Source organism: Saccostrea echinata, unplaced genomic scaffold, assembly GCF_033153115.1.
Source record: "Saccostrea echinata isolate AGI-Se365-2 ecotype Australia unplaced genomic scaffold, CSIRO_AGI_Sech_v1 ptg000033l, whole genome shotgun sequence".
NCBI classification, from domain to species: domain Eukaryota; kingdom Metazoa; phylum Mollusca; class Bivalvia; order Ostreida; family Ostreidae; genus Saccostrea; species Saccostrea echinata.
The window spans coordinates 30783172-30855260 of record NW_026889782.1 but is presented as its reverse complement, the minus strand read 5'-3'; the positions used below and the strand labels follow the sequence as shown (position 1 = coordinate 30855260).

The 72089-nt window shown below is 34.7% G+C and overlaps 3 protein-coding genes and 1 long non-coding RNA gene across 8 annotated transcripts in view; 2 read left to right on the top strand and 2 right to left on the bottom strand.

The window, feature by feature from the left end:
- Positions 1-1624, top strand: part of LOC133198406 (ankyrin repeat domain-containing protein 17-like) — a 2562-nt gene extending 938 nt beyond the window's left edge. The window contains exon 1 of the mRNA XM_061334500.1: positions 1-1624. This exon is cut by the window's left edge and continues 938 nt beyond it. Within this exon, the coding sequence (XP_061190484.1) occupies positions 1-1624 (1624 nt within the window).
- A 9502-nt stretch (positions 1625-11126) lies between these two features.
- Positions 11127-19659, top strand: LOC133198405 (uncharacterized). The gene is made up of 8 exons (XM_061334499.1): positions 11127-11742; positions 12815-12859; positions 14057-15718; positions 15810-16147; positions 16478-16631; positions 16705-17436; positions 18471-19019; positions 19163-19659. Exons 1-8 carry the CDS (start codon positions 11127-11129, stop codon positions 19657-19659), a joined length of 4593 nt encoding a protein of 1530 aa, XP_061190483.1.
- A 3116-nt stretch (positions 19660-22775) lies between these two features.
- On the bottom strand, positions 22776-26125 carry LOC133199122 (uncharacterized). Its single transcript, XR_009722749.1, has 2 exons — positions 26022-26125; positions 22776-25874 (listed from the first exon to the last, which is right to left on the bottom strand). It is a non-coding gene; the product is annotated as an uncharacterized LOC133199122 (long non-coding RNA).
- Positions 26126-26129: 4 nt separating this feature from the next.
- Positions 26130-59479, bottom strand: LOC133199111 (neogenin-like). Of its 5 annotated transcripts, XM_061334985.1 has the most exons (27): positions 59207-59479; positions 56779-56941; positions 52235-52365; positions 51680-51967; positions 50376-50541; positions 49601-49743; positions 48943-49215; positions 48506-48698; positions 48093-48238; positions 47764-47949; positions 46443-46594; positions 45989-46247; positions 45422-45619; positions 44968-45063; positions 44127-44307; positions 43776-43921; positions 43205-43312; positions 42338-42535; positions 40539-40640; positions 37110-37281; positions 36481-36689; positions 36173-36316; positions 35668-35829; positions 34818-34844; positions 30930-31019; positions 26984-27120; positions 26130-26575 (listed from the first exon to the last, which is right to left on the bottom strand). In XM_061334985.1, the coding sequence occupies exons 1-27, from the start codon at positions 59286-59288 to the stop codon at positions 26477-26479; spliced, it is 4251 nt and encodes a 1416-aa protein (XP_061190969.1). In that variant the 5' UTR covers positions 59289-59479; the 3' UTR covers positions 26130-26476. The 5 variants fall into 5 exon arrangements, with proteins under 5 accessions (XP_061190969.1, XP_061190971.1, XP_061190968.1 ...); XM_061334987.1 differs by lacking the exon at positions 30930-31019; XM_061334984.1 differs by lacking the exons at positions 30930-31019; positions 34818-34844 and adding an exon at positions 30064-30264.
- Between the last annotated feature and the right edge of the window lie 12610 nt (positions 59480-72089).

Genomic DNA, 72089 nt, shown 5'->3' with positions numbered 1-72089 from the left:
TCCAAATAATGAGGGGGATACGGCACTTTTGATCTCCATTGGGATACAAAATAATAAAAGTATAATAGAGGGTCTAACTGAGGCAGGTGCTGATGTTCATCAACCCAATAATGAATGGTATACACCACTTGCAGCTGCATGTCGGGCCGGAAATTTGAGCCTTGTAAAACAACTTCTTGAAATGGGGGCTGAAATTAATCCTCAGGGGTATAAGTTTGAACATCGTGTCCGATTGATAAAATTAATTTCATCTTTTTATTGCACATATCAAAATTCAGAAATATTTTTGAAAGGACCGTATGGAAATCATAAAACACCACTGACAGCTGCATGTGATGTTGGCCATTTGGATGTGGTGAAAGAGCTGCTTGAGAAAGGGGCTGATGTCAATCCGAAATTTGTTTTCAAGACACCATTAACTGCTGCCTGTGGATATGGACGAATAGATATTGTGAAAGAACTGATTAAGTATGAAATTAATATCAATTTTAATCCTTGGCAAACATGTTCTTTGATACCGAATAAATACAAAACACCCCTGACAGTTGCTTGTGAGAATGGAAATTTAAGAATTGTCACAGAGCTGTTGGATGCGAAATCCGACATTAATCCAACGAATGTATGTATCACACCTTTGATAGCAGCATGTGCCGGAGGACATGAAAAGGTTGTGAGAGAATTGCTCAATAAGGGGGCTGATGTGAATCTACAAGGTATATATAGTACTCCACTGGAAGCTGCTTCCTTTTGTGGGCATGCTGTTATTGTCAAAAAACTTCTAAATGTGGGAGCTGAAGTGAATCAAATTACAGTAGGCGAAACACCTCTAGCATCTGCTTGTAGACAAAGGAATGTAGATGTCATTAAGGAACTGCTAGAAGCAGGGGCTAATGTCAATTTACACAAACGGGAAGGGTATACACCATTGTATGTTTCAGTATGTAGCAATGATATATCCCTTCCTATATTGAAAACGCTTATTGCCTATGGTGCTGATTGTACACTTTATAGAAAGACAGGTTTATCTCCTCTGTATATTGCACTGATTCAAAACAAAAGAAATGTTTTAAAATTGTTTCAGCAGTCAGAAAATAATCAACAGCGAAAAAAGGCAAATTTGCATTTGTTTAACATCCTTGTAGACATTCGTCATGCAGACGTAATTACTGATGAGAGGGACGATGTAGTGATTACAAAGAAAAAAGTCTGGAATATGTCAGAAGATTGGCTCTCACAATTTCGAGCTAAATGTGGTGTATTAAGGCATATGTTGTGCATGGGTCTGGATTCAAATCAAAATATTCGAATTCGCAACGCACAGAATGAAGTTAACGTGAAACCTTTACTCTTTAGAATCATAGATAATGAAATATTTGCATCTACATGCCAAGAGGATATAATAAAAATTTTACTGGAGGCTGAGGTGGATGTTAATGTGAGAGTGAAATACAGAGAAAATAAATCTGTCATAGGCAGAATTAGAGTGTCCGCTTTAGAAAGAACAAGACAATTGATTTGTAAGCAAAACTCTCAGCAGATAACAGCGGTTAAGAGATACGCAGTATCAAATTACCAAAAGATAATAAAAGAGATTAAAAACCGTGTCAGAAGGTATTCTATCTGATATAAATTTGTCATCTTCAGAATTATCAACACTGGTAACATTATTCATAATTAGAATTACCGGTAAGATTTCAGAATATGATTGAGTTATATTACACTTGCAATTGGTGGTTAGGAACAATAAGTTTTTTCATAACTTACGAAGTCAATATCAACGAAATATTATCTTATTCAAAGACTTGAAGTCATTTTTGTCATTAGATAACGCATCTTCATTTATTCAATATGTCATACTGTACCTTATGAAAACTATCCTCAACAGCACTTACTGAAGCATTTCCTCTATGAGCCAGTACAAATATAATAATTGTTCTGTAGTTCTGACTTCTCTGTGAGAATGTACTTTGTTTTAGAATTATTTGTTAGAACAATAAAGCGATTTCTGTGAATTTTCTGTTCCTATAATAAAATGTGAATGATAACATGGAAAATTTAAGTAATCAAGGAAAATATTCTCAGATTTAAACATTTCAATGATTTACGTAGTTCTGAGGTAATGCATGATAATTATTGTTTTTATGACAAGAGAAAATAATATATGCGCTGTGGTAGGAAATAGTTACATCTAGCTCATGGCAGGTGTGACCACTCGACAGTGGATGTTTACTTCTCCATGGTATCTGATCATACCTCTGATGTTTTTGGAGGTCAGTATTTGTCTGCTCCTGATTTGCGTTATTTAATGAACTTTTGACCTTAATTACGGTTCGTTATCTCCGTATTCCATTACTGAAACTGGAAACATATGATGAATATGTATAATGAGACCCTGGAAGTTTCCCTAGCAATCCCACCAGTAATGACACTTAATGTCATTGTAACGGAAATGAAGATAATGTATGGCTGGATCAGGAATCGATTCCGGGACCCTTGCATCACTTGTCAGGTACTTATCGACTGAACTACCCAGATCCATATCCACGACCCAAATTATTACATTCCTCGTTCCCCCCTAAAATTGTCCCCCCCCCCCCCCCCCGAAGACACAATTCAGGCTCTTCCCTGAAAGGACTGTCACCTGCCGATCACTTCCAGGGCATGGTCACTGCACCAAGTTATGTAAAAGAAAAGGAAAATGTAGCTACACCGGGGATCCCTGCATCATTATTCAGGTGCTCTACCTTCTGAACTATCCATACCGATATCCACCGTCCAAACCACTACATCGTTATGCTCATCGTCACTTTACAAGAAACATGCAATTCTATTTTCGATGCTTAAAAGAAAAGGAATTTTAAAGATGACACATTTAAAAAATAATCAGAATAGCCTTGCACTATTCCCCCCGTCCTCCAAACGGGGATTGAAGTTTCATTTGGTAATAATCTTATGTTTACCGTGATCATGGATTCAATTTGCCTGCTAAACATATTTAAGAATAAAATTCAAAATTTTAATTGGCTCGTTTCCTATCATATATATCCAAGCAAACAGTCTGATTGTATGACAAATAATGGGGCCTGAATCCTTTTAAATTGGATTAAAAATTTTGAAGATTATTAAAAGGTTACGGGAAGGTTGATCAGATTTTTGAAATACGCAGCACAGTTAAGGCTGCAGTAAGGAGGCGGGGCCTAATTTATACGGGAAATGCTTACTATGACATCACACAAAAATATAAGTTCTTCAAATTACCACAAAATGAAATGATTTGCTATTTTAAACTGTTGAAAAGCTTTAAACTACATCAACACTAACTAGTGCATGCATTAGTGTCGTTGGTTAAATCCCACACAGCAATATATAAACAATTCATCGATCGCAATGCACTTGTCAATGTGACGTCATATCGTAAAATTTGACGCAGTTTGTATGCAGTGAGAGGCGCATCAAGTTATATTCATACAATGAAAAATGTATTTTGTAATTAAATAAAATATAAATTGTAGATATATAAAAGGCCATTAACTTGGATGCGATGTCTATTTTATGATTTTATTCATATACTTCCCGTACATTCCCTAGACAAGCGATACTGTCGTATATTTGTATGCAGATTCATTGAAGGGTAATAGAAGGGCCGTGATAAATCGATATATTGCAAGGGCATACCCTCAATGAATTATGACAAGCTTTTACACATAAACTCAAGAAGTATGAAGATAGTTGAAAAGTGCTGCGAACCTGTTGAAATCTTGTAAATTAATTAATTATATCTATATTTAATGTACTTGACCAGCAAAATATTCAACATACGGTCTAATAAATGTAATTTTAGTACATAGATAGTAGTATCTATGTAGGTTCGCAGCACATTTCACAAACTGCAAAGAGTGTCGAAAATAATTATATGTTAAACTTAGATTTTTAACTTGGTTATGCCCTTGCAATATTAGAATTTATAGATGACCTCAATACTTCAGGTATATTTGCTAAAATCACGTGACTGCCACATCACGTGACAAGTCTAAATAAGAAATCTAATCGTCCTCAACATGTAGTTTTCAACCACATTGCATTTGTTCGATAATAGTAAAGTCCTAAAAAGAAACACCCATCCTTGTAAAGAATGTATTTTCTATCTCAAAAATTCGTGCTGCGTATGGATGAATCTTTGAATTTTTCAGGTCAATCAACAGGCCCGCGGGGCCTTTGACCATGAAATTTATTATTTGACTCCCGTTTATCCATATATACTGCCTGAAATTGGCTTGCAATTTCAGAGTAGGAGCTGAAAAGGGTCAGACGTTCACTTGTCAATGTAAGACCACCTGTGTTACTCTAGTGTCCTAGTATTTGGATACCTACATAGCAGTTACAGGCAGGCGGAGTGAGGCATGAATTCAACCAGGAAGCAAAAATATTGAAGATGAAAATGTGAGAAATTTACGACGACAACGACGACAGACAAAATTTGACCAGAAAACCACACTTGAGCCTTTGGCACAGGTGAGCTCATAAAGAGGAGGGGCCAAAAATAATTGACAAACAGGGAAAAAAAACAACTGCTAAAACCCTGGAAATTGTAGGATATTCCTCTAATTTTTAGAAATTCTTTAATGCATAAACATGGCACTTGCCAAACTTCGACTCTGCACGAAAAGATGTATGAATGTGTGTGTGTTTGAGGGTGTGTGTGTGTGGGTGGGGTGGGGGGTGGGGGTGGGTGGGGAGAGGGATGGGGGTCGGCGTTTAAATGATACAGAAAATCTACAGCACAAGAATATTCTTTAAACAGTGGCAGCCTCCCCCCCCCCTCCTCACACAAATACAACATGTTTAATTCTTAATTCAAATGCGCCAACATTTCAACTTTCGTATTCCGTCCAATTTCATACAGTCAAATTTTTCAAAATTATAATTCCCACCTTCTACCGCCAAGTTGAGTTGAAAAGTCTTTTAGGCACCTCTATTTACTTTTAATAATTTGTTTCTGTTTAGGCCTAGGCCTAATTTCAAATGTTTTCCCCTCATTTGAGCTAGCAAAGCTCGACGGTACCATCATTGTGCAAACACAACAAATCTGACGTCATTTCTTAAAAGAGCCGCTACTTTAAATTAAAAAAGAATAATACAGACATGTACAAATGATAAAATAAAATCAGCAGTACAGATCTATAAAATTATAAAGTTCAGTAAGACTTTACTCCTGCTTTGTAATGTACACATTTAAAATTTGTGAACAAAGGACCTGGCTATAAAGATACATGTACATAAATACAGGTAACTATGAATCGACATAGAATTCTATGTCAAAATTTTGATGATGTTACTAAATATAGCACCACTAACAGTCACAATACACAGGAGATTCATGTTACACAATGATAGATTTGATTTGATTCTCCTTAATCTTTTTTGTACTTACAAACAGCTTTAAGCATGATAAAGATCCATGTTTCACGAAAAAAAAATGTTCTGCAAAAATACAAAAATTTTGGTCTACTTTATGCAAACAAAATGAGAGATATATACACATTGCAACTATATATGGCTAAGGTTTGACACATGGAAAAGTGGTTTTAAGAATTCAAAAACACATTTTTCTTGATAATATCAGGATAGTTTTAATGAAGGTGGGTTTTTGGCTAAAAATGAAAGTGTTTCTCCATAAATAAAATTTTACATTATCACAATGTACATATATGAAACAATGACGACCTCCTCTTATAATGCAGACACCAAAAACATAAAATGACCCGTACACCCCTCACACATGGACTCATCCATACTCAAGTGAGGCTACACGAGAATGAGGCTGAGTCTGTTGGTTCAGTGACATGACTGCCACATTCTTTGTTGTGCAAGTCAAATTATTAGTTTAACATGTTTAACGTGGCATCTGTAAGCAAAGGAGAACATTTATATATTCTTCTACAAATTTACTACTGTGTTTGTTGATTAATTAATGAGTGTGTTAATTAACAGAGATTTCACATTCCTTTCTCAGTTTTTTTCCTTTATGCAGTAACACTCCATATTTCACAGAGTTGGATTTTCCATTACAATCACATGCTGCTCAAATTCCATGTCAACAAAAGAATTCCATAATTTCAAAATTAACTTTTTCTCATTAAACAAAAATGCTTGATTAAGTTCCTTTTCAATACAATTTGATTGCTGAATTAAGTGACTTTTTCCACTCCCTTTTGATGTCATTGAATTGCTCCAAGTGAAGCATCAAAACTTGTTCAAAGAAGATGTACGAAGAAACTTTTTACATCACTTTCTCCAAACTAGAGCATAACGTTGTATAATGGTGACACTCATCCATGAAATCTTCCCCCAGGATTGTGTGGATTTTGCTCTGAATCTTTTGTTCCCTGGGACTGAAGTATTTCCTGGTTTATAACACTAGACTACAATTAACCAAATAACAATGCTACACTTCAAAGTTCTGCTGAGTGATGGCATTTAAGTCTTTCATTAAACAATCCAAGTTTGTCATTTCAGCAGAAAATTCTTTTGTATTCTCTGATTTCTGTGGGAAACAAAATCAAAGACAGGCTATTAATCATTATACCTTAAATTTGATATCTATAATACACACGTCGATCCATTTCAAAGAACATTTAGGAACAAAGTTTCCTTGAAAACAAGGCTCTCTTATAATATTAATTAAAATAATTGTCTAACTTTCCTTTACAACAAGATAATCCACTTCAATTATGCTCAATGATTTATTTTTCTACCATTTAAAATTAGAGAATACACAAGGTAGTAACTTTCACTTCATGATTAGGTCATTTCTTAACAAAAGACAATCAAACACATTATGAAATATGGAGATAACGAACAATAATCATGCTCAAATGATCATTTAAACAATACAAATCAGGAGAAAAAGAAACACGAACATCTAAAACATCAGTGGTGGAATCAGGCGCGATGGAGAAGTAAGCGGCCCCTGCTTCTATCACGTCATTTCTCTTCCGTACTTTCTTATAAATACTAATACACCTTCCAAATGCTTAAATCTTATGAAGAACATGTGCGCTTTTATATAACAATAAACCTCTTAAGATTTGTAATCAAGATTCTACATTTTTAATGTTTTCCTCTGAAAGATATTCCCATTGATGAACCCGACAAATGAATTTTTAACCAGACCCTTTCAAACCTTATGCATTTTAGAAATTTAAATCTACTATCAATACTAACGATCAAAATATTTTGACTCTGCTCTTGTTATAAATTGTAGTATGAAAAAAACGTGTTAAAGATCATGTAAAATAATGATTATATTCTTCACTGGACAAAACCTTATATGACTTGTCATAGATAAAATTGATGTTTTGTTGTATGTGTGTATATAGGAACGCTTACACAGCAACTGGAAAAATCAAACACTCAAAAGAAAGTGTTATATCCATGGGTACAAGAATAGATCAGTAAAAAAAGGAATCAATAAAATTCTGTCAAAAAACAGGTGTAAGCCATTCAGAAGTATATGTATTACTCTTTCATTTGAAAAGTCAATCATGCACAACTTTTTTCTAGACATTTTTTTTTTGACATTTAAAAATGGCGAAAATTCAAAAACGTGATATGTTATTTCATAATTACAAATAAATGATATCTGACGCCTGCAACAGTCTTCACTAAACGAATATTTATAAGGTCAAAATGATTTTGGAAACGAAGAATGCCAAATTGTACCGATCGAATAAAACAGAATTAAGATTCTCTTAATCTTATAGGCAAGTATTTTTATTGATTATGGTTTTATTGTGTACCTTCAATATAAGTAATATTGCTTTATGAAACCTGTCTTATGACTCTGAGTTCATAATGTGTTTCTGGTATTTATAAAAATTTCCATCAAGGTTGTGGATTTGCAATGCTTTGTTTTTTTATGAAAGAAATATATTTTATACCACTGACTGTACACAAGAGGTATACATTAACATTTGATATATAGAACATGTATTAACCAAAAAATTATTTTATCTTTAAAAATAAATGATTTCTTTTTTGTTATTTATCCAAATTTCCATCAAGATTGTGTATTTGCAATGCTTTGTTTTTTTATGAAAGAAATATATTTTATACCACTGACTGTACACAAGAAGTATTTATTAACATTTGATATATAGAACATGTATTAACCAAAAAATTATCTTATCTTTTTAATATAAATGATTTTTTTCTGACAAAAATATTCAGCAAACACACATTTAAATTTCTTTTATATATTCTGCAATATAAGGTTTATAATTCTGATCAATATTCTTAAAACTCAATGTGGTTTAGAACACTATTGATTAGTTTTAGACATTCAGTCAAACGTTTAGGTGCATATATATTTACCGTTCATTGATTTTGAAACCGTACGCAGATCTCAATTGCTCTTACAGTGGCATTCTTTTTTTTTTTTTAAATTACTGGAATATTTTGTATATCTTTTGTAATAAAATTTTATGGGTTTGAATATCAAGGAGATAACTGAAATTTGTTTTTGTCAAAAAAGAATTTCTAGATCTCAGCCCAATCCCAAATATTTTACCCCTGTCTACCACTCTTTGGACTAGAAAACCCAGATTGAGATGAAATTTCAGCTTTAATAAGTTAGCTGTTTTGTAAAAATAAAACACAGTTTGCTAAACTATCTAAGAGTTCTGAAATCCGTAAGCTTTCCGGAGTACTGTGTCATTTATGGCATATTGCCCACCCCTGTCTTTTAACCTTGTTACTAGCCTTCTGATAGGCATCGTAGAAAGCTTTCATTTTTTGGAAATATTCCTTCATCAGCTTCTGAATCAACTTCTGAATGAATAATGGCAACATGTAGATAGTTTTCATACGACATATTTTCTCTCCGAGTAATTTTTCTTGGCCGCCATGTTGGTGGACAACCTCTTTGTCCTACCGAATTTAAGAGGGTGTAACAGAAATATTTTGGGGGAACATTTTTATGGAATAAAAATTATGAAATGAAGGATGGTTTAACAAATGTATATTTTTCAGAAAAACAATGCTTCCTACTCTACAGTGGCCAGTATAACAAGAGGCCCATGGGCCACATCGCTCACCTGAGTATTGTGGCTAGGATAAAAGCAAAAATCAGTTTAGTATTGAAAAGCTTTTTCCTATATACTCCTGTGTTAAACTTTGATCATCCATTGTGGCACCACCCTACCCTCAGGGGTCATGATGTGTTAAAACTGGAATCTTCACCTCCTGCAGATGCTTCTATAGAAATATGACCAATCATGGCTTTGGTGTTCTTTGGAAGAAGAATTTTTAAAGATTTTTCCTATATACTCCTGTGTTTAATTTTATCGTCCATTGTGGCCCCATCCTACCCCCGTGGGTTATGATTTGAACAAACTTGAATCTACACAACCTGGGGATGCTTCCATATAAATATGACCAATAAGAGCTTTGCAGTTCTTGAGAAGAAGATTTTTAAAGATTTTCCCAAATATTCCCGTGTTAAACTTTGATTGTCCACTGTGGCCCCACCCTACCCCCAGGGGTCATGATTTGAACAAACTTAAATCTACACGACCTGACAATGATTCCTCATGAGATTCATCTTTCCTGGCCCATTGGTTCTTGAGAAGAAGATTTTTCAATGATGCCATTAATTTTTCGCTATTTCGTAGTTATCTCCTCTTGGAAGAGGGCGTGGCCCTTCATTTGAAAATAAAATTGAATCCCCTTTACCCAAGGATACTCTGTGCCAAGTTTGGTTGAAATTAGCCCAGTAGTTCTGGAGAAGAAAATGGAAATGTGAAAAGTTTACAACGACAACGACGACAACGACAACAACTACAACGACGACAACGACAGACAATTGACAAATTTTAATCAGAAAAGTTCACTTGAGCCTTCGGCTCAGGAGAGCTAAAGCGTTGAAGTTGGTTGAATAATGAAGGAATATGAGCATGTTGACCTCCAATATGGCTGCCAATGGAAAAAAACTCTTGATATGTTGGGCCTAGTTTCAGTAGGCCCAAATTATCAAGAGTTATATTCAGATGTTCAGATGTCAGAAAAACAATGCTTCCTAAATGTTACGTATATTATGAAACAGCCTGTAGGTAAATTTCTTTTACATCCTCAATATTTAACCCGTGCAAAAAAAGACAATTTGTTCGGTTACGACAAACACTGAACTGCCAAATGCGCAAAAGTAAGATTATATATGCGATATTTACAGTTACTAAATTGAGTAAAAATATATAATAATACAAATCTTGAAGTATTGAAATCTGTACGCCCAATGTGATTATTTTTTCTTGTTCGAAACATGATCTCACCTCTGATGTTCTTAAAGTTTTGTATTTGCTCTGCTCCTGATTTGTATTGTTTTGGTTTGCCCTGCTCCTAATTTGTATTGTTTTGGTTTGCCCTGCTCCTGATTTGTATTGTTTTGGTTTGCCCTGCTCCTGATTTGTATTGTTTTGATTGAGTTCGAGCCTGATTACTATTCATTATCTTTATATTTCAACAATTGGTCTAACAACTGACAAGAAAAATTCAGTCAGAATTCGACTTAACAATAGATTGTACTTGCTGGTAAGATCAATGTATTGAACATAGGACTTGCAAAATGATGACTTTAAGCAACATTATTGATATCCTTATTCATCAACTTGTTCATCAACAGCTTGCCTTGTTTCATAAATTTAGGCAGAGAATTTTTATTTACATTTATATTTAATTTACACCACTTTTCAAATATACTGTTGTTTAGTATTCCTGTAGTTTTTTTTCACTGCTGTTAATATTTCAGTGAGGTGTAAAGAATGAGGTTTAGTAATCCAGTATATGCATGGTAAAAAATTCATTTTGATTGTTGGTAATATAAAAAATGGTAAAACTGACATATGATTTTGAAGAATGTACTGCCTAGAAAAGCAATTAAAAGCGTCCGTGATTTCCTTCAATTATAAGCTCAAAAATTTTCTTTGACTCTTTATTGGTACATTTTTTTGCTCTAACCAGGTGCAGATGGAGAACATTGGAAATTGAAAGGATGTCTTTATTAAAATAATTTATAAGTTTTACGAAATATATTCTCTTTTTGTATCCAGGTGCAATTGGAAAGGTTTACAATGTCTCTGTCAAAATACACCTCCACAACAGAAACGACAAACCTGGCACGAGTGGCCAGACTTATCCTTGGTCCATGTACAGATGTGCTGCGGGACATTCTAAGAAAGGAATTATCTCCCTTCAATTTATCAAGAGCGGTTAAGATCTGGGTTGATCACAAAAGGGACAAAAATGCAAAAAATCCCCTTTCAAAACAACAGACATATCTCATTTTCCCGCCCCCTACAAAACAATATGGTGGAGATTACTCAGACTTTGACGTGACGATTCTATATCTCCTTTTACGGAACGTGTGCAACATTACAGAACATACGGCGGGATGGGGAAAACAACCCAACTCCGGAGACAGAAGTGTGTCTGCTAACATTGAAAGGATTCGTCTGATCAGAAACAAATACTATGGACATACATCGGATTTTTTCCTGGCGGAGTCGGATTTTAGACAAGAATGGCGAAATATCCATGACATAATCGTAGAGTTAGAGAGTTACTTAGGGTCATCCACCACTTACCAGGACGCAGTTAACGAAATCAAAACCTGCTACATGGACCCAGAGTTAAAAAGATGTTACATCGACATACTTAGATTGCAAAAAGCTATTGAAATCAATTCAGGTAAATATTATTATCATGAACCTGAAAAATAGAAAGTAGTCTTTTTAATTCTTTGATCAGCTCCGATTTAAAATATTCCCAACACTATCAGCATATCATTGCTTCCATGTGGAAAGGCCGTGCCTAGTTATCTACTCCAGTATTCTTCTGGGTGTCTACGAAAAGTTGTACTCAATGATGGGCTATTAGTATGATGGTTAATCTTTTCTAGAATTCTAAATTTCATTGAAAAAATAGAATAATAAAGTAAATTAAAGTGCTAGTAGAGAAATTTCTAGTCCTCGATGTTGATTTGAAATTCATGCCTTAGTATTCTTTTATTGAGGTAATCCTTATTTTCAGCAATATAAATAAGCCCACAAAGGTTACATTTTATTCCGTAGACAGCACTAGAAGATCTGCAGTTCAAATTTTCCCAATTTTGGTCCAGTAAGATTCCTATAAAAATAATAGTTTGTAATCAAAACACACTTTACAACTTTTGGCGCAACATTTGGAAATAGAAGACATGGGATCGGAAAGAACTCATCAAATATATCTCTAATAGAAACTTTATTTTCCTTTAATTTTTCGTACGAACTGCATATCAATAACTAAATTCCCTGGAACCTCATCTCGTATATAATTTGAATATATCAATGACATGTTTCTGTTATATCTGCGAAAAATGCATTGACTCTACTATGCACGCAAAACAAGAAGTAAATAATTACTTTAGCTATTACCTTGACAATGAAAAGTAGAGGAAAATATCAAAAATGTTATACGAGTGACAAACGCAAAATGCTTTATCAATACAAAGTTACAAAGTTAAATTCTATGAAAAGGTTCCTTGTATCTCAACATCTACGACATGTGTGGACTGGAAGAAAAGAACTCTATTTATGAGAGGAGAATCACTACATATATTTAGCCTAAAATTATTAACCGGAACGGAAATCAATAAAAAATTTGTAAAGACTAAAACCAATATCGGTCCTATAGGTCTGTCTGCCATTCAAAACGAGGTGATCTTTTGTCTTGTTTGAAAGATGACTATCGTTATTGCCACTTTTTTCTATTTTTATTCCAGATGACGTTAAGACACTTCAGTGTGTAATCCCTCAAAATGTCAAAGGTATGTACATACGTAAAAAAAATGACTAAAATTTACAATTTAAGGTGCTATTGTTCTTGTTTTGGTATTTAATTTCTTCATCAGCCACGAAAATATACAAACGAAGGTGCTATATCTTGTTTTGGTATTTAATTTCTTCATCAGCCAATAAAATTTACAGTTTAAGGTGCTATATCTTGTTTTCGTATTTAATTTCTTCACCAGCCACTGTTTATAAAACTCTAACCTTGACATCACATTATATTTTAATTATGCACCCCTTTTGTATAGGTTGGTGAATAACTTGCACCGTTTATTTATTAGGAAAAATTCTTTATATGCTTAGATAAAAATAAAAAAAGAAGCCGTGTAGCAACCGGTAATGATAAACGCCCCTTAATGATAGAAATATCATTAAGATTTGCAATGCAACGCTTAATCCATAAATCATTGCATTAATAGTTTACATTCTCAACCGCTAATGCTAAATTGACGCTAAATGAAAGAATTATATCATTAAGCGGATGAGCATGTCAACTATTAATGCAATGATTTATGACATTAAGCGTTGCATTGCGTTGATATTTCTATCATTAAGCGGCGTTTTATCATTTGCGGTTGCTACAGAGCCGCCGATTAAAAACTGATAATTATTATCTTATGAGCGGCACATAAATGTAACGATCGTGAAAAAACGCTCTCTGTGTCATGCAAAAGAGCTCATTATTGTGTTAAATTAGATTGGCATGGAGGATTGTGCTCTCTTCCATTCGGTTTCTTCTTCATCGCTATCAAAGTTTTACTTAGTATGACATAACTATTCCGAAAGATAAGGGGCCTTTTTACAAAATTATTTACGACAAAGACCAATACATGTATTTTATTCTGCTGATTACGTTTTATTAAACATTAATTTGAAAATGATTTTAATCTTCCAAAACAGAATTTGGAAAGATACTCATTTGCTAGCAAATTCAAACAGAATTATTAACTTTGCAAAATTTTACAATCAATTGCAACTAAAACTTTTTTTCTTTGTCGTAAGTTGTTTTGTAAAATTGTCCCCTGGCTTATAAAGAAAATTATCATAATTTATTGTTAATTAGACTGAATATCAATTTTACTGAGATTTGGAGAGACTTTTTAAAATCATTTAGAATACAGAAACAAATATATGTTTTCACTTCATTTATTTGAATTTAAATATTACTTTATAAGCCCAACATGAAGAAGAATATATAAGAAGATGGAAGGAAGAAGATTCTGTATTCATTGAAACTCATGCTTTTTCTAAAATGCTTAAAAGAGTAAGACAACAACCTTATGTGACGTTTGTTGGTGTCCCAGGATCCGGGAAATCTGCCACAGTTCAACATATTGCCCTGAAGCTGCAGAAGGAAGGATACGAAGTTGTACCTGTGTTGGATTTTAGAGACCTTAGACAGTATTGTGATCCTCATAATCCACAGGTTTTTGTTATAAATGACGTAATAGGTGTATTAGGTGTGCAAAAAGTAAAGTTAGAATCTTTTTTAGAGTATGGGCCAAAAATTACGTCCTTCAAGAAATCAAAGGTTTTGGTGACATGTAGAGGAACGCTTTTTAACCAGTGCAACAAATCCTTTTTCACTAAAGAACAAAATGTCATTAAGCTTCACAGCTCAGAAAATGCGTTGAGTGATGATGATCAAAGAAATATTCTTGAGAAGCATGGGTTAGACAGAGATTTGTTGTCTCCTGCATTGCTGACAGAGGCTTCTCGAATGTTTCCTCTATTGTGTAAATTATATTCAAATGAGAAGAAATTTAGATCCAATGGTGAACGATTCTTTATTAATCCTATCCAGTGCATTATCGAAGAATTCGACAAGATGCAACAAGCGAACAGTCTTTTTTATGCAACATTGGTGTTATGCACGTTAAACAACAGCATTATGTCCGAGGACACTCTGAAGGATAAGCAAAATAAATGTTTTCAGGAAATGAAACAAGAGGTGTTAGAGAGCTGCGAAGTTGAAAGTAACACAGATACATTTAAGTTTGTGAAAGCATTGTCAGCAATGGAGGGGACATACACAAAACGTCGTGGTAAAGAATTCACCTTTGTTCATGATTCCATGTTTGAAATAACTGCATATCATTTTGGTAGACAGTTTCCAGAGCTGGTTTTAAAATATGTGAAGAGTAGCCATGTTGCAAATTACGTCAAACTTCAGACATGTGAAACACAAAAAGAGAAGAATATTGAAACAAAGGACAAAAGTCCCATTGATACATGCACTGACGAAAGAAAAGAGTGTTTGGGGTCAACTGGTGCAAACTATGATGAAAACTCCGAACTCAGGAAAGGTATAGATCTATGTTTAAGGGTTTATGAAAACCAGTATCCAATGTTAGCTCAGAGATTGTACAGAGATATAGAGAATATGGAACTGTATGATGTGTTTATGAATGATGCTTTAAAGGACAATCAGTTGTGTAAAGCATTTATTGGTGTACTAGAGACAAAAGCATACGCAGAATTAAAATCACTCTTTTTAAATAAACAAGACAACGTATCTAATGTGCTCAGATGGGACGTCACTTCTTCTGAGGAAAGTAAAAATGATAAGATAGCGAATATTGGGATCAAAAACTTTTTATATATAGAGGGGCTACTGCTGGATAAAAGACAGATAATTATAGAGCCATTTACATGCAATGTGCGAGTGATCAGTTGGGTGATTTACTATGGACATCACCAAATCCTTAGGTACATCGTAGATCGAACTGAACTACACAAAGAAACATCGTCTGCATTATTCAGGGATTTTAATTCTCATCTCAGAGATCTAACACCAGAACAGGGAACCACTGCTAGCTACATGACTTATGTATTAGGTGATTTTGATGATATACATGTTTCAGACTCTCTCAATGATAGCTTTATATTAATGGATCAAAAGCAAAGCATTAAAAAAATCTGCCATAGAAGAAACTCGGCTACTTGTTCTCTCTTCTTATGGGGGTGATGTTGAGACTGTTAGAATTTTACTGGAACATATCGATTTAAACTTTACAATTAATAGAACGCCACATATCTACTCTCATAAGGTGAGATTTTCTGGGGGAGATTTATGTCGACGAAATACACCACTAATAGCAGCATGTTTATTTGGCCACGTGTCTGTTGAAAAAGAGTTGATCGGGGTAGGTGCTGATATCAACATGCAGAGTCATGATCATACACCACTGACAGCAGCATGCAATGGTGGACATTTGAGTGTCGTGAAAGAACTTCGCAAAAAAGGTGCAGATGTTATTTGGAGGGTCAATATGAAACACCACTTACAGAAGCATGCAAAGGTGGCCATTTAGATATTGTCAATGAGCTGTTAAATGTTGGAGCTTCAGTAAATCTAGAGTCTGCACATAATACACCATTAACGGCTTCATGTAATGAAGGACATCTAAATGTAGCAAAAAGATTGCTGGAATCAGGGGCCATTGTCAACCGAAAAACAAATTTTGAGACCCCTATGATTTCGGCATGTAGAAGTGGTAAATTGGGTATAGTGAAGCTCCTACGGTACTTAAGGCTGGGGCTAACATTGATTTACAGTGTAGAGATAACACTGCTTTAACAGCTGCGTGTGGCAGTGGACATACAATTGTAGCGAAGGAGCTGCTACAGGCAGGAGCAAAGGTAAACCCAAGAGTCTTAATGATACACCATTGAATGCTGCATGCAGTGGTGGTCATCTCCAAGTGGTTAAAGAACTTCTAAAAGCTGGGGCTGATGTCAATCTACCGGGTACAAGGTGTCAACAATACACCACTTATAAATGCCTGTAGAAATCGTAATGCAAATTTGATATTGATTAAAGAACTGCTGAAAGCAAAAGCTGATGTCAATCACCAAGATAATGAAGGAAGTACACCATTACTAGCCTCTATTATTCGAAATCAAGATAAAGCTCTAATAAAAGATCTTCTTGAAGCGGGTGCTGTTGTAAATCAACACGATGAAGAATGGTTTACACCCCTAGCAGCTGCATGTTTAGTTGGAGATTTGAGCCTTGTGAGAGAGCTTCTTGAAATGGGGGCTTTTGTTAATCCACAGCATGTATGGTTTGATGATGTAAAACGCTCACTGCAACTGATATTAAATGTACCCTTTCATTGCAGTCTTCACAATCCAGACACAATTTTGAGTCTCATTGAGAAAGGACCAGAGGAGAAGCACATAACACCATTGACAGCTGCATGTCTTGGTGGGAATTTGATTGTGGTGAAAGAAGTGCTCCAAAAGGGGGCTGATGTCAATCCAATATTCGTATGGAAGACGCCATTAACTATTGCTTGTAAATGTAGGCGACTTGATGTTGTTAAGTTACTGCTAAAGTTCGGAACTAATGTCAATTTCAATCCCTGGAATACATGGACACCGGATAAATACAAAACACCATTGACAGTTGCTTGTAAGAGTGGATACTTAGAACTTGTCAAAGAGCTTTTAAATGCAAAAGCAGATGTTAATCCACAGAGTGTGTGTAATACACCATTAGTACATGTTTCACACCTCGAACAAATGGTTTTTGCTGCTACCAAATCACTTGGTACACTCCAAGCCCAAGCTTCATGGTTGGATGACTATGCCATTGTGTGCATAATTATTAAACTTATCATTATCAATGATAGGTTACAATCATGGACACAGGGCAAGGTCACTTAACAATGAATGTTGGACCTGATGTGCTAAATAGTCAATAAAACCTACATAATTAGTAAAGGAAAAAACGGTCTTTTTTCCCCTTGTCTTTCTTTCTGAATTAACCAACTTTAGTCAAAATTAAAACATTAAATAATTAAATTTAAAAAAAAAAATCAAAATCAAAACAGAATTTTAAGAAAGGTTTAGTAATTGTTTGAATATATATATAATACCCAGAATTATATCTCATCAAATAGTGCAAAAAAAAGTTTACTCACCATCTTGTCTTCGATTATAATTAACAGATTAAGAGGACACAGCAAGAAGTTAAAATTGGATTTATTTTTACAATGTTCAAATACACAAGGCCAGTCCTATATTGCTCAAATAGTGTGTAACTTTCCCTGTAATTGTTGGAAGCCGAGACAATCCAACCGTATACAGATTTTTTTCCTTTTTTCTGTTTTCGTTTTCTGTGGAGATATGTGCTTTTCAAGAATAATTTATCCATTTTACCTCTAAAAACAAATCTTTACTAATGCCCACAAGACTCCATTAAAAATGACATGAATATCTTCATACAGAGATTTTGAATCTATAGAAATGAACCCTTATTGTGTTTGAAAACTACTCACTATAGACCGTCATCTGACCTGTTGCAGACAGGTAGATATACCCCCTGAGGGTATAATTATCACATCTGGACCTGTACAAAATGGCAACAGTCAGGATCAAATCATCATTATCTTGATTAAATAACAAGAAACACACAAAAATTTGTCATGAAATAGATAGAAACACAAAGGGTTTAATTTCTGTGTGAAACATGTACTAAGTATGTTGTTAAACTTTTCCCTCGCCATTCGATTTGGTCCCTCGCTTCGCTCGGCACCAAATCTCATGGTGCTCGGGAAAAGTTTACCAACATATACTTGGTAGCTGCATGCGCCGATGGATATATAGATGTGGTTAGAGAATTGCTCCAAAGAGGGGCTGATGTCAATCTAAAGGGTAGATATAGCACTCCACTGACAGCTGCATGTAAGGGTGGACATTTGAATGTAGTGAAAGAGCTCCTACAGGCAGAAGTCAATGTCAATTTACATCGTGAAGATGATATGCCACTGATAGTATCGTGTGAGGGTGGAAATAAGGTTATTTTCAAGGAGCTGATTGAGGCGGGGGCTGATGTCCATTTACAAGGTAAATATAGCACTCCATTGACGGCTGCATGCTCTGGTGAATACACTGACATCGTAAGACAACTTCTAAATATGGGAGCTAAAATCAATCAAAGCACTTTATGGGATACACCTTTGATAGCTGCATGCAGAGGGGGTAATGCAAATACAGTGAAGGAGGTTCTTGAAGCTGGTGCTTACGTCAATTTACAGAATCAAGAAGGGGAGACACCACTGTATAAAACAGTAGATAGCAATAAAACATCCATCTCCGTTTTAAAAATGCTTATTAAAAGAGGCGCTGATTGTACAATTTGTACAACAAATGGACTATCGCCTTGTACATGGCATTGATTGAAAACAAGGTAAATGTAATAAAATTGTTAAAACAGCCCGAAAATAAACAACAGCAAAACAGAGTAAATTTGCATTTGTTCAACATCCTTGTAGACATTCAGCATGCAGTTGTGGCTACAAATAGTAAGGATGATGTGGTGTTTAAAAAGAACAAAGTCTGGGATCTAAAAGATAATGTGTACATAAAATTACGTCGAGCAGATTGTGACGTGTTGAGGCATTTGCTGTTCATCGGTCTGGATTCTAACCAAGATATTCTTATTCGCAAAGGATCAAATGAGGCGGACGTCAAACCCTTACTTTTTAGACTCATTGATGGCAGCTTGTTTTGTAATACCAAATGCCCTGAGAAAATGGTATCTGTTTTACTGGAGGCTGGGGCAGATGCTAATTTGAGGGTGAAATACAGAGAATATAACTGTGTGGTGGACAAAGAGGGTATATCCGCTTTAAAAAGAACCAGGCAAATGATACTGGAACTCAAAAACCCTCAAAGATATTTCTCTTTTAAGGATAAGAGAATGATGAAACGCAAGTATCGAATGATTTTGAAAGAAATAAAGAAACATGTCAGAAGATATTCCATTTGATATTACATACAGGTAATTAATTTCTGAATGGTCACCCCCCACAAACAATGTTAAATTAGATTGGATGACTATGATAAAGTCAGGTAGTAGTATGTTTCAATTGGAGGTAATTTATATATAGGTAAAACATGCATATTATCTACATTTCATTTAATTCAGTCAAAACCTCGTGGTCATTTTTGTTGTGAAGAAACATATAAAAATTGAATTTGAAGTTCTGGATCATATGCATTAATTGTTTAAGATATGACGACACGTTCCTCAAATATCTGATTTTGCATCTCTTCGGAATATTCTAAAAACTTTTACTACTATAATTGTCTTCTGATTTTTTAACAGTTTTTAAAATGTATGGGGAAAAATATGAACCAAAAATTGTGATATGAGCAATTCAAGTAATTTCATGTAAAATTATATAGGAAATACCATCCTCCTGAATCTTGAACAAATCCCATTTTTTGTGAGGAAGTTTCTTAAAGAAGGAGAACTTCAATATTACATTTTAGGGGAAAATTATATATTTTTGAGGAACGTGTCATCTGACCTTTATATAACAAGTGCTACAAATGATGTTCAATATTTCGGTGTTGTTAGTTTTTATTAGAACATGTATTGTAATTCAAGTTATGTCTCAAAATAATAACCCATATTTTTTCTGATTTACTTATTTGTATAATTTCGGCATTAATTATGTGAAGAATAAAGTGCTTTTGAATATTTTTTGAGAATTTTTGAGTTTTGCTGTGACACACAGGATGTTTCATATCTGTCCCAATTACAGTTGTCCGTAAAATCTTTTATTTTCATCGTTTACTTTTTAAACAAGAGGCCCAAGGGCATTAACGGTCACCTGAGTATAAAACAACAATCCATAGAGGATCCATGGAGTATAAAATAAACCGATTGAAGTTTTGTTGCCCCAAAGCAAGAGAAATAGCTCTAAAGGGTGATAAGGATCATCGAAATAATTAGTCTAATATTCAGTAACAACTCATAAATAAAGTTCTAATCTGTCTCTCATTTAGATTTTTTCCAGTAAGTTTTATTTTCTACCCCCGGGAGTCATGATTTGAACAATCTTGAATCTTCAATACAAGTACCTGAAGATGCTTATGTATTAAAATGACTAACCATGGCTTTGTTGTTCTTGGGATGAATATTTCTAAATGATCTTTTCTATATATTCCTAATTTAAAAAAAAACCTTTGATCACCTTTTGTGTCCCCTCCCTACCCCAGGGGGTCATGATTTGAACAAATTTGAATTAACATTACCCAAGGATGCTTCCATGTAAATAAGACAAATCATGGCTTTTCTATTCTTGAGAAGATTGTCAAAGATTTTTCCTATGTATTCATGTGTAAATCTTTGATCATCCATTGTGGCCCCACTCTATTCCCCGAGTCATGATTTGAACAAATTTGAATCTATACTATTTGAGGATGCTTTCATGTAAATATAACCAATCATGGCTTTGTTGTTCTTTGGAAAAGAATTTTTTCCAAGATTTTTCCTATGTATTCCAATGTAAAACTTTCATTGTCCATTGTGGCCCCACCTTACCCCCAGGGATCATGGTTTAATAAATTTGAATCTACACTACCTGAAGATGTTCCACATAAGTTTCATCATTCTTGGCCCAGTGGTTCTGGTAAAGATTTTTCCAATGTATTCCCGTGTAAAACTTTGATCATCCATTGTGGCCCCGTCCTACCCCTGGGGTCATGATTTGAACAAACTTGAATCTACACTACCTAAGGATGTTTCAACATAGGTTTCATTTTTCTTGGCCCAGTTGTTCTGGAGAAGATTTTTCCTATGTAAAACTTTGATCCCCCATTGTGACCTGACCCTACCCCCAGGGATCATGACTTGAACAAATTTGAATCTACTCTACCAGAAGATGTTTCCACATATGTTTCATCCTTGGTCCAGTAATCCTGGAGAGTTTTCCAGTGTATTCCCGTGTAAAACTTTGATCACCCATTGTGGCCCCACCCTCCCCCTGGGGTCATGATTTGAACAAAATTGATTCTATAATGCCTAAGGATGTTTCAACATAAGTTTCATTTTTCTTGGCCCAGTTGTTTTGGAGATTTTTCCTATGTAAAACTTTGATCCTCCATTGTGGCCCCACCCTACCCCTGGGGGTTATGATTTTAACGAACTTGAGTCTACATTACCCGAGGATGTTTCAATATAACTTTCATCTTACCTGGTCCAGTGGTTCTTGAGAAGATTTTTTAAAGATGCCATTAATTTTTCACAAATTCTTAATTCTCTCCCCTTGGAAGAAGGCGTGGCCCTTCATTTTAACAAACTTAAATCACCTTTACCCAAGGATACTTTGTGGCAAGTTTGGCTGAAATTGTCCCAGTTGTTCTTGAGAAGTCGCAGATATCGATGTGAAAAGTTTACGCATGAAGCACGACAACGGATGAAAACAGAAAGCAATAGGTCACCTGAGTGACTCAGGTGACCTAAAAATAAAACTTTATTTTAAAGAAAATAATTTTACATCGTAGAAAATATTGTGATTCTTTCAACATTACCATGCATTCTCTGTAAGCAACTACACATTTACTTTAGGGCTGGGAAATGACATTCTTCTCTTTTGATGAAATTTGCACTACAGATGCGTCTTGGTACAGAACTTGGAAATATGGTGTAAGAAATTACACATTTTCACTCAGTTGCAATGGAGACGAATCCATTGAATTTGACAATTTCTAGCCCTTTTTATCCAAATGAAACAAGAAAATTGAGGAAATGTATCACAGGGTGCAAATTTCATCAAAATAAGAGACATTTCGTTTCTTGGTTTTAGTGCTTACAGCATGTACAGAGAATGCATGAATGACGTAATAAACAAAAGGCCGGTGGACCACAATGCTCACATGAGTCACTATTGCCCTGCTGTTTTTCAGCAGCAAAATCTTTTTTGTAAAATTGTGAACTTTTACTGTGGCCTCACCCTAGACCTAGAGGTCATGATTTGAACAAATTTGAATCTACAACACCTGAGGATGCTTCCACATAAATATGGCTTGTCAACCTTAGAAACGTGCTTTCTCTCTGTCAATATGGTATATATCTCAAGTCAATTGAACACAGAGTAATTATGACAATTTATTGAAAAAGATGTTTTGTTCAAGGTCAAAATGTCTACAAAACACAAACACAACCGAAAGCAATACTCATCACTTGTGACATCATCACATCAGGGTTCACATGAGTAAAGTACTAAATATAAAATACCGCTACATATTGAAAACAAAAAAAAATATGTAAAACACAATGCAGTTCTATAAATAACGAGTACACAACCTTTGAAATAAAGCAGATGATATAAAAAAAATTATCTAAAATGTATCAAAGTTAAATATTTAACTTAATAATGTAGAAACAGTAGTTCATATAAAAGAGAAATGAAATCAACAATAAAAAGCAGGGAACTTTTCTTTGACTTCAGTAAAGAAAATGTCTTAAAATCTTGGTTTTATATTTTGTGACACTAAGAACATAATTATTTTCAATCGTATGAATAAAATAGAAGTTATATACTTCATTTATATTGAAGAAATTCAGAGCAAAAATAAACCATCAACTTCAATTTATGTGCAAAAAAGTTTACAATGGTGCAGTACAACATTAAATTAATTACAAATAAAAATTCCATTGTGTCAAAATAAGAAAGGAGAATCCTGTCTTTGCCAGTTTATGTAATGAAACTACTAATTTATCAATGACCAATAAAACAACAAATGTATTACCTTGAAAATAATTAAGTACATATGTTACATGTTTGTGGCAAAATAATACGGACATGTACAAATGATAAAATAACATCAGCAGTACAGATCTATAAAATTATAAAGTTCAGTAAGACTTAACTCCTGTTTTGTAATGTACACATTTAAAATTTGTGAACAAAGGACCTCACTATAAAGATGTACATAAATACAGGTAACTATGAATTGACATAGTATTTTATGTCAAAATTTTGATGATGTTACTAAATATAGCACCACTAACAGTCACAATACACAGGGGATTCATGTTACACTATAATCCAGGTATTAGTGACCTTAAAATGATAGATTTGATTTGATTCTCCTTAATCTTTTTTGTACTTACAAACAGCTTTAAGCATGATAAAGATCCATGTTTTGCCAAAAAAAAAAGTTTTGCAAAAATACAAAAAATTTGGTCTACTCTATGCAAATTAAATGAGAGATATATACACATTGCAACAATATATGGCTAAGGTTTGACACATGGAAAAGTGGTTTTAAGAATTCAAAAACACATTTTTCTTGATAATATCAGGATAGTTTAAATGAAGGTGGGTTTTTGGCTCAAAATGACTGTTTCTCCATGAATAAAATTTTACATTATCACAAATGTACATATATGAAACAATGATGATCTCTTTTTATAATTCAGGCACCAAAAACATAAAATGACCTGTACACCCCTCATACATGGACTCATCCATACTAAAGTGAGGCTACGCGTAAGAATGAGGCCGAGTCTGTTGGTTCAGTGACATGATTGCAACATTCTTTGTTGTACAAGTCAAATAACTAGTTTAACAGGTTAAATATGGCATCTGTTGCGAAGGAGAACATTTATATATACTTCTACAAATTTACTACTGTGTTTGTTGATTAATTAATGAGTGTTTTAATTAACAGAGATTTCACATTCCTTTTCAGTTTTTTTTTCCTTTATGAAATAATACTCCATATTCCACAGAGTTGGATTTTTCATTTCAATCACACACTGCTTCAATTCCATGTCAATAACAAAACATAGGTAATCAAAGATTACGAAGCTCACCTCGACGAATGTTATCTACATGTAAGGCAAATTTCACATCATATTTTTTTTCTAGTTAGGGTACATCCCAAGATCAATATCCATGCAAGTTTGATTTAATTATAGATCTGCTCAAAAAACTTTTGACCTGTTTAGTAATCAAGAAAATTTTGGTCAGTTCCAACATCCAAAGCAAGTCTGGAAGTTTTCATCCTTAGATGCACCATCTATGCAAGTTTTATCATAACAGGCCATAATATTATATAGCTACTCCAAAAAATTACCCTGGTCACTCATCTGGAAAATGTACGTCAGATTCAGAATCCAAGGCAAGTCTGGAAGTATCCATCCCTAGATACATCATCCATGCTAATTTGGTTAAAATATGGCTAAAATTCACTCATGTGGAAAATCTAGGTCAGATCCAGCATTCGAAGCAGATTGGTTAGTGTACATCCCTAGATGCATCATCCATGAAAGTTTGGACCAGGTAGGGCTTATAGTTACTTGGGAACGAGACTACTCCTAAATCTAAACCTGGTCTCACATGTGGAAAATCTAGGTCAGATCCAGCATCCGAAGCAAGTGTGGTAGTGTCCATCCCTGGATGCATCATCCATGCAAGTTTGGTCAAGGTAGGGCTTAGAGTTACTTTGGAATGGACCTGCTCCTAAAACTTTAACCTGGTCACTCATCCGGAAAATCTAGGTCAGATCCAGCATCCGAAGCAAGTGTGGTAGTGTCCATCCCTAGATGCATCATCCATGCAAGTTTGGTCCAGGTAGGGCTTATAGTTACTTGGGAATGGACCTGCTCCTAAAACTTTAACCTGGTACACATCTGGAAAATCTACATCAGATCCAGCATCTGAAGTAAGTGTGGTAGTGTCCATCCCTAGATGCATCATCCATGCAAGTTTGGTCCAGGTAGGGCTTATAGTTACTTGGGAATGGACCTGCTCCTAAAACTTTAACCTGGTCACTCATCTGGAAAATCTAGGTCAGATCCAGCATCCGAAGCAAGTGTGGTAGTGTCCATCCCTAGATGCATCATCCATGCAAGTTTGGTCCAGGTAGGGCTTATAGTTACTTGGGAATGGACCTGCTCCTAAAACTTTAACCTGGTCACTCATCTGGAAAATCTAGGTCAGATCCAGCATCCGAAGCAAGTGTGGTAGTGTCCATCCCTAGATGCATCATCCATGCAAGTTTGGTCAAGGTAGGGCTTATAGTTACTTGGGAATGGGACTTGCTCCTAAAACTTTAACCTGGTCACTCATCCGGAAAATCTAGGTCAGATCCAGCATCCGAAGCAAGTGTGGTAGTGTCCATCCCTAGATGCATCATCAATGCAAGTTTGGTCCAGGTAGGGCTTATAGTTACTTGGGAATGGACCTGCTCCTAAAACTTTAACCTGGTCACTCATCCGGAAAATCTAGGTCAGATCCAGCATCCGAAGCTAGTGTGGTAGTGTCCATCCCTAGATGCATCATCCATGCAAGTTTGGTCCAGGTAGGGCTTATAGTTACATGGGAATGGGACTTGCTCCTAAAACTTTAACCTGGGACGCCGACGCTAACGCCGACACCGACGCCGACGCCGGGGGTATAGCATAAGCTCATCTCGACTTCGTCGAGGTGAGCTAAAAACTCCTTAGTTTCAAAATTAACTTTTTCTCATCAAGCAAAAATGCTTGATTAAGTTCCTTTTCAATACAATTTGATTGCTGAATTAACTGACTTTTTCCATTCCATTTTGATGTCGTTGAATTGCTCCAAGTGAAGCATCAAAACTTGTTCAAAAAAGATGTACAAAGAATCTTTTTACATCACTTTCTCCAAACTGGAGCATAACGTTGTATAAGGATGACACTCATCCAAGAAATCTAGAGAAAACTTCCCCAGAATTGTGTGGATTTTGCTCCGAATGTTTTGTCCTCTGGGACTTCAGTATTTTCTGGTTTATAACACTAGACTACAATTAACCTTATAACAATGCTACACTTCAAAGTTCTGCTGAGTAATGGCATTTAAGTCTTTCATTAAACAATCCAAGTTTGCCATTTCAGCAGATAATTCTTCTGTACTCTCTGATTTCTGAAGGAAACAAAAACAAAACAAGCTATTCATTAGTATTCCTTAAATATAAATCATTTTTATAATGAAAATCTCATCAGAACATCAAGAAACCTCTATGTCGCTTTGGACTTTCCTTTTTTTTCCCAAAAAAATGCTGATTTCTGTTTATGTAGGTTTAAATGTAGTTTTTTCTCAGACTGAGGAAAATATTGTTATACCAACTGAATGAACTGTAGAATTCAAATGTAGCAAAGACAGAGTTTGCGTTACAATTTTTAATCTTGCCAATACATTGTTTTGTTACGTCTGTGACAAACATCAGAAACTTTCTGTATTTTACTTTATTTACCTGTATATCTTTGTATTCCCTCTTAACCTTATGTGTTTTACCTGATTATCTATCTATTTTACCCCTCATTATTTTACCTGAATGTCTGGGTCAGTCCCCGCCTTCAGTACAACGTCTGGAGCCTTTGGTTTAATGACAGGTATGGCACGAGGTTTGACAGGAACAGCTGATAATGGTGGCCCTGCCTTCTTATAGGGAGATTGTTGTGGTTTTACTGAAACAGGAAAAGAAAGCAAAGGTCAGGTACACAGTACAAATTGTGTCATTCCAATGAGTGCACTTTGTGTAAAAAAAAAGGGGTGGAGGGAAGGTAACATAACCTATGACATACAATAAGTCACACATAAAATGGGTAACCCTGTTTGATACCAGTGATTCATATAATTTTTTCTATTTGAAATTTTCTGTTTCTATTTCACAAAAATGAAAGTTGTGAACAAAAAATAAAGAAAAATTCTGTTTCATTCTCAAGCTTTGAGACAGTATACTTATCTAAAGAAAATCAGACAAAAGCATTATACCCCAAACATCTAAATACCCCAAAGTACAATCACTTTAATTATTGGTTTAAGTAGATAATCTTTGATTTGCATACAAGTAAATTTTATACATGTTAAAAGTTTTATTAAAACAACAAGCATTATGTGCAATTCATTTCTATTATGGTGCATGATGGCCTTTCCTTAACCATAATTTCTAAAATTTAAACACATTACTGAATCAGATGTAATAAAATCACATAGGATTGTTTCTCAAAAATATTGTTTTAAAACCTAGAATTTACAACTAAGAAATTTTATTTTCCGTTTCAAGACTCTGCAGCAGGGTTGGCAAAAAACTGGGAAATACTCATATTTCCCAGGACGGTGGGAAATACTGGTAATTACCGGGAATTACTGGTATTTCCCGGGAAATACTGGGAAATAAGAAATAGCTACATATTTCTTTCATATTAACATGTAGTACACTTTATTGGCTAAGATATCCACCTGGTATCACTGTCCCTGATTTAAAAAAAATGGTTTCCAAGTAATTCATTTTATATAATCATAACACAGTATATTCATATACCAGACTTGAGTGTCATTTGTTTCATGCTTAAGTCAGATGTAGTCTATAAAGGTCCATGAAATGAACCCAAAGATCCCAATTGGGTTTTTATATAACTAAAGAAGGATCTAAGAAAATTCTTAACTGTTGAGTATGGTATATAAATAGCAAATCTAAGAAGAAGCCTTTCAGTTCTACTCAAGGTAATTATCTCTCAAAACAGGAGCACAAAACTGTCCAGAGCAATTTGTTAAAACAACATGATTGTTTGTAATAACTACAGTGTTTATAGAAGGATAAAAACAAGTTGTTTTTTGTTCTTGGATTTATAATTATTAAACTTAATAATTTTACAAAACTGAAAAGAAACTTAAATTGGAAAACTTCAGTTTTATAAAGCCTGGGGGAAATGTTTCAGAATGCTTATGGTGATGGGACCCCGAGTAATGATACATTCTGAATATTTAAATTGCAATTTGATACATATACCATATTATTCATCTTCTGCTTTTATGTTTATTTTATTTTTAAATTTTGTATAAGATTGAATGAATTAGAGAAATAAAAAAACTTTAATAACTTTGTATTTCCCAGTATTTCCCAATATTTCCCAGTTTAGAGAAAATTTGTAGTATTTCCCGGGACGGGAAATACTGGTATTTACCACTGGTAATTCCCACCACTGGTATTTCCCGGCCAACCCTGCTCTGCAGTTTAAGCAATGTATGCACCTGAAAATTTATTTACATGTATACCTTATACATATTTTAATGGGTCATTTTTGCATCATCAACCTTCTGTAGTTTTGGCTTCAAGTCAGTGAATTATTTCGCATTTTTATACATGGTGTTTTTTGCAATTTCAGTCAATTTCTTGAGACTGGGATTTAGGTATCTTTTGATCTTTCTTAAATATATTTAAAACAACAAATTTCTGAAAAGTCAACAAAAATACTAAGAGGTACATTTTTTTTCACATGCAGCAAAGCTATGGAAAATACAATAACTACATGCAATGATAATTTTGCCATCCACCTCTGAGCACAACATTGAGCTAAAAAATTAGGAAAAAACACTTTTTAGCAAAAATCCTATATAAAAGGAATTTTGATATTAGAAAAATTGCAGCCATATTGAAACAAAATTTATACTTGAACCTATCAGAATTGTTATAGTGAGAGGTTAAAATCAATTTAAGATTAGATGTGTATAGTTATATCTGAAGCAATGTTTAGCTCATAAGTGAAGGCTAGCTAAATTCAATATAGTCTAGTTATATCATGCAAAAATGGAGACATGGGACAAATAAGAATTCTCCGGAGACATTTAATCAGAAATAATCTGTACTTCGCAAATCCTAAGGTTGTTATAATAATTTATTTATTGTTTTTACATCTGAAACAAGACTATTTCACTCATATGAGACCACTGAATGTGGTGAAGGGCTTCAAATTTAAACCTTTACTAGGCACTTGGGGTCACTGAGCAGTGAGGGTTCACTGGATGTCAAACCCTGTCATGACACATCTTCGCTAGCCACAGGTTTGTGTTCAGGAATCCAATTTTGGATTGGAAACCTTTTGTTTAGCGAAGATGGTCATGACACAGGACCTCAGTTTTTAAGGTCTAATCTGAAAGATGGACCCTAATAAATAAAAATTAAATTTTTAGAAAGGTAGCCTTAGTTGGGTTGAAATTAGACCATCGATATCATGTTTAGTACCAATTGTTAGGCCATTGTTTTCACAGGAATTTTTATTATGGATTACTCTGTTAATCTGATCAATAGAGGGTTCACTCTAGGTGTGACTGGTTGACAGGGAATGCTTACTTCTCCTAGACACCTGACCCCCCTCATTAACACTGTTACTGATTTTGTGTTCATTAACTTGGAAAAAGTATATTTTGGATCTTGACTTTTATTCAAGCTTGTACCTCTGTAAAAGTTAGGGTTTTTTCACCTTTCTGTTAAATATTTCAGTACTCTATGCTTGACATCCTTTATGCTTAATAGAGTATTCCAGCTTGTCTGTTTGAAAGTAATATACTTTGACCTTTTACCTTGACATTTTAACCGTTGACATGGCAATGGGGGGTTTCTGTCTTACCTATCTGATGTTTAGGGGTGCTATGGTGATGAACCCCGGACAATGGTTTGGGGTAATTATGGGGATTCGGGGACGTAAAGCTTCTCATTGGTCGATTTCCTCTGGGAAGACTTCGGTAACCGTCAAACTCATGTTGTCCGGGTGCTATGACAGCCATAGGCTGACCTTGACCCAGGGAATGACAGTCAGGGGGCTTCTGGCCTGAAAAGGGAGGGAGGGGTCAAAAGGTCAAAACTAAAAATAGCAAAACTACATATCAAAAAAGCAAGGATATTCAATACCATCAATAAAAATAAAATGCACAACAGTTAAAGCTTAAAATGATATTGATAAGATAAATAATATGTAAATGAGAAAAAGCATTTAAAAGGTAGAGGTTGCTGAGAGCTGCGGATGATCAGATGAGATGATGGGGTCACCTAAAGGTCATGAAGAGGTATAATGTGTTTATATGTTAAGCTTAATGTCCTGATATATTGAGTAAGGCAGTGATTATTAAAATGTTACAAGTCAAAAATACATAATTCATAGGTTACAAAGAGCTAAAGCAATTTCTATGCCAAGTATGTTAAAGTAAATATTGTTATATTAAAATATCCTGATACAAAGAACTCTATTTGATAAAAGAGGGGAAAAAAATTCAATGACAAAATTGTTATTTCTCTGTTTTAATTCATTCTAATGGAATTAAACTATCATGTTTTATTAACTACTGAAAAAATGTTAATGTTTACATAAATTCACAGACAGACAGACATAGGGAATACATTACAGATATAAAGACAGATAACAGGGATACATTACAGATATAAAGACAGTCAATGGGGATACATTACAGACAGACAGACAGACAGAGGGATACATGCCATAGCCAATGGATCTACTGGAGAAGGAATGGTCATCATGACAACTGTGTAAGCTGGAACTATCGTCATCATCAAAAGCGGGACGTTTGTCTGCGAAGCAAAAAAAATCATGATGTCATCATGATAACAAAAACGGGGCTAAATGAAAATAAGATATATAAACTGCCAGCCATAGTAAAGAAAAAAAATAAGAGAAAAAAAAAAAACAAAAAAAAAACAAGAGACCCAAGGGCCTTAACGGTCACCTGAGTATAATACAACACTAAAGGATCCATGGAAGTATAAAACAAAATTAACTGATAGACGAAGCAATATTGCCCAAGAATTTCAAACATAGGTAATCAAAGATTACGAAGCTCACCTCGACAAATGTTATCTATAAGTAAGGCAAATCTCACATCATATTTTTTAAGTCTTACAGGGATGATAATGAATGCAAAATATACAAATACAAAGAACACTTGCCTATTGTGTAAGGTATTCAATATATACAGATATTTTTTGTCACTTGCCTAGTGCTACAATTCAGTACACACAGACTTGGGTATATACAATGTGGTTATTTGCCACTTGTCACTATTTACAATAAGTCACTCTGGCTCTCTGTGATTCTTTGTTCACTTTGATAAAGTATAAAACAACATCCAGTCTCCTGTCAACCACAACTCCTCTACAAGTGACACTAACTTAGATCACCACAGAGTATACATACTGCATACAATTACACCTTTTGCTAAATATATAAATAATCTTTATGTCAATCTTTTATACTGCTTTCCAGGCAAGAATCTGACTTTGAACATACTTTGCTCATTTAAACCAAACATTCATTTTTATTTTGTTTCTATATATATATAACATTCTTTCTTGTATTCTCATTCAATCAAATAACCTGTTAATTAAATTATATACAAGGATTTCTTGATTAACAATATTTAGCAAAGGGGAGTAACTCTCATTTGCTTCACATCACAATTGTGTACTCTGCCTCCTAGATACCCACAAGCAAAGAAAAGGCACATTTACTTATAATTAAATTTAATACATGTATTTACATTGATATTATTGCATTTAGCTTGTTTGCTTAGTACTCAGGGGCAGAGGAGAAGTTTTTCAAAGCATTAATGCATTTTGCTATTATTTATCAGTAGAACCCCACCCAAGCTCAAGAACCCCCGACCCAGGGGCCATGAAATTCAAAATTTTGGAAGAAGCATCCTTTCTCATCATAACTATGTATTTAGTTTGTTTAATTAATACCAAGGGGCAGAGGAGAAGATTTTCAAAGCATTAATTTATTTTCAGTATATAATAAATAAGTCCCCCCCCCCCCTACATGGAACCCCTGACCAAGGGGCCATGAAATTCACAATTTTGGAAGAGGCACTCTTGCTCATCATAACTATGTACTTAGTTCATCAGCTCAAAACCCAGGAGCAGAGAAGATTTTCAAAGCATTAATTTATTTTAAGTATATAGAAAAAAAGCCCTCCCCCCCCCCCCCCCAACACATGGAACCCCTCACCAAGAGGGGCCATGAAATTCACAATTTCGGAAGAGGCACTCTTGCTCATCATAACTATGTACTTAATTCATCAGCTTAATACCCAGGAGCAGAGGAGAAGATTTTTAAAGAATTAATGCATTTTCACTATATATTCATTAGTGCCCCGCCCTAACACCAGAACCCCTGACCCAGGGGCCATGAAATTCACAATTTTGGAAGAGGTACTCTTGCTCTTCATAACTATGTACTTAATTCATCGGCTTAATACCCAGGAGCAGAGGAGAAGATTTTCAAAGAATTAATGCATTTTCACTACATGTATATAATCATTAGAGCCCCACCCTAACACCAGAACCCCTGACCCTGGGGTCATGAAATTCACAATTTTGGAAGAGGCACTCTTGCTCATCATAACTATATACTTAATTCATCAGCTTAATGCCCAGGAGCAGAGGAGAAGATTTTTAAAGAATTAATGCATTTTCACTATATATTCATTAGAGCCCCACCCTAACACCAGAACCCCTGACCCAGGGGCCATGAAATTCACAATTTTGGAAGAGGCACTCTTGCTCTTCATAACTATGTACTTAATTCATCAGCTTAATACCCAGGAGCAGAGGAGAAGATTTTCAAAGAATTAATGCATTTTCACTATATATTCATTAGAGCCCCGCCCTAACACCAGAACCCCTGACCCAGGGGCCATGAAATTCACAATTTTGGAAGAGGCACTCTTGCTCATCATAACTATGTACTTAATTCATCGGCTTAATACCCAGGAGCAAAGGAGAAGATTTTTAAAGAATTAATGCATTTTCACTATATAATCATTAGAGCCCCGCCCTAGCACCAGAACCCCTGACCCTGGGGCCATGAATTTCACAATTTTGGTAGAGGGCTCAATGCTTATTACAATCATGCCAACAGTTTGACTGCTTGATGTCCAGGAGTAAAGAAGAAGATTTTTAAAGATTGCATTAATTTTGATGGTTTTAGCCCCACCCCTCAGGCCCCAGGGGGGCAGGGGCCATGAATTTCACAATTTTTACTCCCCTTCACCCATAGATGCTATATGCCAAAATTGGTTGAAATTGGTTCAGTGGTTCCAGAGAAGAAGCTAAAAATGTTCAAAAGTTTACGACTGATTGACGACGAACGACGTACGACGAACGACGACAGACAAAAACAGATAGCAATAGGTCACCTGAGTGACTCAGGTGACCTAAAAACAAAGGAAATGGATAACGTACAGATTTACACAAAACAATAAAAAAGTAGTGTAACAGAGAGTATACATAGTAAATCACTTAACCATTAAATTTTAATGAATCTACATTGTATTTTATGCCTTGAATTCAGAAAATATGATCTTAAGATATAATATACATTAGAGACAATTTATCTACGTATTATAATTAATGAATTAAGCTTTATTTAATTTGGATCTTATTTATTGTTACTAAGATGCTTCATTTAAAAAATTTCTGTGATTTTCCTCTAGAAAATCTCTTCAGAAAGCATTTTTTCCCTTTACACTTTGATGAATGTTTAAGTATTGAAACCTGAATATCCACAAAATTTTTATAAGCTTTTTAAAGGTTCAAAGAGTGTGTTCTTGATGATAAGATTTTTTTTTTAAACATCGTTCTTGTATTTCCGTGTTTAAAACTTCTAAATCCCTAGCACATCTCCATCACGGTCCAATGGAGAAGGCAATTAAATACATAAGAAGACTTTCAAATTAGTTTTCTTATTTGCCCCTGTGGGTTTTAAGGCTGAATGACTTGAGATTTTTTAATAATACCTACATTAGTCATGTTTTTACCACCTTTCATCCCTCTAAGAGAAATGGTCTATCATTTTAACAAACTAAAATTTATTTTAGCTTTAGTTTAATTCAGTCAAATACAAATTGGTTGGTTCTTGCCCTTGTCAATGGGAAAAAAAAAGAAGTCAAAAATTCTTACAACACACGCATAAAACATAGAAAAAAAAATTGTCAGAATAAGTGTATTACATTCAATAGCTCTAAAAGCTAAATTATTTGCAAACTTGTTGAGAAATTTTTTTTAAAAGGCTACGACTTCATAGCAAAAAGAATCTTTATAATTTACAGACCAATAAGCATGAGTAATTATAGTATACTTTAATCTGTTAAAGGGGAACATTTTTTTTCCTGTTATTTTGCCATTTCCTTGACAAAATCTTGAGATATAAAATTTTTTCAAGCAAATTCAATACATGTATTGAAAATGTTGTTGAAGATGAATATGTTTTGAAAGTAAGCATAGTGATTGATCATTTTGATCATCTCCCTTGGCAGAAGGTCTGTTCCGCCTTAACAGAAGCTGTATTGAAGTTAATAGTGACACACTTACATGCATACTCTACAGGAAATGCTTGAACTACAAAGAAAAAGGAAACAAAACGTGTCAATCATGCAGTTCTAAAAAACAAAAAAAAAATTCGTGTAAAGGAAAAAATCAGGCTCATCTCATTTCAGCTTTGTTCAAGGCTTCAATCATTTAAGGCCAGACAAATCTGTGTCAGTTTGTTGTTGAATTCCTACACCTGGTATCAATATGGGTGCTTTATTCAAAATTTGATTGATAGAGAGAAAGTGTTGGGTGGGTTCTGATTGTTTCATATTAGGCTTGCTTGACAGGGCCTACCACTGGTTAGAGTCTGTGTTTTACCATTTACAGTACCTGTGTGATGTGGGAAATCATACGTTTATTTAAATGATTGTGGGTACGGCTTGCTCTCAGGATCATATTGAGAGGAGGAAAGGGATAGGAGAGGACCACAACCTGTATAACTGCATGTGTCTGTGAGGGGTGGGCATCCCCATTTATATACATGTATATGTGTAAGTAGGGCCTGCTCTCTGGGTACTTTTTTTGAGGGAACTTGAGGTTAAGGAAAAGGGGGGGGGTTTATATGTCACACTTATACAGGGTATTTGTATTTAATGTGAATTTGGCTTGCTCTCTAGATACTGTGTGAGGTCAGGGGAGGCACAGAAAAGGGCTTTGGATATTTTATACTTAATGTGTGCAAGTTTGGCTTGCTCTCTAGTTACTGTTTGAGGTCAGAGGAGGCACAGAGAGGATGTTTACAAACACTTACTTGAGTGTTTGTACTTAAATGTGTGTGGGTAGGGTTTGATTTCTGGGAACAATTTAAGGGTCTGGGAGGGGGGAAAGGAGGGTCACACATCACACTTACTTGGTGGAGGCTGAGGTAAATCCCCTGCATTGACCCTCGGTCCCCCACTCGTATACTGCATGTTGTACTGTGTACGGGGGAATCCCGGCCGCGATAACATCCCTGGCTCTCCGCGATCCATGTTTAATGCTCCGTTAGGTAGAGCTGTCACCATGGCTATAGCTGAAAAAACGAACATTCCATACAGCTGATAAATATATTCTTACTCAGAACATACATTTTGTAAACTGTTTTAAAACCCTTTATTCCTTTGAACCTTTAAGATTTGCAAATTATTTTTAAAGAAAATTTGAAACAATTTTTTATGTTGCAACATTAAACTCAATGAAACTTGAGCTACCAATAGAGACTGTAGTTAATTATACCCAGGCAACTGACATGTCATGCATGTCAAGAAAATTAACTTTGATTATGGAGATATTCTTATCATATAACTTGGATTATGGAGATAGTCCTATCATTTAACTTGGATTATGGAGATAACCCTATCATTTTTTTAACTTACGTTCCCTGGGTGGTGGCTGAGCATCAACAGAAATCATGAGAGGTTTGGTAGCTTTGGGTCGGATTATCCCAGGATTGGGTTGTCTGGGGGGCAGGAACCTCTCCCGCTCTTCATGATCAGAAGGAGGATGGTAATACATCTCATCTAGTAAACAGAAAACCAAAACTTGTTTTAAAATTGTTTAATCCATTTTTTAGCAATGGGTTGTTAACCTTATACTTGTTGTCTCTGCCCATCACTTGAATCCTCCGTTCTTGTTGTAAATAAACTTATGTTTCACTTGAATTTATCTTGAATTTAAGTCTTACTTCTCTCTTCATGGTAAGGTGGAAGGTCATCCATCGATCTGTAGTCATTAGAACTCCGCCGAGTCGTGCTCATTGTTAATGTTGACTCACTCCTCTGACCTTTATCAATGTTCTTCATCTCCATGTTGTCATGGATCCAGAGGTCAGGGGGTTTAAGGTCACGACCTTGACCTTTACCCTTTAGTGGAGACTGTTGATTCTGTTGTGCTCTGCAAGATAATAAGTTTTGAACACACCTTTTAAAATCACTTCCTAATCATTTTTTTTTTCATGTTTACATCCGAGTTGAAATGAACCATTTCTTGTTTGAATCCCTGATGAAGTCTGAAAATATTTCCACATATTATTAACCATGTTAACAGAGAAAAGTGTATTTCCATTATAATTGATAAACTGTTCATGAACTAGTGTATAACATAACAACCTTTTTTTTTTCCAATTTCACGACAAACATAAAAGTTTTAAGAAAAGTGTCACCATGATATACGATGATTTACAAACAGCGTCAGCATGGAAATTTCTTTTTCAATGAAAAAACCTGAGGATCATTGAATTTATACACTTTCAATAAATGAATAACTTTGCATATTTAACTCTGGCGAGTATTGTTGGGTTGTTGTTGTACATACTGTCGTTTCAGTCTCTGTTCGTTGTCACGTCTCTTGCAGTAGATGACGGCCACTACGATGATGATGATACAGAAGGTTGCCCCGACTACTGACGCGATGATAATGTTCATGATTCCCGTTGGCAGCCCGCCTTCAGAGTTACCACCCCTTCGTCCGTCACTATTTACGCTGTCTATAGATACAAGTATAAAACATTTAACAATCCAGACTTTACTTAATATTTACTTCTGTACCCTACCATTTCTCTGTCTCCTAATTCCATAATTATCTATTACAGTAGTAAGTTTAGATTTCCCTTAGCTAGCATGTATGATGTTCTGAACTGAAGATTTATCTAGTCGTAAAGTTTTACTTGTTCACTAAAATCAGAAACACATGCATTCCTATTTTCGTCATTTTTGAATAAAAATTGATAAATATAAGGAATTTTGCAAATACTCTCAACATGTAAATGAATCTGTCTTCAAAAATTGAGTAGGATATATATCTATTATCTTATAACTTTGCCCAGATGTACAAGAGCTTCACTGACCGAAAGATCGTCACCTTCCTATTCAAAAAAGTCAAGAGTTGGTCAAACACCCTGGATTTAAACCCTTACAGAATTTCACATCCGAAAGTAAAACATGGTAAAAGGGCAATCATGGCTATTAAAGATAATCCATCAAAAGAAAAAAATTCAAAATATTGTACATTAACTATGTATAACTATAATTACCTTGGGGTGACTACTGTAGGGTGGGATTTTCCATCTATTTTTATCTTCTGGTGTGGGAGAATGTGGTGTACTATCCTATTTCCTATCTAGCTTGTAACACAAGATTATCGTGTGGTGGGATTTCCCATCATATTTACCTTCTGGTGTGGGAGACTGTGGTATACGATTGTGTGGTGGGATTTTCCTGTCTATATATACAGTCTGGTGTGGGAGACTGTGGTATAATATTGTGTGGTGGGATTTTCCCGTCTATATTTACCTTCTGGTTTTGGGAGACTGTGGTATACGATTGTGTGGTGGGATTTTCCCATCTTTATTTACCTTCTGGTGTGGGAGACTGTGGTATACGATTGTGTGGTGGGATTTTCCCGTCTATATTTACCTTCTGGTTTGGGAGACTGTGGTATACTATTGTGTGGTGGGATTTTCCTGTCTATATTTACCTTCTGGTTTGGGAGACCAGGGTTCAACACTAACTTTTTTAGGCTTTAGTCCGGCCTGACTAGTGCTTCTTTACTTTTACCAGTCCGCACGCGATTTTATGAGTCCGTCAAAAAAGGAAACATCAATGTTTTGAAACATTAATTTAAAAATAAACATTTCAATATACGTTTTTTTTTTTTTTTTTTTATACTTTTATTAAATAAACAAAGCATTTACGTGAAAGGGTTTGGGTTTATTCCCAAGTACGGATTCATTGAAATCTTGTGATCAAAGAGTACGATCGTATTCCCGATGTCGTTCTTTTTCTCTTGCATTACATCCAAAAAAACGGTCCTTCGGATGAGACCGTATAAACCGGGGTCCCGTATTGCAGTAGGTGCTGGCACGAAAAAGATTCCTCACTTCTCAATGGCTATAAGTGCCGAGCATAGGACAAAATTTGCAGCTCTCCACCGGCAAGTGGTGGCGTCTCCATATGAGTGAAAAATTCTCGAGAGGGGCGTTAAACAACAAACAAACAAACAAACATCCAAAATGTCTGACATCTTTCTTTTATGTGACATATAAATTATGAACGCTAAAACGTTTTACTTCATATCAATCAGTCAAAAAATTAAGTGCTGACTCGAAATTGTCTAACCACCCGCCAAGAAGCTAGAAAGCTAAAAATAAATGCGGGGTTTTCCAGTAAAAGTTGTGGAGAATCGGACATTAGTAAATTATTCATATTGTTTTCCAGGAATTTTTATTGGTCCGTTCGGACTAATTAGCCACAGATTTAATTAGTCCGAAAAAAAATGTGTTAGTCTGAGACTAACGGACTAACGTTAGTGTCGAACCCTGGAGACTGTGGTATAATATTGTGTGGTGGGATTTTCCCGTCTATATTTACCTTCTGGTTTTGGGAGACTGTGGTATACGATTGTGTGGTGGGATTTTCCCATCTTTATTTACCTTCTGGTGTGGGAGACTGTGGTATACGATTGTGTGGTGGGATTTTCCCGTCTATATTTACCTTCTGGTTTGGGAGACTGTGGTATACTATTGTGTGGTGGGATTTTCCTGTCTATATTTACCTTCTGGTTTGGGAGACCAGGGTTCAACACTAACTTTTTTAGGCTTTAGTCCGGCCTGACTAGTGCTTCTTTACTTTTACCAGTCCGCAAGCGATTTTATGAGTCCGTCAAAAAAGGAAACATCAATGTTTTGAAACATTAATTTAAAAATAAACATTTCAATATACGTTTTTTTTTTTTATACTTTTATTAAATAAACAAAGCATTTACGTGAAAGGGTTTGGGTTTATTCCCAAGCACGGATTCATTGAAATCTCGTGATCAAAGAGTACGATCGTATTCCCGATGTCGTTCTTTTTCTCTTGCATTACATCCAAAAAAACGGTCCTTCGGATGAGACCGTATAAACCGGGGTCCCGTATTGCAGTAGGTGCTGGCACAAAAAAGATTCCTCACTTCTCAATGGCTATAAGTGCCGAGCATAGGACAAAATTTGCAGCTCTCCACCGGCAAGTGGTGGTGTCTCCATATGAGTGAAAAATTCTCGAGAAGGGCGTTAAACAACAAACAAACAAACAAACATCCAAAATGTCTGACATCTTTCTTTTATGTGACATATAAATTATGAACGCTAAAACGTTTTACTTCATATCAATCAGTCAAAAAATTAAGTGCTGACTCGAAATTGTCTAACTACCCGCCAAGAAGTTAGAAAGCTAAAAATAAATGCGGGGTTTTCCAGTAAAAGTTGTGGAGAATCGGACATTAGTAAATTATTCATTTTGTTTTCCAGGAATTTTTATTGGTCCGTTCGGACTAATTAGCCACAGATTTAATTAGTCCGAATAAAAATGTGTTAGTCTGAGACTAACGGACTAACGTTAGTGTCGAACCCTGGAGACTGTGGTATAATATTGTGTGGTGGGATTTTCCCGTCTATATTTACCTTCTGGTTTGGGAGACTGTGGTATACTATTGTGTGGTGGGATTTTCCTGTCTATATTTACCTTCTGGTTTGGGAGACTGTGGTATGATATTGTGTGGTGGGATTTTCCTGTCAATATTTACTGTCTGGTGTGGGAGACTGTGGTATAATATTGTGTGGTTGGATTTTCCCGTCTATATTTACCTTCTGGTTTGGGAGACTGTGGTATAATATTGTGTGGTGGGATTTTCCTGTCTATATTTACCTTCTGGTTTGGGAGACTGTGGTATACGATTGTGTGGTGGGATTTTCCCATCTATATTTACCTTCTGGTTTGGGAGACTGTGGTATACTATTATGTGGTGGGATTTTCCCATCTATCTGTTGGGGGTATTCGGGGTTTATCTGACCGCCACCACTGCCGTCCGCTAAAAACATGCCACAAACATCACAATGGTTAGTAAACAATGTCAGTACAGGACCGCTTCACAAAAGATCTCTATAAACACAATTAACACTACATAACAGCTCAATAATACGACCTATACCCATAGGCTAAATTCCCTCAAACCAAGTGATTTTTTTTTTCAGAACCCTGAGTTTTGATTGATTATCATGCATTCTGTGTTTCAAGTGACTGATCTCTACAGAGTACCAAGGTTATTAACTGGCACCAAAAATATGTTCATTTATATATTTATATCTATATCACTTCATAAATATTACAGAAAACCTTGGTTAACATTAAAATGGCTAAACGGAGAGCATTCAAGTTTTGTAAACCTTTGATTGCTTATAAAAGATCTTTTGTGAAGAAGACCAATGTACCCGTCACCAAGCAACACAATAATCTCCTTCATACCAGGACTACATACAGTACAATGCCAAGGCATTTAGAGAACTCTGACACTGAAGTGGCTTTCATATTCATATAAATGTACATTTCAATAAATAGTATTATAAAAAAAATCTAAAACTATGGAAATAGAACATTTAATCAGTAGAAAAACCTGAGTATTTTACTATATTAGAACTATTTAGGATCTCAATTACATGTATACACGTGCATATTTTTTCTCACACCATACTCTAACCTTATTAATATATAGATGATATGATATTGGAAGTAAACACTATTCAACTCCTGAGCTAATTCTCTTAACTGAACAGTTACTGTTGTATAGTTCCAATCCCTTAATAATACATAGATGATAATTATAATATTGGAAGTAAACACTATTTAACTCCTGAGCAAATTCTCTTAACTGAACATTTATTGCTGTATAGTTCCAATTCACTCCTGGTGTTACTCATTACCCTGATTATAACAACAGGTCTGAGATTTCAACAACAGAGCATGGAGAGATTCTCAATCAATCTATCTCAATAAGCTTAAGTTTTGCATAAATTCAAGCTTACTTAAATCGCACCCATACCAAGCTCCAGCTTGGAAATTTTTGAAAAGGATACACATCTTAAAACTTGGACAGCTCTAGGTCAGGTGACTAAAGCCACAGAGGGGTCAATCTGAAGATTCGAGGCTTCAGTCAAGGGGAGATAACTATCTACCTTATACATTGTGTGACTGTGTACGTGTGCTGTAATAGTGCACTACCAGACAAAAGCAATCTTATCTACACCAAACAAACTTAACTCCCTACCCCAGGACATACAAAAGACATCACTAATTTGCCTTATCACCCATGCAATCATTTTGTTTACTTCTTCAAAATTTGTGTGGAAAATCATGGGGGGATGTAAAAATAAATTCAAATAAATTCAATTTCATCAAATAATGGTTAAAAATTTTAACAGCAGATGAACACAATAGGCCTCTTACTTGCTTGGGAGATCTCTCAATATTCAGAAATTAATTTAAATTTCCACATTTCCACATTGAATTCAAAGCATGAATCTTCTGGTTAAATGTTTTTAGTTTATCTCATGTGAGGGCCGAATAACTTTCAATTTTCCTCAAAATAAGCTGAAAAAAAACCTGAGCCTTGAACTTAAATGAAATTTTTTCCTTTTTTTTTTGCCTACCTTAAGAGAGGGATTCAGCACACCTTTCTAAGTTCATGTACCAATTTACTAAACAATGCTTCTAGAGTGTTTAGTTGCTTACCTTTAGGAGTTTTGTAGATCACTGTTTCAGACAATGGTCCATACCCTTTACTGTTACGTGCCTGGACTTTAAAGTAATATGTCGTTGACGGTGTCAGTCGTTTTATCGTCGCTGACAATTCGTCCCCTTCCAGGATGCCGTCCACCACCCACTCACGTAATTCTTGTTTAGGATCAGTCGTGTAGAAAACCAAGTAACCTAGAAAAACTTCATCATTTAAATTCACTTCTGAAGACTTGATCAATCTTTTTTTTCTGTAAATTACTTTTTATCCATGAGAACTTTATTTTCGCGTAATTACGCGAGCTGTTTGCTTGCAAAAAATTTTATTCTCTAGTATAATTTTCTTCTTGAACTTGTGAAAATTGTGTCTTCCTTTTTAATACCAAATTACTACCTTGCAAATATAAGGTGTCACAAAAATTAGGTGATGTACAGAAAAGCAGACACAGGCAAAAAACAGGTCAATCAATACAAGTGAATCCCAGTCCAGTGAACAATGTCAGAAATTTCACTCATCTCATTTGACATGCAATATACTGTAGATGTACTTTTTCCCAAGTGGGATTATCTTCATTTTATTACTGTGTATGCAGTCAGAGATTTTTAGCGGAAATTTATCACAGCGTACATAAATTGCATTGAAGACTTACAATGGCAAATCAAGAAATCTGAACAATTTTCTGAGTATGGAACAGAACTTGTGATTCTGCAGAATTATGACCCAATGGAAAAAAGTACATTTACAGTAAGAGGATAACGAGTACAAGTGCACTACACTAGATATTTGTTGTTGTACCAAAGTTTCACACATCTCACATTGACCTTTGACACTGACCAATCATAGATTACCTGACACTGACTTACCTGTAATCTGTCCATTGGGTTTGGCTGGGGGCTGCCAGTTCATGATGACTGCTCTGGGGTCGTTTTCCTTGGGGACCGGGGTCAGATCTAGAGGGGGAGAGCCTGGGGCTACAAAATACAAAACATGATCTAGATAAGAATATAATACAAAGCAGATCTCAAAACGTCTCAACCAACATATAATATATCAACACGAAAATCTAAAAGTTCATCTATATTCTAAAATATTTTGTTGATATTTTGTTGTCAAAAGGAAAATTAAGGATTCAGAAAGACCTACTGTTACAAAAGATACTGTGTAACTAAGTTTTCTTTATAAAATTCTCTTCTTCAGCAGTTATAATTTGTTGTCTTTAATTTTGCCAACTTTGGTAAACTAAACATACAATTTGCTTGATAATCATTTTTACCTCCATCATCAGTTACACAATATAGTATATCTGTTTACATTAAAATCTTATTCTAATCTTGAAGAAGTTTAAAATACAAACAAGTAAAAACCTTCTTAAGGATTTTTCAGAATCGTAAATGAAATCAAACACAATTGTGAATGTAACACTCAGTGGCTTACCTGCTTCTTGCGTCTTGTTGGTTTCTTTCATACTCCATGGACTTTGGCGACGACCTTTGATGACCATGACATCAAACTCGTACCTGGTATTAGGCCTCAGACTGTCTATGTGTTCATTCAGGTCTGTAGAATTCTGGTACCAGTATCTATAATTTGACCCATTCAGACTTATAGAAGATGTATGATGTATTATTTTTAACTTGATTTCAAGCAAAGATAAATGTACCTTATTTATCAATTTATGTATTTAATAGTCATTTTTGGCTGTACTTAACTTTACCAGTTATTTTCATTTTTTTCAATCTTGGTGACCGTGCCTTATCTCTTGGTAATATCTGTATATCAACTTACCTGCTGTTTTCACTCTCCACGTTGGTGGCGACGCGGTACCTCACGGTATAGTAGCGGTTGTCCTGCACCATTTGATTGACATCCAGTGTGGTATCACTCCACATTAGGACGATTGTCGTGGAAGATAAAACGAGTGTCTTCAGGCCCACGGGTGGCATCAGAGGAAGAACGGACTCATGCACTGGAAAATAAAATAACACAATAATAAATTATCTAGTGATATACATTTAACAATTACAGATGTTCTCTAATAAGAACAGACTTATGCACTGGAAAAACTTGGTAGTAAGAATGTTATAGTTACAGAGTTCTTTTATGTAAAACCATTGTGTTGGTGGTGGTGGTGGTAATATACTGTACATGTAACAATAAGAGGTATCTCACTTTTATCTGCGGTACCTTACTTACTTCTTTAGAGGTGGTGTTGATAATAACTAGAGATGCCTTATTTTTATGACTGGTACTTTACCTGGTTCTTTAGATGTGATAACAACTAGCGGTGCCACACTTTTACATGTGGTATCTTACCTGACTCCTTGGTGGTGGTGGTAACAACTAGCAGTGCCACACTTTGACATGTGGTATCTTACCTGACTCCTTGGTGGTGGTGGTAACAACTAGAGGTGCCACACTTTGACATGTGGTATCTTACCTGACTCCTTGGTGGTGGTGGTAATAACTAGCAGTGCCACACTTTGACACGTGGTATCTTACCTGTCTCCTTGGTGGTGGTGGTGGTAACAACTAGAGGTGCCACACTTTGACATGTGGTATCTTACCTGACTCCTTGGTGGTGGTGGTAATAACTAGAGGTGCCACACTTTGACATGTGGTATCTTACCTGACTCCTTGGTGGTGGTGGCTGTGGTGTATCGTGGTGGTCCTTCTCCTTGGTTGTTCTTGGCTTTGACAGTTATGACATACTCTGATGAAGGCACTAAAATTCATTAGAAATAAATATTAATATTTAATTTTATGTATAAGAAAAATATGGAGAAAGATGTATAGAGTCCACATTTCTCCAACCTCAACTTACTTGAAACAATCAGACTCTTCTGGCCTCAACTTATCTAATAACATAAAACAATCAGACTTGTCTGACTACAACTTATCTAATAACTTAATAAAATAATGGATTCTACTGACCACAAACTATCTAAAAACTTGAAAAACCAGGCTCCTCTGGCCATAACTAATCTAAATAATAATAATACAACAAGATTCCTCTGTTCCTATCAGACATGAACCACACGTACATAAACTTAAAACATACAGCACTACAGAAGGTTACTTACACAGATTTCTGATGGTGAAGACATGAGTTTCTGGCCCAAAATGTTTCTTTTCTGTGTCTGGCACGCCCTTCCCCCACCCAAGAATGTACCCCCGGACCATTATCTTAGACTCGGGGGGAGGGGTGGACCAGGAAACACGTATGGACGTGTCGTCCGAGGTCACATGTACTCTACGTGGAGCATCCGGTACTTTGGACTCTGTGAAAAAATATGAAAAAGTTCTTATGAAATTAAATCTAGAGATAGTATCTGTCCCTGGGGCATGCATATCTTTAATTCATTGCATTTATCAAATAAAGCATATTTTAAGAATTGTGAAATGTAGAGATGAAGCATAAATTATTTCAAAATGCAAGAAAATGAATATACATTATCTCACGATATCAGTTTGCTGGTGGAAAAGACCATTATATAAACATATTTTTATTTATGACTCTTAGTACAGTTTTTACAGATTCAATCTAAAATACTGCATGAAAGTCAAATTTATGCATAATGTAACACTTTAATTTTAATTCTTTAAATAAAGTATTATTATTATTATTAATTTAAAGCTGGGATACTCACCATCCAGATCATCTTTATAAGTGGTGGCCCAGAGTTTCTGGGTCAGTGGTCCACTCCCGTTGACAGTAAGCGCTGAGATCCGCACCTGGTATTCTGTATCTTTTTCTAGGTTAGTCAGAGCGTACAATCGTCTGTTTCCATCAGTGGTAAAAGTAGCACCGTTCCTGGATGCCCCTCGTGTTTTGTAGCGGATTTTGTACCCCGTTATGATTCCGTTTTGATGATCCGGTGGGGGAGGATCCCATCTTACAATCAGTGACTGGAAAAATCAAAAATTATACTCATTTATACATAAACATTAAAAATTTCCCCCCTTGTCGCAAGAAGGCTATTTAAAACTGGTGATTTCAAATAAAACAGACTTCTCTTAAACTGATTATGAGCCAATTAAAACAGAGTATGATCATGATGATAGTTTAACTAGATCTACAGTGCTGTAAAGATTGTAACATACTGTGGAACTTGCAGTTTCCAAAGTGGCATTTTGTGGGGGTTCCGATGGTTTGTCTGAAAAAGTTTTGGCGGAGATTTCCCTGGTGCTCATGCCCTCACCATTCTCATTGACAGCAACAATGTGGAACGTGTACTCTCTAAACGCCATCAACCCTACAAAAGACAATGTGGAACATGTACTCTCTAAACACCATCAACCCTACAAAAGACAATGTGGAACGTGTATTCTCTAAATGCCATCAACCCTACAAAAGACAATGTGGAATGTGTACTCTCTAAACGCCATCAACCCTACAAAAGACAATGTGGAAAGGGTACTCTCTAAACGCCATCAACCCTACAAAAGACAATGTGGACAGGTACTCTCTAAATGCCATCAACCCTACAAAAGACAATGTGGAACGTGTATTCTCTAAATGCCATCAACCCTACAAAAGACAATATGGAACATGTACTCTCTAAACGTCATCAACCCTACAAAAGACAATGTGGAACGTGTACTCTCTAAATGCCATCAACCCTACAAAAGACAATGTGGAACGTGTACTCTCTAAACGCCATCAACCCTACAAAAGACAATGTGGAACGTGTACTCTCTAAACGCCATCAACCCTACAAAAGACAATGTGGAATGTGTACTCTCTAAACGCCATCAACCCTACAAAAGACAATGTGGAACGTGTACTCTCTAAACGCCATCAACCCTACAAAAGACAATGTGTAACGTGTACTCTCCAAATGCCATCAACCCTACATAACATGGAAAGGCTATCATGAAACATCCTCAATGAGAGATCTAGATAAGAAGGGAAGTTTATCACTTACTGATCACAAATAACTAATGGTAAAATCAAGATAACAATTTATGTTACTCAAAAACACTCTCATCCTCCGAGGGTCTCTCACATCTTAAATATCTACATGATTGTCTATCTACTATATCCTTTTACCTGCAAGTAAGTATCTATTCGATAAATAATGATCAAAAAAACTCAGCATTGTACCTTGTTGTGTTTTCATACCCCTGACCCATCATCCTCCTTCCAACCTTAAAACAATTTTGAAATTTTTTTCCCCTCATTTTTTCTATTTTCCCAATCATGACAAGGAGCACAAGGTGGGTGTGACTAGTCGGCAGGGGATGCTCATTCCTCCATGGCACCTGATCCCACCTCTGATGCTTTACAAGGCTGTGTTTGCTCTGCACTCTATTTGTATTGTTTCTATGGACTTTTGAGATTGATTACCATGATTACTGTTCATTATCTCCATATTTCATTTGAATGCTTGCTGGTCCAGAATAAAATAATATAAGGTTGTACCTCTCAACAGCTTCTTTGTGTCCGTGACCTCGATCTGACTCGTATGTGAGCTGTCGGCCTCGGAGAAGATGAGGAGGTACTTGGTGATTTGTCCCTTGGGTTGGCGGGGAGGATTCCAGGACACGAGGATAGAATGGGGAGACTGGGGGATGGCCAGTACATCAACTGCAGGGCTGGGAACAGCAACTGTAGGAATAGACAGTAGTACATTCATACAGTAAAATATGCTTATAGTGAAGTGCGAGGGAAAAACAAATTGATTCACTTAAATGTACATGTAGCTTTATCTGATAAGTTTGTGTATGTTTTCATACTGAATGGAAACTCACCATCTTTATCAGTGCGTACTGTAGTACGTGCAAAATTACTGCTGAATCCGTAGCTGTTTACAGCTCTTACTCGGAACTCATAGTTCGTGTCTGGCTTTAGTCGCGGGATGTTGGCCTCTGTGTGAGTTGTGTTCAACATTCGTTCTCTGGAGAAATACAAAATGAGGAAACTTCAAACTTTTATCACATTCTAAGCCCATTCTATCTCTTTCTTTTAGGAGATAAATATTTTCTTAATCTAAAACTTCTTATAATTTTTTTAAGGTGTGTCTTTTATCCTTTGTGTGGCAATCGTGAATGAAACAAAGGATCCTATTTTAAATTAATTGATTTCAAGCATATAATACATTGACATACAACATAACTAAATGAACCTAACATTTTATCCCGGACCCTTTAACCCTCACCCCTACCTTGTTGACCCCTGTTCTTTCCAGAAGACAGAGTACCCTGTCACTTCTCGATTACTCGGCTGGGTCCATCGAAGCGTGATGAAGCGTTTGGATATGATGGCTGCTGACAGATCTGACGGCTCCTTGGGTAGATTAGCTCCATTACTGGAGTAAGGATCTAAGTACTGATAGCTAGCTGTCGAGGAAACAGGGCCTGTAAACAAAAGGAAAAAGTCAAAGTTCATGCATTTATATTTAGAGATGGTTAGCACAATAAGCAGATTCACTTCTTTGTATGTAATGTTTTGTATTTACTTTTATCATTTGGTAATACAATAAGCTGGGTCATTGGTAGTATACAATGAGTTGAGCTATCTATAGCTTACCATTCAGTAACACAATGAGCTGAACTATTTTACTATTTGGTAACACAATGAGTTGAGCTATCTATAACATACCATTAGGTAACACAATGAGCTGAGCTATAGCTTGTATACTCCCAAGCTCATTGTTTCCATGACACTGATAAAACCCAGCATCAGTCGGAACCAATCCCAGAATTCTCAGCTCGTTCCTGTCCTCTATGACATAATCAGTTGTTACTATGGCACTGCCGTCTTTTGTCCAGTAGATTCCAGGGGTTGGAGAACCGTCCAATTCACAACGAAAAAAGGTATCAGTCTTCTCTTCCGCCATACGACTTTTGGGTTTTACCAAAAACTTGGGTGGAACTGAAAAGGAAATACAACAAATAAAAATCTGCAAGAGATTCAAATGCACGAATTCCAACAGAAGGGACAATACTATTTTCAGAACAAATTAACAACTTGCTGCAGAGATCCATTCAGAAGCTTGGGGCATGTTACATAGGCTCAATACTAGAGATCATCTCAATAGTTTTGGGGCATGCTGAAACTTTGTTCAATTGAATTAACCTTCAGGTAACAAATATTTCATATAACATTCACAACTCAATCACTATTTTCATTTGTTGCTGACAGATTTTTAATTGATGATTTAGAAATAAAAGATGCAGTATATAATAGCTGGTTTATTACAGTGTATAATAGCTGGTTTATTACAGTGTATAATAGCTGGTTTATTACAGTGTATTACCTAGGACAGTAAGAGTAGCTTCTGAGTCTATGGAGTCCTCCATGTTGCTTGGCCGACATGAGTACGTCCCTGCATCTGATTTCTGGACATTGAAGATCTGAAGACTGCCTGCTCCCGTCATCTGAAGTCTGCCCTGTGTCAATCTGAAAGACAGAACATACCACTTAATGTGATAAAATCTGAAGACAGGACATTCCACTTAATGTGATAGTTATTATAGTAAGCTGCTTAATATGATATTAAAGACAATAGTGTCGCTAGGCAATAGTGAAATCTGTTTTTGTGCCTTTTTTGTTTCAACTTTCCAAAAATTGACTAATTTTGTTTTTCTTTGTGCAAAATTCTTATTTGAAAATTCCAATGACATAATAAGCATTATTAGTAGCTATGGCTTCATTGCTGAAAGTTTGACATGTTGCTGGTTAAAATGAATGATATGCAAAGTAAATAGGCAAATGTCAAATAATTTTCCTTCTCTTCCTAAACAGAAAGTAACTCACTAAAAGAAAACATTTCTTTATACTCTAATTTGATAGATAATGAAAGATAAAATGTTTCAATAAAATTAATAAATATTTCTAATATGATGCTACTTACTATAACTGATGAAAGTTTGCAAATTGCTGTTTTGAAAATGAATAATATGTAATATTCAACTGGAATCTAAAAGTAGAATAGCTTAATCTGCAAAACAGATTTAGCAGATCCAAAGGATACCTGTCTGGATTCAATTGTGATAAAGGTACAAAAGAAGGAGAAGGATTTGTTTACTTACGTGAAATCTATTGTCAGTCCATCCTTAAGCCATGTGATGACTGGCTGCTTCCCGAGGTGGTCCCTCCCATTAGCCCCGCAGAACAGGACGGTGGAGGACCCCTCCTGTATCTTAGTATCCATAGGTGTGATAACAAAGGACGGGGCCATGCCCTCCTTCAGAGATTCTACAAAACATGGACAATAAACATGATCAATGAAGAAGACATTTAATGAAGAAGACAATTAATTAAGATAAAGACGATTAATTAAGACAATGAAAAAGACAATTAATTAAGATAAAGATGATTAATTAAGAAGACAATGAAGAAGACAATTAATGAATAAGAAATTTAATGAAGAAAACTCGCCTTGAGAAATTCTACAAAGTGATTTATTATCATGCTCTTCGCTTACTAAAATCTGGCATCAATGATAATATTCCAAAAGAAATCTAAATCTTAAGTGAAGTGTGATCAATTAAAGAATACCTTAAGACTGGTTCCAGGCTAACAGATTGTCTTAGGCATGGCACCAGGACTTGCTTTATGCCTTAGACTATTACTCATACATATTATATAATTCAGTGTACGCACAAGGAATATAACATGACACCAGGCCATGTTATGTGCCTTACACTTTTACTCATTCAAATAATGGTAAAGGGACACAAGAAATAGGGCCTTCTACAAGACACAGCTGCAGCCTTATTGCAGAAATGCATGACAGAAGAAGATTAAGATAAGAAGACAAGAGAGCTAGCCTCCACTGCTTTAGCATCATCTCTAGTCGTACCTATATTGCTTTAGCCTCATCTCTAGTCGTACCTATATTGCTTTAGCCTCATCTCTAGTCGTACCTATATTGCTTTAGCATCATCTCTAGTCGTACCTATATTGCTTTAGAATCATCTCTAGTCGTACCTATATTGCTTTAGAATCATCTCTAGTCGTACCTATATTGCTTTAGAATCATCTCTAGTCGTACCTATATTGCTTTAGCCTCATCTCTAGTCGTACCTATATTGCTTTAGCCTCATCTCTAGTCGTACCTATATTGCTTTAGCCTCATCTCTAGTCGTACCTATATTGCTTTAGAATCATCTCTAGTCGTACCTATATTGCTTTAGCCTCATCTCTAGTCGTACCTATATTGCTTTAGAATCATCTCTAGTCGTACCTATATTGCTTTAGAATCATCTCTAGTCGTACCTACATTGCTTTAGCCTCATCTCTAGTCGTACCTATATTGCTTTAGAATCATCTCTAGTCGTACCTATATGCTTTAGTTGTACCTATATTGCTTTAGCATCATCACTAGTTGTACCTATATTGCCGTTCTGTTCCAGTTTTGCCAGACGACTACTTCTTCCTCTCTCAATATTCTCCGCCTGACAGTAATACGTTCCAAAGTCCGCGAACTCCACGGGATTGATCTCTAGTACCCCGTCCTGATAAATCCGGATGTTAGATTTGACATCTCGTAACACGTTGTTGTCTTTGTACCACGTGACGTTCGGTGCAGGTAGACCGTCACCACGGCACTGAAACATGGCAACATCCTGAAGATAGATGGTAAGATCCTGAGGCTGGATGAGGAAGTTTCTAGAAAGATCTACAAAAAAAAAATAATAAATAAAATCAATTATATTAGAAAATTTTCCCAAATCAGGAATCTATTTACTCTGCTGTAAATTAAAGTCAAAGTGCTTGATAAATTTGAAAATGAGTATATTATGCAGTTCATATTATCAGACTGTGTAAAAACTATAATCTTACAAAAAATATCCTAGACCTAATCTTTTTTACTTGGAACTTTGAATTCAGAGTGTGGTGCCTTGCTGTAATTGTATAATCACATTGACCTTATATCTATACTTACATGCTGTTCTCAGACTAGCCGTCCTGCTGACTATCGTCCCCAGGTTAGGTAGACTGGACATACACTGATACAACCCTCTGTCTGAGTTCTGAACATCAGTGATATGTAGTGACCCATTGGACCAAACATTCCTGAAAGAAAACAAGCATTTTAATTAAATACTAGTCTGTTATGATCAATATTATGATGATAGTAAAAATACTCCTACACTGCTATATTTGATCCCAGCATAAAGTCATTTGAAAAAAAAATTCTTCTTGTAAAACCCTCTTGGCCAATGAGTGACGCCACGATTTTTGAAGGGTAGATTCAAGTTTGGAATATGTACAATAGGGCTGCGCAATAATATCATTATTCCAGTGTATTGCAATTTGTTAAGAAAAAATATTATATAAGAAGATTATTTTTGTAATTTTCATTGGCTGAAAGGACGTCACGTGATATTCCTCCTTTTGAGATATCGACGCGAAAGCGCCTCCGCGGAAAATGATATCGCACGACACTCCGTTCGATTGCACGAAGGTTAGTTCGTAGAACATGATGTCATAATATAAGAAGCGTGTTTTGAACCATTGTGACGTAATGACAGCCAAGTCTGTTCAGTTAGGACTGTGTCAGTGCATTCACTTTGAGTGATTATATAATATTACTATTACGGACTTCAGTGTAGGTCGATATGTGGTTATAAGGACTCATGTCTCGGTCGCCATCACTTTCTGTGTCTTCGGTAAATATCAATTGCCATGAGTCCTTATAACCACATATCGACCTACACAAAGTAAAATAGTGAAATCAACTTGGAACTTTTTTGTTACAACGTACTTATAAAAGTTTTATACACTCTGCTTATAAATTGAGGTTAATAAAATAAGAAAAGAGCATTTTAACTGATATCAAAATATTGCAATACATATCGCAATACAGTTCCAAATATCGCAATATATCGCAATATGAAATTTTCAAACGATACCCAGCCCTAATGTGCAACTTGTCATTGTAGCATCAGATATATATATCCCAAAACAACACCATTGCTGGGTTTGTAATTAAGATTTTTATATCGCTATGAATCTTTTTCAGAAACTGAAATTTTTAAAGTCAACCATTTGGAAAATATGGGCCACACATAGCATCTAAGGCATGACTTCTGACCCCTGTCCCTAAAACTGTTTAAATCCTAAAATAGCAGGTCAGGTTAAATATTGAAAAATAAGTAACCTCACTTTTCTTACAATAACTGGCCATGATAAATCATGTTAAATTAGTAACCTATTCCAACAGTAAATGTATCTCACGAAGTTCAAGTCAAGGACGGTGTGGTCGTTAAAGTGTACCCCCCTTTCCTTGATTTATTACCTGCAATTATGGTAATATGCTTCTCCAAATCAGTGTGCTTTACCCTATTTCCAATATTTCAGTATAAAAATATTTAACAAAGTGGAGGATGTATTTGAAAATTTTAAAGTTGTATCGACATCACAGAGGAGCAGCATCAGACAAAATGTATAATCTTCTTCCCTGATAATCTCCCTCAGTAAGTATATTGGTAAGCCTAGATCTGTTTTAATTCTATACAACAAAGACATCCTCCAAATTAGTCATGTTAAAAACAAGGATCTCCCCCTCCGACCCAGATAAAAAAACACACTCCTTCATAATTTCATATATCCATGCTATCTAAATGAAAATCTTTTGCTGATTAAATAATTATCCTCAGCTTCAGGGAGCTAGCCATGTCTACAGGATTGACTTTCATGTTTACTATTAATACTTCAAAGTCTGATAGCGTGAGTCACTCATTCACATCTCATTCTGCCTCTCTCTTTCTCCTTCATTTTTCTGGGTCTTTTGTATGTTTTGACACTTCTTCCTGACAAGCAGAAGGCTTAAGCTTCTTTTGACCCTGACAACACGCTCTTCTTTACCAACTTATATTTGAAAAAAAGCCCTTTAATCTTGAGGCTGAACATCAAAACATCATCTATAGAACTTTATACAGACACTGTGATCTACTTAGATAAACTTCTGTCAAATAAGATGTACATGTCAGTTTTTTCTTTCTAATTAGAGAATATTTCACATCTTCCCAACACAATATTTCTGCTCTTCATCTTGGACTGTGATTAAGATGTGTTGGTATATTGATCTGTGACTGAAAAGTTGGCATATGTTCCCAGAGAAGTCTTAATCTTCAAGAATTTTGAAAACTTATTTTTTTCAAGATAAACACTTCAGAAGTGTGCAGAATATGGTTTAGAGAAATGATCAAAATATTTACATCTATGTGATGTGGATCCAAAAAGTAGCAAGGTCACTGTTGAAACTGAACACCAATGGAAGTGAAATTGACCCATTAAACCCCCCTTCCCAAACAAAACCTTGATCTTTAATATGAGATAATACATCCAGGTGGGCTTCAATCCATTTTATTCCCCTCTTTCAGCCTCTTGATTAATTATTCCTCCTTTAGATTTTGAAAACTCAAAAAATATATTAAAAGAACATCTTTTTTCACGTTATCAGAATTTTAAGATCATGCTATGATCAGAGAACACTGCTAATCATCTTTAAAGCTTAATGATGTTAATGTTTCATCAAGATGTTCAAGATGATTTAAAAATGCATCAGTTATAAATAAACCTAAGAGAATTTTTTTCAGCAATTACAGATAACTCATGGGTGACCCACAGTTCCCCTCCCCCCCCCCCCCCCCCCTCTCTCTCAAAGACTCAAACACACACACACACACACAGAGCACCAATTTGAAAGAACATTTTTAAAATCATTATGATTGTATGAATTAATAGTTAATACATGCATTTAATGCACATCTGACAGTTGTTTGAATTTGGAAAACATATTTTTTTTTCCAAAATAAGGAAAAGAGAGAAAAAGAGAATCTTCTTTTGATATTTTACTTTTTCCAGTGTTTATTTTTATATAATTGAAATTGCTGGACCAACTTCTGCATGTAAAATTCCACGCAGTCCAATAACAAAATATAGGACAACTGGAACAATTAAGTCTAGATCATTAAGACAAGGACCAAGAGTTCATCCCACAGATAAGCATTTGCACTGTCTTTCAAATAGGGGTGCAACGATACACAAATCTCGCGATACAATACGTATCAAGGTATTCAGTTCACAATATGATACGTATCACGATGCATGACAAAGTAAAGAAGTCTTTCAAGTTTGTCATCATATTTTTTAAAACTCGACAGGGTTATATCAAATATTCATATTTTTGATAATTAAAATATCAATTTGTTAACTTTATTTGGATTGATAGGTAGAACTTTGAGTTGTAACATTATTCTAAACCAAAGAAGAACATTTACATGGAACTACGGTAGCCTGGATTCAAAGTTCAAATATGACTTAAATTCATAAAAGGGGGCCTTTCCTCATAATCTTCCTTTTAAATTGGAATGAAAAATGAAGACATTCATTCTTTTATTCCTTTTATTTACGTAGAAAACCAGTTGTTATTTTTCTCATGTTATCACGTTCTAGTCCACAAGTTGGAAATACACGCATGATGAGATACCGTGTATTACCATAGAATACTTTTAGACCTAAAGGGTTTATCACTTGTATTAACATCAATAACTTTTAATCACAATCATTAGGAATGAGATAAAGTCCTTCACCATGTTAAATTTGAGGTCTGTAAGATGCTGGAAAGGAGTTTAATTGCTGTTACTGCGTTAGTTTTGCGCAGAAGCCATTTTGAAATTGTAAACGAGGAAACAAAACGGATGATTCGGATAATTCTGGACCGATTGAACCGAACTGTGATATCAGTTTAGCGTATCATGAATTGAACCATGGAAAAATATACCACAATATACCGTCAAACGGTTTATCGTTGCACTCTTACTTTCAAATATATTTTTGAAATGCCATACAAGTTTTCAGTTTTTGGAAATCTCTTATAAATCTTTTTTTCCCCCATAATGATGCTATTTTTAGAGACTATATCCAATTGGAAAAAGTTTGTAAGGCCTAAAGCTCTTTTTTAAAAAGAAAATTTTGAGTCAATGATTTTTCTTACCATTGTTTATCAGAAATAGAACATTATGAGATTTTCTGGGGCTTATTAACAAATTTATCTAATAATACATTACAAAGACCTAACAATTTCCTGTCATTTATTCAATTCACACACACGTATTAGATATCATGATTAACATGATTAAGTTAATTCTTCATTAGAGTAAATTTTTCTTTTCTTCACAAGCCAAAGAAATTAGAGAGTAAATTCAACAAATGAGCATTCAAATGAGGGACTTGTTTTATTCATAAACAATAATTCCATTTCACTTCAGCAAAAACTATAACAGTTCAAGCCTCAAATCAAACTAGATCAGTCAATGTGTTCATGTTTTCTTAAAATTCAATTTAGACCCATGTACGTATAAAATCTAAATTTTAAAATTAATTCAAAATTAAGACAGACAAGAAGCAGAACATTCAACTTCATGTTTCGTCCCCCTTTTCCCCCTGCATTCCCCAAAATTTATGAGACTAAACGTTTACTTGTTAGCATCAAGATCCAATGGTTGGCCGTCCTTGATCCATGTGACCTTGTGTGACGTAGAGTCTGATTGGGCAGTGCAGTGGAGCGTGGCAGCTTCACCCCTGGACACCACCAGGTCGCTCGGTTCTATTAGGAATGTGAATTCTGTGAAACTTGGTATTGCTGAAAGTATACAAACATAGATGTGTGACAATCTAGATCATTCAACATGCAACAACATTACAGCTGAAACATTACAGCTGACAGATGAAAAGTTTTTAGATCTACAAGTCCATTTCTCCCCTCCCTATTGTCATGATTGTGCACAAGGCGAGCCATGGCCTGCACTTCATACAACTCAGTCTCTGTTAGAACTCTCTTTTCCTTTTAAAGCAATCATTCTCAAATTTCCAAACTTTTGGGGGGTTGGTTTTTAAATTTCAAAAGATTCACTTTTTCCTAGAATTTATAACACTTTTACAGAATGATTATCTTTAAACAGTAAAAGACAATTGGAAATATATTATATTTTTGTAGCTTATGGAATCAAATATGGCTAACCTGGTTGAACTTCAAGGCTGAATGTAAAAAAAACAACTGGTGAATGGTTAACGGAGGCAACCTTATTCTCAGAAGTTCCAATAATAATATTTTTTTTAAGACCAGTGAAGTGAATTAAACTAATGTTTTACGACAATAAATAACATTCTGCCTTTTGACTAACAAATCTGTTCAAAAAATAAAAATAAACATTTAACATGTTTAATAGTTTGAAGCAGGCCATCGAGGAATTAGTGGTGGATCATTAGCTCCCTACTCCCTATATATACCAGTTTTTGCTGGATTGTATTAAGACCCTGCAGCTAAGCCTGTCCACTTTTCTACAGAGAATAGCTTATACTTTTGAAGTCACCAGTCTATGCGAAAGACATTGGACCGTCGGACCTGACTGATGTGCAATGCCTCTGGTCCAACGTGTCATTTTTTTTTACACCGGACCAGAATGTCCGATGTCTCAGTGTCCGGTTTTGAGCTTTACTATTTTGATGCAGAGTCTTATAAGTAAAAAATATTGCACAATTCCAAATACATAACTGAATGTTATAAAAACCGCATGGACAGTCTACAGTATTATGCTATCTCCTTGGTTCTGCAATTTCATGTTTCACTTTTTTTAACATTAAGTTTTTTAGTCCGGCAAAACCTATGTGTTCATTAATTACAGAGTTGTGGAATACTGCCGGTCATGCCGGCAAAAAAGGCATGTGACCGATAAAAATGCTATCGATGTCGTTCCAAATGACCAGCCCCTTTTTTGGTTAAAGTTTTTTTGTTTTTCCATTTATCATTGACACACTTCCCAGCTTAATTATCGTACCTTATATACGATTGCGTAATACTTCTTCTTTATATGAGATTGAGGCTGAAAATGAAAGCGAAACCAGCATGGTCTCGTGACCTATTAAATTTACAACTGGGGCAGAATTAGGTAGAAAACATAAAGAAACAGATAAAGGCAAGCTCAATATGTAAAGAATTCAAACACAGTTGGGGAAAGCGGTAAATCTAGTACTTTCAACTGTCCCAGATTTCTTTTTTTTTCATCAATCATGTTGATATCTTTATTATTGATGCACACAATTTCTTCAAAGTTTTTAAGACTTGTTTTCTAGGTTTATATAATTCCCAAATGCATTAACGTTTACTATGCTGAATTGGCATTGTCACCTGCCCAAAAGCGGTGAAATCTAGTATTGTTATAAATGCAAAAAAAAAAAAAAAAATGGAACAGGACTTGGAAATGGAGACTGAATGTTATTTTATTATTAAGTAAATAGAAGTGTAATGAAATAAATAAATGTTATGCTTTTTTTAAAATTTTGCGACGTACTATTTCAGACCGGTAAAAATCACTTCGGACTGGCTTATTTTGTCTTCTTGTCGGTCCGAATGACTGGCTATCTGAAAAAGTTTTCCACAGCTCTGTAATTACACAGGACCGAATGTCCTGTGTGGTCCAAACAACTTTCACTAAGAATGAGTCACAGATATATTATAAGACACAGGCAAACAGTTGTAATGTTCAAGACTAGTGAAGACACCGGGGTTTCAACTCACAATATAAACAGGTCACAGATAACATGGATAAATATGAAAGAGGGCATAATTAAGTTTCATATGCACAGGGATCTATAAACATGATAAAAGTTTACAAATGTCACGAAATGTGTAAAGAAGAAAATAACTTAAAAGTCATGTATCTCTGATCATTGAACAAAGCAATAAGACTTTAATTAAATTGCATTTAAGCAAGTTAAAAAACCCACATGTCAACATTTGCCCGTTTATACACACATCTAAAATGGACACAGATCCTAGATACTTTTAGCTCTTACAATGACTCAGAAAAAGTCGATTTCATTTCCAGGAGCCAATGATTTTACTTACCCTGAACATATTCGCAAAATATTGCTGAAAAGGTCAACACACACAAGACAATCCGACACTTTCTTCTATGGAATAACCCCATGGTTTTAGTTATTGAATGATTTCCCCATTAAAAAAATAAATGTTTCGTAATAATCACATCGTAGCAGATCGTTAATGGAGAACCCTGATCAGTAGAAAAAGGGGGAAATCGCGATAGAGTTGTAATGATTCCGACATATTTTTCTGTTCTCTAACCCGTCGCCATTTTTTTTCACAACACAAAAGCCGGGGTCAAGTTGCCCATATAAGGAATGACCCCAATTTGCATAATCGTTAGACGGCGCTAAGTGAAGAAAGACAACTGCGTCAATACCGCGGGAAGTACACTTTGAGTTACCTATCCTGAACCAAAGTACTGACCAAAAAATATATTGTACTTTCCCCCCTTTCAAACTAAGCTATAATTCAGTAAAGTTTCATGTAGGAGATGTACAAAGAACAACAGAAATAATTGTGTAAAAATAAATAAATAAACTAAAAAAAATCCTTTGCAATATTAAGCTGTATACAGTTGCATTAAAGCCCGGCAAAGTCTTTTCATATTGTGTAGACAGCTCCATATTGTAGCAATTTTCAAATCAAGAAATGCAGTGGCGGATTTAGAAACTGAAGACGCTTCTAGCGCCCGCTCAAATAAAGACAAGAGTTGATATTTTTACGCAAAGTTATTGTTACCTGTTATCGATAAATTTTTTAACTTAAGTTTAAACTTCATAATTTCATATAGAAATAACACTTATTCAACTCAGAGTTCTATCTTATCAGAGGGTCGATGAACCTAAACTCTCTCTCTCCCTGTCCCCTCTCTCTCCCTCCCTTCCCCTCTCTTTCTCCCCCTCTCCCTTAATTTCTCCCCCTTTCCCTCCCCCTCTCTCTCCAATGTTAATTAAGACACTTTGGACTAAAAGTAAAGCTATGAACTTTGATTATAAATACGCATAATATTTTTTTCACAAAGAAAAAAAAAACTGTTCTGTAAGACAGTTATAAGCTGACACAGATGCAATTGATGAAATATGTGTAAATCCGATTCTTAGGAATAAGGGTGGAGGCTTGAATCGTATGTACTGTCTTAATCTCTCAAAATAGCGTAACTATAAATGATAAAAAGAAACCAAAGGAAAGAAAATATAGAAGGGAAATATTTCCATTTCCTTTGTTTTTTATGACTTCCTAACTTTTTCCTTTGTACCGAGGAAGGGACAGGGCGCTCAGAAAATTTGATAATTTTTGCTTGTGTCGATCGTTGGTCTTTTTTTTTTTTCTTTCTTTCTTTTTTTTTTTTTATGCTTTATATAAAATTCAATTTTGACCTTTTACATGCATGTATCTATATTAATAGATCCGACACATAAGATATACAGCGTTGTTGGTTTTCTAGTGCTCTCTCTCTCTCTCTCTCTCTCTCTCTCTCTCTCTCTCTCTCTTCATAATTATAAGGATACCCACTTCCGCCCCAAGTCATAGAACTCTACACGGTCACTACGAATGGAAGTGAGATACAGTTCTTGGGACTTTTTTTTAAAATTAGAAATTCACTTTTATAAGGATATCTACTTCCGCCCCAACCCGAGGTTGAACTCTCGAAAATTTCTACTTGATAGACAAGGCGTGAGAAAAGATGAGGTTGAACTTCCGGATTGGAGTCGTTATAATGGGAGTCCTTAATCAGTGGTTGTGATTTTTAATAAAAAGGATTTTCCTCTTTCATTGGAAGTAAAAGCTACATTCATATTTTTTTTTTCTTTAATGGCGACCAGGGAACAGATAGTCAAATCCCCCCACCCCCTTAAAAGTTCATAATTGTTTGATTCACTTAAAGTATATGCTGTTACAGATAAGTTTAACTTGATAAATCCGTGGTCTGATAAAAATATTAAAATCTTGGAATATCATTCATTGAAAACGATAAAAGTCATTTTCTTTTTCATGGTGAAGATGCTTCAGACAGGTAAATCAGGATAGTTAAAAGTAAATTTGAAACAGCTTAAATAATTTAATACAATGAAGTCTGACTACATTTATACACAACGAGTGACAGGGTGAAATAACAGGACACAGAAGAGAGAAATACAGACAAAAGACCTAGATGCCAATACCACGAACCACGAGTCTCTGGTTAACCAACAACAGGAAAAAAAATTGCGACAATGACAGATTGGAAAACAATTTTAAAGAGTTTGAGAGTATTATAACTATATAACAATAGTTGGATGTAATATGATGAATATGATAATTCTTTCTTTATTAAACAACTTTAAGCCGTACGGCCCATCAGTATATACAAAATTAACATAATTATGCACGCATAGCGAGAGTATACGGGGGGTGGAACCCCTAATGCCCATCTGTCCGACTCCTCAACACCAACAATTACAGTAAGCATTAAACTCTTATACAAGAAGCACTTTGTTGAATTTTCAAAAAAGGCATTACAATCTTGAAGGTAGATATCCAACAGTCTTTCCTTATATAAAGATATAAACTGTATTGGATTAATAAAATCTTGATTGATCCAAAAATTCCGAAGTCCCATTCTAAACAACTCATCTTTAACATTATGCATATCATGATAAAAAAAAAGAAATAGAAGTTGTGAGGCTATGTTAAAAAGTATTTTGAAACATTAAATTTTAAGCAAATATTGCCAGTATTGCAAGTTCACAAATGTTTCTTTTGTACTATATAATGTTTTCTTTCTTTTCCTGAGTAAGATTCGGTATATAATTTAGTTACAGTTTTTTAATTGAAGATCTATTGAGAGCCAGCTTTTTATTCAGTAGTCGTCAAAACATTGCCCGATCATTTTCCAAATCATTTATTTATTTATCTATTTATTTTTTTTATTTTTCAATTTATTTTGAGTTGATTTTATTGATATATAGCGTGATTGCGATAAAAAAAAAATGTACAACAGAGACTGTTAGGGAGCCTACAGAGAATTAAAATGGATATCGTGGGTTACACAGAAACCGCATGGACAATATAGAATGTTCATAGATATCTGGGATTACACAAAAACAGTAGAGAATGTTACTGGATAAATGTTAAAATCCACCTGTGACATCCCTCTTTTGTTTGAGCGCTCCATTATTTTTCAGGAATAGAGAGTTGCAAATTACATAGAAAACGGAATTTGTTATATTTATATTCTCCTTCCCGTGCCTCTACCCAGGAAAAAAATTATAGAATTTTAATAAGTCTGTTTTCATTAAAGAAAATAAATGTGGTTCTGTTGAGAATCGAACCCAGTACCTTCACCTGATGAGTAGTCAGGTAACTTCAGTACACTTTCTTCCCCTTACTTTCTCTCTCTATATAAAATTTTAAATATTCATAAATTACTGATATGTTAAATGTATATTTGCAGTATATATCATAAATATTCTTTATCATATATTAACAAACCATAATAACAAGCATTTAAAAAGGTGGAGTTTAAGCCGGTTAATACATGTATACTCGTAGCGTTCAAATCCTTAAATGCAATGGGCCTCGGTCCCTTCGGGATCTCAGCTCCATTATACTTTTAAGGAATGGAGCGCTACTCGTACATTAACCCTAACGGATTTCACAGGGACAACAGCGATTTGTAATGGATATCTGGGATTACACAGAAATAACAGGGGATGTTGATGAATATATGGGTAGAAAAAAATACAGGGGCTACGAAAGGTTGTGTCAGGTGTTTGAAAGGAATACAGAGAGCACGAAAGATGATAATTGTGAGACATCAGGGAAATTAATGAATTAATTAATGAATTAATTAATGAATTAATTACAGTTATTGACGGGGGTAGTGGCTAAAATACTTAAAGGAATCTCAATTGGAAATTTGGTTCAAAAGTGATGATTAGAAAAATTATCTTTTCTGATAGACAGAAATTGAAAAGCCAATGCCAAAATTTTGAGAGACATTTGTCACTACATGACAGAAAAATGATCCGGATGCAGATACTAAAACACTTGTACATGTATGAACTATGTATTGTGTTTTGTAGTCTTCCTATTCAAATAAGGAGTTTATAATTTGGGATATTGTTATGGCAAATAATATGAATGTTAAAAATTTAAATAACAGAAAGTTAAAAACTATTATAAAGGTTCTAAAAGGAATACAAAATGTAAGCCCGGTACTATCATCATTGACACATTCCAGTAGAACTGTTTTGATGGAAATATTAAATTAAAATTATTCATTTACTTTTTATTTCGAAATGTATAGAAGACACAAGGGAAATGTTAAAAGTATATTTAAGTAGATACGATTAAAAAAATGCATTAAGCTACTTAATCGTTAAAGGTTATCACAATACAGATTTTGATAGGTGTAAGATTATAAGGTCACTAATTTGTGTTGTGTGTTTGTCACAAATATAAATGAACGTGATTTTTTTATAAAGACGTCGGGTTTCACAGTTTGATGAAGTTACCTTTAGGATATATGTAGCAAGAAGACTTATACATAGTACCGATATGTAATTGGGTATAGAAAATTTTCCTCATAATATTAAGCAGCGAAATGAATACATTACGAACAGTTTAATAACTGATAGTGACCTGTGTACATTGTACTGTAGTATAATTCTAAATTAAAAGAATCAATGGAATGTATTTATCATATCACTGTATTCAGGACTTATCAAATGATATAAATTTCACAAATTTTATAGACAATACAATAACCTTGAATGCAGATACAATCATACAAGTTGTGAGGTTATTTATTTTACACTATATTTTCTTCAGATTTTTCCGTTTCCAATCAAGACGAATTTATTGAACCATCAGTTTCAGTCAGATTTTACAAATGAAACAAACACAGATATACCAGACAAAGGTACAAGCCCCCACCCTGACATGCCCCTATATCTATTAGCAGTACAGGAATTATGAAATTACTGTCAAATATAAACCCATATAAGGCCTGTGGACCAGACAATATAAATGGCAGGGTTTTGAAAGACAAAAGAACGAGCCACACCTATCCTTACACTATTATTTTCAAAGTCATTAGAAACTGGTGAGATACCTACTGACTGGAAACATGCAAATGTAGCTCCAGCTTTTAAAAAGGGTGAAAAATACAAAGCAGTAAATTATAGGCCAATTTCATTGACTTGCATATGTTACAAGTTAATGGAACACATAATCACAAGCAACATCATGGCCCATCTAGAAAACAATAACATATGATCATTTACAACATGGGTTCAGGAAATCAAGATCATGTGAATCACAATTAATAGATTTTATCCAAGAACTAACATACAAAAACAATAACAACATACAAACTGACTTAATCATAATGGACTTTGCTAAAGCCTTCGATAAAGTTCCTCCTGTACAAGTTAAATTTCTATGGTATAAGACAACAGACATTAAACTGGATTCATGATTTTCTATCAGATAGAACACAAACAGTAGTTATAAATGGCATTTCCTCCACTTCTGTATCTGTCACTTCTGGCGTGCCCCAGGGAACAGTCCTTGGACCTATTCTTTTTCTTATTTATATAAATGACTTCCCTGAATATATCCATCATAGTAAACTAAGGCTCTTTGCTGACGATAGTATCATCTACAAAGAAATAAAAACACCAGAAGACTGTCACAAACTACAGTTAGATCTAGATGCAGCTGCACGGTGGGAGTCTGATTGGCTTATGGCTTTCCACCCAGACAAGTGTACTAAACTCACCATCTCTCACAAGAAACGGACATATTCTCAAAATTATATTCTACATGATCATGTACTTGAGTCAGTAAGCTCAGCTAAGTATTTAGGTGTAACATTACAGTCAAATCTAAAGTGGAACACACACTATGACAATATTATTGCAAATGCAAATAAATCATTAGGATTCCTTAAACGAAATCTGAAAATTTCAAACACAGAAGTAAAACCCAGAGCCTTTCAAGCAATAGTGCGCCCTAAACTCGAGTATTGTTGTAGTGTTTGGGATCCACATACGACACTGCATAGACAAAAACTTGAAATGGTTCAGAGAAGGGCGGCTCGCTATGTACATAACAATTACCACAATACCAGTAGCGTTACAGACATGATTAGTACACTACAGTGGCCAACACTAGCTGAGCGACGCCTCAAAACCAGATTAATAATGTTTTACAAGGTAGTTCATCAACTTGTTGCTATACCCACAGACATACTTATACCTACAGATGCAAGAACCAGACAAAATCACACACAAAAATACAAACACTTACAAGCATCAAAAGAAACATACAAATGGTCCTTTTTTCCACAAACTATAATACAATGGAATTTGCTTCCCCAGTCTGTTGTTCAAGCCACTAAAGTAGAATTTTTTAGAGAACAGCTAACCCCAGCTGTTCTCAACACTATCATTTCTTTTAATCACAAATGTAAATAAAAGCACAGTTTTTTCTTTATATTAAGTTTGTTTAGGTCACGCATGCGCACCAGCAAGTAATCTTCAGCGCTCTGAAGTTTTGCTGTGGATAGAAGAAGAATAGAAGAAGAAGAGAAGACAAAGGTTTCATGGCGGATGTGAACGGGCGACAGGGGATGTTTATTTAACCATGAGGTTTTATCTCACCTCTAATGTTTTCGGAGACCTGCGCTTTCTCTGCTCTCACTTTTTATTGTTTAATAGGATTTTGAGCATGATTAATGTTCGTTATCGTTATCAAATATATTCATGTAAGTTGAGATTTCTTATCTTTTGTAGTGTTATGGAGTATTCTCCCATTAATATGAAGACGTAAGATTAAAGATGATAACACAAGGTCATATAAATAGAAGTTAGAAATTATTGACTTTTTCACTAAATGTTGCTTTATGAATACCATTTACTCTGTTAGTGCAATTCTTGACACACTTTTACAAAAAGATGAATCGTGCAATACTATTTTTCTTCATCTCTCTCTTTCCTTGTGTGTGTGTGTGTGTGTGTGTGTGTGTGAGGGTGTGTGTTTTGCTGTAGCTAATTTTATCGAGAAGTGGTAACAATAGAATGAACTGAGATAAAATATTTTAATTTCAAAAACCATAGAATATTACAAAAATATGACAGAATATTTAAAGTGGAACATCATATACTATTAAAAAAACATTCTCATTTAGTTGAAAAATTATCTGTTTTTTTTATAACAGAAAAAGTGGAATTTGGAAAATCATGAAAGAAAGAAATAATAGAAGGACCAATTATTGCGATAGAGGCTATATTTAATATGAGGTGAATTACAGTTTTAATCAATCGACGAACACTGTATCGAAAAAAGTAATAAAATAGTTGAAAACAATTATACTTACATTCGGCTTCAGACGGATTCAAGTTCAAGTTCTTTATTTCTTTGCGTCACATCAGATTACATATATTAATAACTAAACATATATACAATATTATAAAATATAACAATATGAGAGTGAGCATAATCAATAAATAACAAGTAAACTATGTAGGATGTGTTTTCTAACAGGCAACTGTAATTATAAAACACTTAAAAATTTACAAATGTTTCATTCTTCTAGTGGAAGCTTGATATAAATATTTTCCAAGGTTACAAAGTTCCTTTATATTTTGTACACTTAGAAGTTGAATTAATTTCCAAACACTGGATTTCTTATAATAATACTTTTTCAAATACTTAGATCTAAGGTCATGATAAAAAGGACATTGTAAAATAAAATGAAATTCGTCTTTGATAACATTCAAAGAGCACATTTTACATAATCTGTTGTTTTTTTTCTAATTTCATTAACATATCTACCAGTTTCAACATTTAGACCATGGGCAGATAGTCTAATTCTGGCAATTTGTATTTTGTACATAAAATTAATAGGTTTACACAAGTAATATTGTATACCAAAATTATCAACCAAATGTTGGTATAGCGGGCTACGGGCATTGTAACAAATATTAGAAATCATAGTAGGGTTATTCACCTCAAGGAATCTTTGTTTTACTAACATATAAGTATTATCATTGAAATCTGCATCAAATATATAGCCAAGTCCCAGTTTATTAAGTTCATTTTGAATATCTCTGATCCAAATATCATTATTCTTTAATCTTTCTTCCAAGCATGATTTTAGTAGAATACTTTGTGTCCCCTTTAGTTTCAAAAATATTTCATAATTTTCAATTTTCTGGATTCCTTCATAGGCATTCTTCCAAGTTCGAAATACACAAGATTATTACGGGCACTTTTTTTTAAATGAAGTAACTTTTTACAAAAGAGACTTTATATTTTTTCTACATCTGGAGCTTTATGAAATCCCCACACCTCTGCTCCATAATTAAGAATACTACAGACATACATTTCAAAAAGTGATATTTGGGTTTCGACATTAAAATCAAAGTTGCAGAAATTTTTGTTCAACACATAAAATGCTTTTCTTTCCTGTTCAGCTACGTGCTTTTGAGTTATATTAAATTTACCATTATAATTGAAACACATTCCTAAATAACTGAATCTATCTACTATTTCAAGTTCTTGTCCATTGTAAACCCATTTTTCTTCATTTCGTAAACTTCTACCATTTCTAAAAACTAAAATTTTGGTTTTATCTGTATGAACTTCAAGACCCCATTTCTTATTATAAGTACTTAATTTATTCAATAATGTTTAAAGTGACATTGGTGAATCTGCAATAAGTACCATATAATCTGCATACATCAATAGAAAAATGGAAATTAACTGCAATTCAACATGAGGACAATTGTTTTCTAAAAAATGCATCTCACAATCATTAACATATAATGAAAACAATAGAGGTGATAAAACCTCCCCCCCTGTAGTAAACCCACATTATTTTCAAAATACTCCGACAGCATACCATTGAACTTCACACATGATTTCACACTAGCATATAGTGTTTAATAACATTGAACATTTTACCTGTTATACCTTGTTTAACTAATTTACACCACATTTTAGCTCTATCAATTAGATCAAATGCTTTTCGATAATCTATAAAATAGCAATATAGTCGGCCACCCTTTTCCTGCAAAAATTTATTAACTAATGTTTGTAGTACAAATATTGCATCAACCGTACTATTTCCAGGTTTAAAGCCAAACTGCGCGTCGGTAATGACAGAAAATCCCATCGACTGAAATAAAATAATTCTGTAAATCACATTTATGTGACGACTGACTTATACATGCCATTTACTGATTTTTCATATAGCAGCAGGGAGATGTGAATCTGGATAATGTTTGTATCATAATTAACAGAACGTTTATAACTCTTTACAGGAAATTTTAATCGCTGAGTAAGAGTGTATAGAAATGATTTTACCATAAAAGGACAATTAAGTCTGCTTCATAGGTAAACTATAAATATATCCAGCTTATTTGTTTTTATTGTTTTTATTGGACGTTTGTTTTTTAATAGAAACATACGAAAGACTTCTGAAGTGGGTCACAGTCTATTGTGAGAAGGCATTGTTATTTTTTTAAATTATAGGAAATTCTCTTCTTTGTAGTATTCGACTAATCGCGTTAACCTAGTGGTGCGGCGCTCGCTTCGATATTGGGAGGTTCCATTCTCGTTCCTAGGTCAAACCAAAGACTGGAACATATTCCTTCGCAGAATATAATTTCATTTTACCTTCGAGTAAAGGTTTGAAGCCCTATACGATATATGGTGACGTGTCATATGAGTATAAAATTCTCGAAAGGGACTAAAAACAACAATCAGTCAATCCTTACAATAATCTATTTCGAGTAATCTCTAAGTAAAAAAAAAGATACACATGCTGCTAAGAAAATGAAAAGTTTCATAGAATATGATTAAAGATCGTCGTTAGATTTCCTAACACTGCAAACATCACTGATCACGCACAAACAAAACTGGTGTTTTGATATTTCTTTCTTACACTTCCTGATTACATGTGTGTAATATTGAAATTTTGTTAATACAGTCAAATATGAAGATAACGAACAGTAATCAAACTCAAAAGTCCATTGAAACAATACACATTTAGAGCAGAACAAACACGGACCTCTAAAAAAATCAGGAGTGGGATCAAGTGCCATGGAGGAGTGGGCATCCCCTGTCGACCGGTCAAACCCGCCGTGTGTTCATTTTCATGATCCGGCAAACGAAAAAATCCGTATACAATTCAGTATTTAATTAATGGCCTAACATTTCGTATGAAAAACGCCAGTCAGCATTTGACTTAAAGATAAATTGTATTTTCTGACAAGGTCATTGTATCGATTATGGAATTTGCGAAATTATGACTTTAAACAAGACTGTTGATATACCTTACATAATAAATGTAAAATGTTCATTTTTATCATATTAAATATTTTTGGGAACGCTATAGGTCAGGAGTACCCAATTTAATACATAATTGACTTGTACCTTTATCTGTAAATCTGGCATTGAAAAACTGAAATTACAAAACAAGTAAATAAATAATAAAGGTTACTTGTAGATAGCTTAAGGTATGTCACTCGTGAAATTAGTTATATCAAGTTTTTTTTTTCAGTAGTATATTTTAGATAAGTACTCATATCGCATGACTCAAATCGCAAAGAATATTATTGAGCAACGGTACAATAAACTTGACCTTTTTGCACCTAAATTGTAACTCGTAGGTTAAATAATTTAAATTTTATCATATTTTACCAGATATAATCATGGCAATAAATATAATATTATATTACGTAAAATAGTTTCAGTAGTATTTATTTTTGGACAAATCATGCAAATTAATGCGCATAAATTATTGTATGAACTTTTTGCACTAAAAGTACCGGTATCTTATTTGGGATATTAAAAATCTTAATAGGCAGTAAAATTTCAGGAAACTATTATCCCTTAGCTCTGGTTTGTCAAATAAAGGGTTGTAGCCTGACAGTAAATTAGTTCTGACCAAAGATCCACTGTCTTTAAGTGCAAACATAATCTGATCTTGAACCAGAATGACACTTGTTAATTTCACACAATTTTGCTAGCTATTTCATTTCTAGAATAGGTGTTTAGTATGGAAAAGGAAGTATCTATTCCAGCTAACCATAATATATCAAAAGAGAATCTGCTTCCATTAACTTGCTCAGCAAATACAAATTATTAGAGACCGGTTGGCCTAAACGATAATGAAGTGTTAGCTTTTCCTGTAAAGAATACGGTAATTTACAATGCGTGCATTTGTCAATAGTAATAAAAAAAAATTTTATTGGTAAAGAATTTGATTCTTTCTAAATTATTTTTAATGCTTAATGGAACACATTACATTACATCAAGAAACAAACATTGCAAAGGTTGTCAATTTGTTTATTCCCAAGGAAAGAAAAAAAAAAATAAAATGGAGTCAATGAATGTAATATACAATGTTACATAATAAAAACTATATGTTGTCATAAGACAGTACTACCTACACTAAGGTGTTTTCCTCTAAATGCACACTCCTTCATATTTGGATAACCAACGAAAAAGCCACAATAATTTTATAGTTATATACAGAATATACAGATTATATACATGTTTCTGTCAAATCAAGCATAAAATGCTCAGTTGAACATGGGGCCCACAGGCCTCTTATGTAAGTATTTCCTATGATAAATCCATTACCAGTCTAAAATTACAGAATTTAATGATGTAAATTATGCTTATAAGAGAACTTTTGAAAGAATATGATTGTTTAAAAAAAAGGAGGGGGATTTTAGTCCATAATGGAACTTTTTGGATTTATTTTCAAACCAAAAAATGTTATTATTTTAGTGCATATCGTTTTGGTGAACTTAAAAAAGAATTAGATGCCAAAATGACAACTTTCAGAATTGATCGAATTCTCCCAACTTTTATCCGTATTTGGGTAGGCAAAATCCCTTTCAAACCCACACCCGATTAATTTTACCAAAAACCAATCCCCACCAACAATTTGCTTGTTTTATTGCCATATTTGGAATAAATAACACAATGTTACCTAGCGCCTGGCATTGGACTTGCGTCACCCTATGAGTATTAGTTTTACCGTCATCATTGTTGGATTGCACAAGGAGTACACATCATTATATCAGTAGGAATTAATTCATTGTGTGTTTTATAAGGATTAATTTATTTTACAAAGTTAACAGTAACTATAACAGGCAGTAAGTACAAGTTTAGGTATAGAACGGGGTAAAATAATCTGAAATGCAAATGGTTAGATTATATTTCGAAAAAAGGTCAAAGATCATTTGATGCCACATGCAAGCTATACATTGATACAAGTCCCTGAGGTTCATTCCTATTCTCTGCATCTAGAAACAATCAAAACGTTTTAAGCAAAATCGAAAGAACCAAAGCCATCTTTGTATTATGACACATAAAATGATATAAGGGGTCATGTCCCCCCCCCCCCTCCCGCCTCCGGGGTCTTCCTGGCCACCACCTTCCTCGAAGTGACAAATGATCTTGTATCTCGAAAATGTTGAAAAATTTCCCCCTAAATTAAAGCTATTGCTTAGGGACATAAAAGAACATGCAAATTCCTGACTTAAATCCCTGAGAAAACACACGACTATCTTCACAGTATGCAAAAATTAACTAAATTATGTTTGATAATTTGAAAACTACTCACTGGTAACCCTCACCTGATTTGTTGAGACTGGTAAACATACCCATTATTGGCCCTTAAGGTTAATTAAGGGGTATGTAGTATGAAGTATTAAGGTATGGGCCTGTACAAAATTGAACCAGTCAGGATTAAATTATCATTATCTTAGTAAAAATAACAAGAAGCACACTAGATATGTGATGAAATATTTAGAAACATAGAGAATTTTATTTCTCGTATAAAACATTTCCGATGTAAAGCAATCTGTAAAATGTATTGTTTTCGTCATATTTTTTTTCG

What these genes read in the sequence shown, in the direction of transcription:
- LOC133198405 (XM_061334499.1), top strand. Translation starts at nt 11,127, where the DNA reads ATGTCTCTGTCAAAATACACCTCCACAACAGAAACGACAAACCTGGCA. An exon ending in GGCTGATGTCAATCTACCGG is followed by an intron (nt 16,632 to 16,704) that starts GTACAAGGTGTC and finishes TATTGATTAAAG; the next exon opens with AACTGCTGAAAGCAAAAGCT. An exon ending in TGCTGCTACCAAATCACTTG is followed by an intron (nt 17,437 to 18,470) that starts GTACACTCCAAG and finishes TATACTTGGTAG; the next exon opens with CTGCATGCGCCGATGGATAT.
- LOC133199111 (XM_061334984.1), bottom strand. Translation starts at nt 59,288, where the DNA reads ATGGGGTTATTCCATAGAAGAAAGTGTCGGATTGTCTTGTGTGTGTTG. An exon ending in CACAAAGAAGCTGTTGAGAG is followed by an intron (nt 46,595 to 47,763) that starts GTACAACCTTAT and finishes TGTCTTTTGTAG; the next exon opens with GGTTGATGGCGTTTAGAGAG. An exon ending in ACCTTACCATGAAGAGAGAA is followed by an intron (nt 36,317 to 36,480) that starts GTAAGACTTAAA and finishes TCTGTTTACTAG; the next exon opens with ATGAGATGTATTACCATCCT.